The sequence below is a fragment of the Orcinus orca genome, chromosome 4 (genome assembly GCF_937001465.1).
Source record: "Orcinus orca chromosome 4, mOrcOrc1.1, whole genome shotgun sequence".
In the NCBI taxonomy this organism is placed as follows: Eukaryota; Metazoa; Chordata; class Mammalia; order Artiodactyla; family Delphinidae; genus Orcinus; species Orcinus orca.
This window is the reverse complement of record NC_064562.1, coordinates 151,818,614-151,889,329: the sequence shown is the minus strand read 5'-3', so window position 1 is coordinate 151,889,329 and position 70,716 is coordinate 151,818,614. Positions and strand designations below refer to the sequence as shown.

General features: G+C 53.5%; 1 protein-coding gene across 27 annotated transcripts; it reads right to left on the bottom strand.

Annotated features, from left to right (window-relative positions):
• Nucleotides 1-45,550: 45,550 nt before the first annotated feature.
• On the bottom strand, nt 45,551-70,352 carry TRMT44 (tRNA methyltransferase 44 homolog). Of its 27 annotated transcripts, none has more exons than XM_049709232.1 (11): nt 69,677-70,351; nt 67,927-68,041; nt 64,790-65,009; nt 62,801-62,869; nt 61,893-62,000; nt 60,580-60,651; nt 57,354-57,460; nt 55,802-55,985; nt 53,454-53,908; nt 50,862-50,978; nt 45,551-46,275 (listed from the first exon to the last, which is right to left on the bottom strand). In XM_049709232.1, exons 1-11 carry the CDS (start codon nt 70,305-70,307, stop codon nt 46,140-46,142), a joined length of 2,214 nt encoding a protein of 737 aa, XP_049565189.1. In that variant the 5' UTR covers nt 70,308-70,351; the 3' UTR covers nt 45,551-46,139. The 27 variants fall into 27 exon arrangements, 17 of the variants coding, with proteins under 17 accessions (XP_049565189.1, XP_012386815.1, XP_049565198.1 ...); XM_012531361.3 differs by having other exon boundaries at nt 53,506-53,908; XR_004480836.2 differs by having other exon boundaries at nt 46,137-46,275; nt 53,642-53,908; nt 69,677-70,352.
• Between the last annotated feature and the right edge of the window lie 364 nt (nt 70,353-70,716).

The following is a 70,716-nucleotide window of genomic DNA, read 5'->3' as shown; positions in this document are numbered from 1 at the left end:
ACTGTCTTTTCTCCATTGTATATCCTTGCCTCCTTTGTGATAGATTAGTTGACCATAGGTGCATGAGTTTCTCTCTGGGCTTTCTATCCTGTTCCATTGATCTATATTTCTGTTTTTGAGCCAGTACCATATTGTCTTGATTACTATAGCTTTGTAGTGTAGTCTGAAGTCAGGGAGTCTGATTCCTCCAGCTCCGTTTTTTTCCCCTCAAGACTGCTTTGGCTATTCGGGGTCTTTTATGTCTCCATACAAATTTTAAGATTTTTTTTGTTCTAGTTCTGTAAAAAATGCCATTGGTAATTTGATAGGGATTGCATTGAATCTGTAGATTGCTTTGGGTAGTATAGTCATTTTCACAGTATTGATTCTTCCAATCCAAGAACATGGAATATCTCTCCATTTCTTGGTATCATCTTTAATTTCTTTTTTTTTTTTTTTTCATCTTTAATTTCTTTCAACAGTGTCTTATAGTTTTCTGCATACAGGTCTTTTGTCTCCCTAGGTAGGTTTAATCCTAGGTATTTTATTCTTTTTGTTACAATGGTAAATGGGAGTGTTTCCTTAATTTCTCTTTCAGATTTTTCATCATTAGTGTATAAAAATGCAAGAGATTTCTGTGCATTAATTTTGTATCCTGCAACTTTACTAGATTCATTGATTCGCTCTAGTAGTTTTCTGGTGGCATCTTTAGGATTCTCTATGTGTAGTATCATGTCATCTGCATATAGTGACAGTTTTACTTCTTTTCCAATTTGTATTCCTTTTATTTCTTTTTGTTCTCTGATTGCCGTGGCTAGGACTTCCAAAACTATGTTGAATAATAGTGGTGAGAGTGGACAACCTTGTCTTGTTCCTGATCTTAGAGGGAATGCTTTCAGTTTTTCACCATTGAGAATGATGTTTGCTATGGGTTTGTTGTATATGGCCTTTATTATGTTGAGGTAGGTTTCCTCTATGCCCACTTTCTGGAGAGTTTTTATCATAAATGGGTGTTGAATTTTGTCAAAAGCTTTTTCTGCACCTGTTGAGATGATCATATGGTTTTTATTCTTCAATTTGTTAATATGGTGTATCACATTGATTGATTTGCATATATTGAAGAATCCTTGCATCCCTGGGATAAATCCCACTTGATCATGGTGTATGATCCTTTTAATGTGTTGTTGGATTCTGTTTGCTAATATTTTGTTAAGGATTTTTGCATCCATATTCATCAGTGATATTGGTCTGTAATTTTCTTTTTTTGTATTATCTTTGTCTGGTTTTGGTATCAGGGTGATGGTGGCCTCATAGAATGAGTTTGGGAATTTTCCTTCCTCTGCAATTTTTTGGAAGAGCTTGAGAAGGATGGGTGTTAGCTCTTCTCTAAATGTTTGATAGAATTCACCTGTGAAGCCATCTGGTCCTGGACTTTTGTTTGTTGGAAGATTTTTAATCACAGTTTCAATTTCATTACTTCTGATTGGTCTGTTCATATTTTCTATTTCTTCCTGGTTCAGTCTTGGAAGGTTGTGCTTTTCTAAGAATTTGTCCATTTCTTCCAGGTTGTCCATTTTATTAGCATATGGTTGTTTGTAGTAATCTCTTATAATCCTTTGTATTTCTGCAGTGTCAGTTGTGATTTCTCCTTTTTCATTTCTAATTTTATTGATTTGAGTCCTCTCTCTCTTTTTCTTGATGAGTCTGGCTAATCGTCTTTCAATTTTGTTTATCTTCTCCAAAAACCAGCTTTTAGTTTTATTGATCTTTGCTATTGTTTTCTTTGTTTCTATTTCATTTATTTCTGCTCTGATCTTTATGATTTCTTTCCTTCTGCTAACTTTGGGTTTTGTTTGTTCTTCTTTCTCTGGTTCCTTTAGGTGTAAGGTTAGATTGTTTATTTGAGATTTTTCTTGTTTCTTGAGGTAGGCTTGTATTGCTATAAACTTCCCTCTTAGAAGTGATTTTGCTACATCCCATACGTTTTGGATCGTCGTGTTTTCATTGTCATTTGTCTCTAGGTATTTTTTGATTTCCTCTTTGATTTCTTCAGTGATCTCTTGGTTATTTTGTAACGTATTGTTTAGCCTTCATGTGTTTGTGCTTTTTACGTTTTTTCCCCTGTAATTGATTTCTAATCTCATAACGTTGTGGTCAGAAAAGATGCTTGACATGATTCCAATTTTCTTAAATTTACCGAGGTTTGATTTGTGACCAAAGATATGAGCTATCCTCAAGAATGTTCCATGCACACTTGAGAAGAAAGTGTAATCTGCGGTTTTTGGATGGAATGTCCTGTAAATATCAATTAAATCTATTTGGTCTATTGTGTCATTTAAAGCTTCTGTTTCTGTATTTATTTTCTGTTTGGATGATCTGTCCATTGGTGTAAGTGAGGTGTTAAAGTCCCCCACTATTATTGTGTTACTGTCGATTTCCTCTTTTATAGCTGTTAGCAGTTGCCTTATGTATTGAGGTGCTCCTATGTTGGGTACATCTATATTTATAATTATTATATCTTCTTCCTGGATTGATCCCTTGGTCATTATGTAGTGTCCTTCCTTGTCTCTTGTAACATTCTTTACTTTAAAGTCTATTTTATCTGATATGAGTATTGCTACTCCAGCTTCCTTTTGATTTCCATTTGCATGGAATGTCTTTTTCCATGCCCTCACTTTCAGTCTGAATGTGTCCCTAGGTCTGAAGTGGGTCTTTTGTAGACAGCATATATATGGGTCTTGTTTTTGTATCCATTCAGCAAGCCTGTGTCTTTTGGTTGGAGCATTTAATCCATTCACGTTTAAGGTAATTATCGGTAAGTATGTTCCTATTATCATTTTCTTAATTGTTTTGGGTTTGTTTTTGTAAGTCCTTTTCTTCTCTTGTGTTTCCCACATAGAGAAGTTCCTTTAGCATTTATTGTAGAGCTGGTGGTGCTGAATTCTCTTAGCTTTTGCTTGTCTGTAAAGCTTTTAATTTCTCCATGGAATCTGAATGAGATCCTTGCTGGGTAGAGTAATCTTGATTATAGGTTCTTCCCTTTCATCACTTTAAGTGTATCATGCCCCTCCTTTCTGGCTTGTAGAGTTTCTGCTGAGAAATCAGCTGTTAACCTTATGGGAGTTCCCTTGTATGTTATTTGTCGTTTTTCCCTTGCTGCTTTCAATAACTTTTCTTTGTCTTTAATTTTTGCTAGTTTGATTACTATGTGTCTTGGCGTGTTTCTCCCTGGGTTTATCCTGTATGGGACTCTCTGCACTTCCTGGATTTTGGTGGCTGTTTCCTTTCCCATGTTAGTGAAGTTTTCAACTATAATCTCTTCTAATATTTTCTTCGGTCCTTTCTCTCTCTCTTCTCCTTCTGGGACCCCTATACTGCGTATGTTGTTGCGTTTTATGGTGTCCCAGAGGTCTCTTAGACTGTCTTCATTTCTTTTCATTCTTTTTTCTTTATTCTGTTCTGCAGCAGTGAATTCCACCATTCTGTCTTCCAGGTCACTTATCCATTCTTCTGCCTCAGTTATTCTGCTATTGATTCCTTCTAGTGTATTTTTTATTTCAGTTATTGTGTTGTTCATTTCTGTTTGTTTGTTCTTTAATTCTTCTAGGTCTTTGTTAAACATTTCTTGCATCTTCTCGATCTTTGCCTCATTCTTTTTCTGAGGTCCTGGATCATCTTCACTGTCATTATTCTGAATTCTTTTTCTGGAAGGTTGCCTATCTCCACTTCATTTAGTTGTTTTTCTGGGGTTTTATCTTGTTCCTTCATCTGATACATAGTGCTCTGCCTTTTCATCTTGTCTTTCTGTGAATGTGGTTTTCGTTCCACAGGCTGCAGGATTGTAGTTCTTCTTGCTTCTGCTGTGTGCCCTCTGGTGGATGAGGCTATCTAAGAGGCTTGTGCAAGTTTCCTGATAGGAGGGACTGGTGTTGCATAGAGCTGCCTGTTGCTCTGGTGGGCAGAGCTCAGTAAAACTTTAATCCGGGGCTTCCCTGGTGGCGCAGTGGTTGAGAGTCCGCCTGCCGATGCAGGGGACACGGGTTCATGCCCCAGTCCGGGAGGATCCCACATGCCATGGAGCGGCTGGGCCCGTGAGCCATGGCTGCTGAGCCTGCGCGTCCGGAGCCTGTGCTCCGCAATGGGAGAGGCCACAACAGTGAGAGGCCCGGGTACCACAGAAAAAAAAAAAAAAAAAAAAAAAAACTTTAATCTGCTTGTCTGCTGATGGGTGGGGCTGGGTTCCCTCCCTGTCGGTTGTTTAGCCTGAGGTGACCCAACACTGGAGCATACCCAGGCTCTTTGGTGGGTCTAATGGCCGACTCTGGGAGGGCTCACGCCAAGGAGTACTCCCCAGAACTTGTGCTGCCAGTTTCCTTGTCCTCACGGTGAGACACATCCACCCCCTGCCTCTGCAGGAGACCCTCCAACACTAGTAGGTAGGTCTGGTTCAGTCTCCTATAGGGTCACTGTTCCTCCCCCTGGGTCCCGATGCACACACTACTTTGTATGTGCCCTCCAAGAGTGGAGTCTCTGTTTCCCCCAGTCCTGTCGAAGTCCTGCAATCAAATCCCGCTAGCCTTCAAAGTCTGATTCTCTAGGAATTCCTCCTTCTGTTGCCGGAACCCCAGATTGGGAAGCCTGACGTGGGGCTCAGAACCTTCACTCCAGTGGGTGGACTTCTGTGTTATAAGTGTTCTCCAGTTTGTGAGTCACCCACCCAGCAGTTATGGGATCTGATTTTTTTGTCGTTGCACCCCTCCTACCATCTCACTGTGGCTTCTCCTTTGTCTTTGGATATGGGGTATCTTTTTTGCTGAGTTCCAGTGTCTTCCTGATGATTGTTCAGCAGTGAGTTGTGATTCTGGTGTTCTTGTAAGAGGGAGTGAGAGCACATCCTTCTACTCCACCATCTTGAACCAATCTCCACACTCAGAAGTCTTTTAAAGGGATGAAGAATACTCAGTAGAAACACTGGCAGTAAACAAACTGGAATGAGAGAGAGAGAGATACAAATATACAAATGCCAGGAACCATAACTATGTGAAACATTGTTCCAAGTTCCTAATGATCAAAGTTACAGAGGGAAAAAGGAAAGACTGCTTCCTCACCATTAGCTGCGAAGCCAGGGAACCGTGGTTCAGGTCAACATGGGCCCAGGAAACTGTCCAGGCTTATTACTGAGTTAACAAAAAGAGAAGACACATGAAGTCACGTATCACATATTATGATAGGGTTTCACTGTGAACATATGTCTGTGTGTGTGTGGTGCAGGTGTGAGCAGGCGAGCACACATACACGTGGGGGGTAATTTGTGTGTACCCATAAAAAGGTGACATGAGGTTCACCAAAAGGTTCAACTTTGATTTCTCTAGGAACAGGACATGGTCTGATTTTTTTTTTTTTTACATCTTTATTAGAGTATAATTGCTTTACAATGGTGTGTTAGTTTCTGCTTTATAACAAAGTGAATCAGCTATACATATACATATGTTCCAATATCTCTTCCCTCTTGCGTCTCCCTCCCTCCCACCCCTCTAGGTGGTCACAAAGCACCGAGCTGATCTCCCTGTGCTATGCGGCTGCTTCCCACTAGCTATCTGTTTTACATTTGGTAGCGTATATATGTCCATGCCAGTCTCTCACTTGGTCCCAGCTTACCCTTCCCCCTCCCCGTATCCTCAAGTCCATTCTCTAGTAGGTCTGTGTCTTTATTCCTGTCTTACCCCTAGGTTCCTCATGACATTATTTTTCCTTAAATTCCATATATATGTGTTAGCATACGGTATTTGTCTTTCTCTTTCTGACTTACTTCACTCTGTATGACAGACTCTAGGTCCATCCACCTCATTACAAATAGCTCAGCTTCGTTTCTTTTTATAGCTGAGTAATATTCCATTGTATATATGTGCCACATCTCCTTTATCCATTCATCCGATGATGGGCACTTAGGTTGTTTCCATCTCTGGGCTATTGTAAGTAGAGCTGCAATGAACATTTTGGTACATGACTCTTTTTGAATTATGGTTTTCTCAGGAATTGTTTTTAATCTCCTGTGTATTTATTTTACTTCTTAATGATATGCAGATCCTATTTAAAAAAACAAAAATACTATTTTCAAAACAATTCTCTGTATGATCACCCGCAGAGAAGCCGTGGAGAAACACGCACCTGCTCTTTTATGGATACTTCAAGTCTTGAAGCACAGCTTGAGGTCTCTTCCTCTGTAGCCTGGGTGATGGGGCCACAGCACCCTCTGCAGGCTGGCCAGCCTCACGGTCAAGGGACGCTTCTCCTGGCAGCCCCCTCCCGGATGCAGGCCTGCCCTGGGGGGGCTCCAGGAACCAGGCAGTTCTGAAAATTCCTTAATTCAATCCACACCATGGGAGACCCTCAAGGCAGAGCCTGGGCTGGGGGTTGGGTGGTCTGGAAATGAGCAGGGCCCTGATTGGCTCCCGTGAGGATGGGTGAGTGGGACTTCATGAGGTGAAACAGGGGCTTCCGCGTCCTTTTTAGTTATGTATTCATTGTTTACGCTGCCTAACGAATTACCCAACTAAATCGACATCCATTCATCATCTCCATTCCAGGAGGTGAGAAGTCTGCACAGGACTTAGCTGGGTCCTGGGCTCAGGGTCTCACACAGCTGGGCTGTAGTCCCACCTGGAACGTGGGCTCCTTTTCTGAGGTCATGGGGTTGAGGGCCGGGGCCTGCTCTTGGGTCCTGGCCACATGGTCCTCCACCTCCATAGCTGGTAACAAAGGACATTCGTCACGTAGAACCCCTCTCTTCAGGAGGAGCCCTGATTAGGTCAGGCCCACCAGGATACTTCCCCTTTCTTGAAGTCAAGAGTGAAATCCTATCAGATTCATGGGCTGGGCCCACATTCCAGGGGCGCTGATGATCTCAGCTCACACACCAGGGAATGGCATCCTGGGGTCACCTCAGGGTTCTGCCTTCACACCTGCCACTCACTCATGCAGCCTCACCCCTCACCTTGAGCACTTAGCAGGAATTAGCACACGTACCCTGGGCACAGTCGTTGGAGACACTGGCCCAGGTTTTCAGCCACTGAGGCCTGATTAGCAGGGCTGTGGTCAGTGCCCAGCCCTGCAGCATTGGCCACGGCCCTGACTCCACGCAGCTGTCTCCGGGGCCCAGCCAGCCCAGCCAGGCCTGCTAGAGCCCACGGGCAGGGAGGCCAGGGCCCAGAGGTCAGAGGGGGTGCAGTTGCAAGGAACGTGACCCTTGGGCCCTGGTGGAGGTGGTCACGGCCCAGAACCCTCACTGCGGGTCACCTGCACCCCCGAGACCACACTGAATGCTTGCAAGGCTCCCAGGACCCCTTCCTTCCCATTTGTCAAGAGTTGGAGGCCTGCCCAGGGGGCGGCTAATGTGGGAAACAGCTGGTCTGGAGGCAGCGCCACGTTGGGCAGCATGGCTGATGTGGCAGAGTCTGGCCTGGCTTCTGGCTGTGGGGCTCACTCCCCGCCCAGCTGCCCCGGAATCTGGGCCAGGCCCCAGCTCTGCGATCCTGGGATGCCACAGCACGCCCTTAGCCATGGCTCATCCTGTCCCTCCTTTTATGGGCGGGACATGGGGACCCTGAGGATCTCTTACTTAGATGCATTTCTCATTCAATCCTCACAGCCACCCTGGAAGAAAAGGGGCCTCATCCCCTTTCATACACCAGAAAGCAGAGCCTCCGCTGGCGAAGAGAACAGCTGAGGCCTCTGGTGAGTTACTGGATGAGTATCAGGGTCTTGCATTCATTCAACAAACGTGTTCCGGGCTGGCCCTCGTTGGGCCCAGGGCATATAGCAGACGCACCATGGTCCCCAAATTCAGTCGCTCATAGCAGTGATGCCAGCACAGCTGGAGGGGCTGCAGGGCCAGGGCAATCCCCTCCACCAGCAGCAGCTTTGCCTACAAGCAGCGTTAAGACTTCACTGACCACTTGGGGACCTCTCTGCACACACACCCCCAGGTGGCAAAGGGCACCTTGGCTTGGAAGATCTTACCACCTGCAGGCCAGACAGACCTCGTCCTGGGAGTTTCTGGAGACCAGCCCTCCCCTGAGAGTGGAGACCCCCCAGGATCTGCCTCTTCTTAGACCCCCGCTGTCTTGGACCACTGCCAGGGGCAGGACTCTGATGGGTGGCACCTCTCAGCTGAGCGCTGACCCCAGCCTCCCTCCTCCCTCTGCACGGCTCCTTCCCAGCCGCCACCACTGAGGTCCCCCAACCCTCAGGCTCTCCCAGGTTCCCTCCCTTCCAGGGCAGCCCCGTCCTCCCACCACCCCAAGAATCCTTGGAGAATCTGTGACTCCTACTCCCTTCTGCTGTTCCTCAAGCCAGACGCAGGTCCTGTGCATCTCCTTGGACATCAGCCTTCACTTGGCTGCCTCCAGGAATGGGGAACTCACTTGCTTGTAAGACGGCTCATCCCCTTATTCGAACGTTTCGGAGCTTCTTCCTCTTCACCTTGAGTCTTTGCACATGCCAGGCCCTCTGCCTGGTGTGCTCTCCCCAGTCTGTTCCAGGCTCCACTACTCAGGCTGGCTCTGACCTCCTTCAGGTCTCACCTCCTGGAAATCACAGACCCTTCCTCAGTCTGGAGGAGGTGAGCCCAATGGTTCCATGCCCCTCTCTGTCCTGTCAGGGCTGTATAATCACCTGCTCACATGCGTCCTCCCCCCACTAAACTCTGGGCACCGAGCCCTATATCTTGGCAGAACCATATCCCCACACCAGGCCAAGAGCTGCCTCCCTGAAACCTGATCGTGAATTCATATAGTTCCAGTGAGAGCCATTTTTTATTCCCAAACAAAAGATGCCCAGCTTCCCTGGCTGCCCACCCCTCCCCTTCCCAGAGGAACTGGCATTCATAAGCCAGGGGCCAAGCAGTGGCTGACCACCAGCAATGCAGTCTTCCCAATAAACTGACTACATGGACATATACTGCCCCCATTTTATAGACAGGGCACTTGGGTCTCCGTTTTTTTGGTTGATAATGAAAATCAAGACACCAATCAGGATTTGGCTCAGCTGCATAAGAGAGAAAACCCAGTCAGTGGCTCAACAAGACAGAGGTTTCATCTCTCCCTTATGAAAGTCCAGAGGGAAGAAAAATCAGGGCAGTAGGCAGCTCCATGGTCATCAGGGACCCAGGCACCATCCTTCTGTTTCATTGTCCTTAGAAAGTGACATATATCTTCTAGGTCTCCGCCTGGTCCAAAACGGCTGCTGGAGCTCCAGCCATCACATTCAAATTCCAGGCAGAAAGCAGAAGGAAGGGGAAAGGAAAGAGAGAGGATATATACAAGTAGCCTGTCCCCCTTTTAAGATTTCCCAGTAGCCACATACAGTGACCTCCATTACATCTCTTTAACCACCCTGGGTTACAGGGGAAGCTGGGAAATGGAGTATTTTAACAAGCACATTACCACTGTGCTGGGCACCTGCTGCTTTACTCCCAGCCTCACTCCTGTTCTGTGTGATGGGGGCATTTCTCAGGCTCCCAGGCCAGGTGGCCTCCAGTTAAGCTCCAGCAGCGGGAGATGTGGAATGGGGGTGGGGCTGGGGTGGCAGGTGGAGAAGCAAACTCTTTGCTGTTCCAGTTTCACACAGTGTCTCTACGCACCTGAGTTGACAGCAGTGGCAGCCTCGGCTGTGGTCCCCACCGGTCAAGGCAGCACTGCTTCAGCGGACCCAGAGCTGTGACAGCATCTTCACCACTGTGCAGGGACTCAGGGCTCTGTCCAGTGGAGGGAGCGGCTTCTGATCTCAGGGCATCACCTCCTTTCCCCTGCCCCTCTAGTCCTCCCAGCACTGTGACCAGCACCTTGTGTTAAATCCCCTCTGTTTGAATACCTGGATGGGTTTCTGTTTTTCAGACCAGGAAATTACAGATCAGCTGCTCATGAGAGCTGACGTCACTGTAGGTACGGAGCAGCTACAGATAAGGGCTCACAATGAAATCTGGAAACCCCCATGTCTCCCCGGGCCTTCACCCCACATGCAGTGTGGTGGAGAAGGCACAGGGCCCCTGTGTAGAACCACTTGACAACCATGGGCCCTGGGGTCCAGCTGCCTTCAGAACAGGCAGCTCTCTGTCCTCTGAGTTCCAGGAAGAACAGCTGGGAACGCTTTCCAGAAGGTGACAGACTCGGAATCAGAGAACCTCAGGCAGGAAGGACGTGCAAGGTGGCGGATTCAACCCATTTATCCTGCCACTCAACAAATACTCACCAAGCCCCATGGCCAGCCAGGCCAGTTGCTGGGCTCTGGGGGCAAGATCCGGGCACAAGAAGGGTCTGAGCTCAGCCTCCCCCCGTCCAGGGCGGTGAGTCGCAGCCCTGCCACCTGCCAGCTGTGGGGCTCGGGCCTCTATCTCACTGTGCTCACTTACCAACAGAGTTACAAAGCCCTATTTTGTGTGAGGTGCTATTACACGAACTGTGCTCACAGGTGCTTGCCGGATGGAGCTGTCTGAAATCCGTGGGCGGCAGTACAAGTGCTCTGGGTGTGGAAGCTGGTGGTAGGTGTGATGTGAGGCCTAGCAGAAGAGAAGGTCCTGGGAGCATAGGTAGACCCCGTCTCTCCTCCCTGTGCAGGGTGCTGGCAAACTCCCTCAGGAAAGGGAAGAAGGAATAGCCCTGATCTGTAGAGCTTGACAATTTCCAGGGCTTAAATCCACCCAGCTTGGCTGATTCAGAGCCACCAGCCCTTTACTGCTGCTCCAGACATTCCTGAGTATTTAACAACCTGCTCTCCAGAAGATGGGTGCTCCAGTCGCCGCTGCCTGTGGGAGAGAGAACGGGATTGCCCAGGCTCGTGGCACCCACCCCAGGGCGCCCAGGCCATCGGTCCAGACCACCAAGCCCATCTCGAATTAGGGATCTTGAGATGAAATCACCCTGGATTAGGGTGCATCCTAAATCCTTATAAGAGAAGGAAAGGAGAGAAGACGTACAGAGAGGAAGACCATGTGATGATGGAGGCAGGGATTAGAGGGCTGCAGCCACAAGCCAAGGGTTGCCGGCAGCCACTAGAAGCTGCAAGAGGCAGGAAGGGTTCAGAGGGAAACAGCCCTGCTGACACCTTGAATTCACACTTCCGGCCTCCCGAACCGTGAGAGAATAAATGTCTGCTCCTTGAAGATGCTCAGTTTGTCCAAGGGGTGAAAGTGGTGGTGGTGGGGGGATGAACTGGGAGATTGGCATTGACATGCATACGCTAATATGTATAAAATAGGTAACTAATAAGAACCTGTTGTATAAAACAATAAATAAAATTCAAAAACAAAAAGATGTTCAATTTGTGGTGGTTTGCTACTGCAGCCATGGGAAATTCCTGGAGATGCTACCAAGTGTGAAATTCCAGGCTTCTGCTACTTAGGGAGGGGTTGACAGGACACACATGTGGAGACAACGCACAGAGTGCCCACGCACTCAGACTGCAGCACTGCCGTGCTGTGTGATGCTGGGCAACTTTCTAAACCTCTCTGTGCTTCATTTCCCTCCCCTGTAAAACAGGGTCATAACAACCCTCCTCCTAGGGCTGCCGAGGGGACTAGGTGACACAGAGCTCGGGAGGCGCTAAGAACTCTTCCCGCAGCAGTAACCGGTCATTACCCTCATTGTTATTTTTTTTTCTTGTCTTGGGGCTGAGAAATGTGTGTGCTGACTCTAAAACCAAATAAAAAGATAGAGGCTGAGGCTCCACTGCAGGAGGAGGAATCCATGGGGAACTGGCGCGTTCACGGGGGGCTTTGCCGTGCGGCCCCAGGACACTTGTCCAGGGAAGTGGGCGGTGGGAAGGGGGAGGCTCAGGACCGGCCTCAGTGAGGGTTCTGCCCTGTGGACTCAGACGCTTGGTGGAGAGACTGGATTCTGGGGGGGGGGGGTGGGGGTGGAGCGTGAGGGTTGCGAGATGACCTGGTAAAGTGAGACCTCGGAAAGGGGCAGGACGCTTTGCCGAAGGTGTCCAGGTACACTCTTGCCCCTCCTCTTCTAGAATGGTCAAGAAAGGACCCCTCTTCCCACAACCCCCCAAAATAAGTTTCCAATTCAATCATTTTTTTTTATTGAGCACCTACTATATGCCAGGGGTGAGGTCGTGGTGCAGAAAACCAGATCCAATGCCTGCCCTCAGAGGACTTACAGTTCTAGGGGGTGGGGGGGTGGGCCCTAGCAAACACTTGCCCACCCACATGGAAAATTGCAGCTGTGACAAGGGCACCATGAGGCCACCGGGAGCACCTTCCACAGGGAGAAGGAGGGCTGAGCCAGGACAAGTGGGAGGGACAGGCAGGAATGCTGAGCCACCAGCCCTGGTCCCACAGGACAGAGCAGAGATGGAACCCTGGTCTTCTGCTGTAACCCAGAGACCCTGTCTCCGGAATAAGTGAATGAGTGAGTGAGTGAATGAATATCTCTCTTGGTTTCCCTGGTAGGTCAGGGAGAGTGTGAGCCATTGCTGCGGCATCCAAATGATAAACAAGGTAGGAAGAGAAGGCGGGAGGGAGGGACAGAGGGAGGGAGCAGTAGCCCTGCTGCTTCGACACTGCACACCAGCAGGAAGCATCTTCCTGTATTTCACCCTGACTGTTATCTAGAAGCTGCAGCTTGGACCGAGGGGAGGAAGCTAGTGTGGAGTATAAAAGGGAAGACAGTGACTTCTCCGGAGGCCTGAGGTGCAAAGAGCAAGGAAGGCAGAGTCTGGCAAATGCAGCTTGTAGGCTCAGCTGTGGCCGTGATGAGCTGTGCAACCTTGGGTAACTTCCTCAGCTTCTCTGAGCCTTGGTTTTCTAAGAGTTCTTTCCTTAAGGACTGCAGACTCTACGGGGTGATGGACACAAAGAAGCCCTGGGCTGTGCGTGTGAGGTGTGCTCAGGTGAGACTGAGTGCCACGTGGACATGGAAGGCAGGGGCTAAGCGGGGAGAGAAGGAGGGGAGAGCTTGTGGGGGAGGAGCAGGAGAGGGAGAGAAGGAGTAGAGGGGGTAGGGGAGCAGGGAATATTGCTCCCCCTGAAAAGAGTCAGCCAACAGATGTCCTGCAGTGGAGCTGAGGCTCAGCCTGTCTCAGAGCTTCAGCGAGCTGCCAGGTGAACAAGACGAAGCCTGCATGTAGGGAGAGCTTTCAGCAGGGCAGGGAGAAGCCCCTGTGGGTGGGCACCTGACTGATGACGGCTAAGGGAGAATGTGGGGGCTGTATCTGAGGACGGAGTTCCAGGTGCCAGGCCTCCACCCATGCTGGCAGGTGGGCTGTACCCAGGCTTCTCTCAGACCACAGCGACAGCACTAACAGCTGTGGCAGTGGGAGCCCACAGGTGCCCACACCTTCCTCTGCCAGTCAGAGGAGCTGAAATCCCAAGAGGGTGGGACAAAACCAGTTGCTTTTTCCCCTGTCCTCCTACTCCTTGGCCCTAGACCCAGGTGTAGTCTCAGGGAATGTATAGCAAAACAAGGTAAACAGAGCCCTCCCCTTTCAGCTAGAAGACAGAGGAGGGGACCTCAGGGAACATCATGAAGAGGAAGGAACTTGGACTCTGACATCATAACACTGTTCCTGAACCCCTGGCTTGCCCCCTGGGCTGCACACGTGTAGATCTGACCGTAAACAGCCAAACAAGACATTGAGAACCCATTTAAGGTAGACCGCCTCTCAGGTCCTGGACTGGCCACTGGCTGGCGCACACACAGGATAAATCACTGCAAAGACTGAAAACAGAAATGATGTTAAAACCACGGCCCACAGAAAGCTGGTGGATCCTTGTGAGCTGGACCAGCCGGATCCATTGCCTGCTGCAACAAAAATATCAATATTCTCCACAGGATTTAAACAAGACTCAGAGTCTCATCACATAATATTCTGAATGTCCAGGATACAATCCAGAATTACGTGGCATATGAAGAACCAGGAAAACTTCCACTTACCTGGGAAGAGACCATCAACAGATAGCAATGCCAAGATGTCGTAATTGTCCGATTAAAACTTAAGGCAGGGCTTCCCTGGTGGCACAGTGGTTGAGAGTCCGCCTGCCGATGCAGGGGACACGGGTTCGTGCCCTGGTCCAGGAGGATCCCACATGCCGCAGAGTGGCTGGGCCTGTGAGCCATGGCCGCTGGGCCTGTGCATCCAGAGCCTGTGCTCCGCAATGGGAGAGGCCACAACAGTGAGAGGCCCGCGTACGGCAAAAACAAAACAAACAAACAAAAAAAAACTTAAGGCAAATATTGCAAAAATAACCCAAGAAGAAAAGGTGAACACTACTGAAAAAAAAGATTAAAAATCTAGGCAAAGGAATAGAAGATATAAAGAAGAACTAGATGAAAATGTTAGAACTGAAAATAGATACAATTATCAAAATAAAAAACTCATTGTATGGACTCAGTAGCAGAACGAACATGATGGGAGAATAAGTGAGTGAACTTGAAGATAGAGCAATAAAAATTAGCCAGTATGGTCAAAAGAGATAAAAGAGATTAAAAAATGATCATAAAATCCAACACCCTTTCATGATGAAAACACTCAACAAACTGGAACAGAGGGAACTTCCTCAACCTGATTAAGGGTGTCTATGAGACAAGCACGGCTACCGTCATACTCAGTGATGAAGGTTGGATGATTTTCCCTAAGATCAGGAACAAGGCAAGAGCATCACTTCTACTGATCATCGTCCTAGAAGTTATAGCCAGGACAATTAGTGAAGAAAAAGATAAAAGGGAGCCAGACTGTACAAGAAGAAGTAAAGCTATCTTGATTCACATATGGCATGATCTTATATATAGAAAACCTCAAGAATCCACTGGAACATCACTAAAGGGTCACTAAAAAGGGGAGCAAGGTGGTAGGATATGAGATCAACACACAAAACTATGTTGTATTCTTATACACTAGCCATGGACAATCCAAGAAAATAATTCCATTGATAGCATCAAAAAGAATGAAATACTTGCCAAAGAATAAATTTAACCGAACTTCAAAACAGTGTTGAGGGACCTCCCTGGTGGCGCAGTGGATAAGACTCCATGCTCCCAACGCAGGAGGCCTGGGTTCAATCCTGGTCAGGGAACTAGATCCCACATGCATGCCACAACTAAGAGTTTGCCTGCTGCAACTAAGGAGTCCACTTGCCGCAACTAAGACCTGGCACAACCAAATAAATAAATACATATTAAAATAAAAAATAGTGATGAAAGAAATTAAAGGCCTAAATAAATGGGAAGACTTCTTGTGTTCATAGATTGGAAGGCTTAATATTGTAGGCAATACTCCCAAAAATGATCTACAGATTCAGTGCAATCACCATCAAAATTCTAACTTGCTGTTTTTCAGAAATGGATCCGCTGACCCTAAAACTCATTGAAAGGGAGCCCAAATAGCCAAAACCACCTTGAAAAAGAATAACAAAGTTGGAGGATGCACACTTCATGGTTTCAAAACTTACTACCAAGCTAGCACCATTGAGACAGTGTGGTTCTGGTATGAGGATTAACAAATAGATCAAAAGTAGTAGAAGCTAGAGACCAGAAATAACCCATACACTTATGGCCAATTGATTTTCTACAAGGACACCGAGACCACACAATGGGGAAAGAATAGACTTTTTAACAGATAGTGGAGGAGTAATTGGACAGCCACATGCAAAAGATAATGAATTTGGACCCCTACCTCACACCATATACAAAAATTAACTCAAAATTGACACAAAGACCTCAATGTAAGAGCTAAAACTACTAACTCGAAACATAGGTATAAGACTTTGTGACCTCAGATTTGGCAACAGTTTTTTTAGATATAAAACCAAAAGCATAATCAATAAAAGAAAAAATATATACACTGGACTCCATCAAAATTAATAATTTATAAAGAGTGTTACAAGAGATAAGGAGGGATAGTACGTAATGATCAAAGGATCAATCCAAGAAGAAGATATACCAATTATAATGTTTATGCACCCAACACAGGAGCATCTCAATACATAAGGCAAATGCTAACAACCATGAAAGGAGAAATCGACAGTAACACAATAACAGTAGGGGACTTTAACACCCCACTTACACCAATGGACAGATCATCCAAACAGAAAATAAATAAGGAAACACAAACTTTAAACGACACAATAGACCAGATAGATCTAATTGATATTTATAGAACATTCCACCCAAAAGTGGCAGAATACACTTTCTTCTCAAGTGCACATGGAACATTCTCCAGGATAAATCACATTGTGGGTCACAAACCAAGCCTCAGAAAAGTTAAGAAAATTGAAATCATATCAAGCATCTTTTCTGACCACAACTCTATGAGATTGGGAATCAATTACAGGAAAAACAAAACTGTAAAAACCACAAATACATGGAGGCTAACCAGTGTGCTACTAAATAACCAAGAGATCATGGAAGAAATCAAAGAAGAAATTTAAAAATACATAGAAACAAATGACAATGAAACACAACGACCCAAAACCTATGGGATGCAGCAAAAGCAGTTCTAAGAGGGAAGTTTATAGCAATACAATCTCACCTCAAGAAACAAGAAAAATCTCAAATTAACAATCTAACCCTACACTTAAAACAACTAGAGAAAGAAGAACAAAGAAAACCCAAAGTCAGTAGAAGGAAAGAAATCATAATGAGTAGAGCAGAAATAAATGAAATAGGAATGAAGAAAACATAGCAAAGGTCAATAAAACTAAAAGCTGGTTCTTTGAGAAGATAAACAAAATTGAAAAACCCTTAGCCAGACTCATCAAGAAAAAAGGGAGAGGATGCAAATCAATAAAATTAGAAATGAAAAAGGAGAAATCAAAACTGACATTGCAGAAATACAAAGGATTATAAGAGACTACTACAAACAACTATATGCCAATAAAATGGACAACCACGAAGAAATGGACAAAATCTTGGAAAGGTACAATTTTGCAAGACTGAAAAATCAGAAAATATAAACAGACCTATCACAGGTAATGAAATTGAAACTGTAATTAAAAATCTTCCACAAACAAAAGTCCAGGACCAGATGGCTTCACAGGCGAACTGTATCAAACATTTAGAGAAGAGCTAACACCGATCCTTCCCAAACTCTTCAAAAAAATTGCAGAGAGAGAAATACTCCCAAATTCATTCTATGAAGCCACCGTCACCCTGATACCAAAAACAGAAAAAGATATCACAAAAAAAGAAAATTATAGATCAATATCACTGGTGAACATAGAACCAAAAATCCTGAACAAAATACTAGCAAACAGAATCCAACAGCACATTAAAAGTATCATACACCATGATCATGTGGGATTTATCCCAGGCATGCAAGGATTCCTCAATATACACAAATCAATCAATGTGATACACCACATTAACAAATTAAGGAATAAAAACCGTATGATCATCTCGATAGATGCAGAAAAAGCTTTTGACAAAATTCAACACCATTTACGATAACAACTCTCCAGAAAGTGGGCATAGAGGGAACCTACCTCAACATAATAAAGGCCATATATGACAAACCCACAGCAAGCATCACACTCAATGGTGAAAAACTGAAAGCATTTCCACTAGGATCAGGAACAAGACAAGGATGTCCACTCTCACCACTCTTATTCAGCATAGTTTTGGAAGTCCTAGCCACAGCAATCAGAGAAGAAAAAGAAATAAAAAGAATACAAATTGGAAAAGAAGAAGTAAAACTGTCACTCTTTGCCAATGACATGGTACTATACAAAGAAAATCCTAAAGATGCCACCAGAAAACTACTAGAGCTGATCAATGAATTTGGTAAGGTTGCAGGATACAAAATTAAGGCACAGAAATCTCTGGCATTCCTATATACCAACAATGAAAAATCAGAAAGGGAAATTAAGGACCCATTCCCATTTACCACTGCAACAAAAGGAATAAAATGCCTAGGAATAAACCTACCTAAGGAGGTGAAAGACTTGTACTCAGAAAACTATAAAACACTGATGAAAGAAATCAAAGATAACATAAACAGACAGAGAAATATACCAAGTTCTTGGATTGGAAGAATCAATATTGTGAAAATGACTGTACTACCCAAAGCAATCTACAGATTCAATGCAATCCTTATCAAACTACCAATGGCATTCTTCACAGAATTAGAACATAAAATCTTACAATTCCTATGGAAACACAAAAGACCCCAAATAGCCAAAGCAATCTTGAGAAAGAAAAATGGAGTTGGAAGAATAGGCTCCCCGACTTCAAACTATACCACAAAGCTACAGTAATCAAGACAGTATGGTACTGGCACAAAATCAGAAATATAGATCAATGGTACAGGATAGAATGCCCAGAGATAAACCCATGCACATATGGGCGCTTAATTTATGACAAACGAGGCAAGAACATACAATGGAGAAAAGACAGCCTCTTCAATAAGTAGTGCTGGGAAAACTGGACAGCTACATGTAAAAGAATGAAATTAGAACACTACCTAACCCCATACACAAAAATAAACTCCAAATGGATTAAAGACTTAAATGTAAGACCAGACACTATAAAACTTTTAGAGGAAAACAGGAAAAATACCCTTTGACATAAACCACAGCAAGATCTTTTATGACTCACCTCCTAGACTAACAGAAATAAAAACAAAAATAAACACATGGGACTTAATTAAACTTAAAAGCTTTTGTACAGCAAAGGAAACCATAAACAAGACAAAAAGACAACCCTCAGAATGGTAGAAAATATTTGCAAATGAAACAACAGACAAAGGATTAATCTCCAAAATATACAAACAGCTCATGGAGCTCAATATCCAAAAAACAAACAATCCAGTTAAAAAACAGATGGAAGACCTAAATAGACATTTCACCAAGGAAGACATACAGGTGGCCAAGAGGCACATGAAGAGATGCTCAACATCACTAATTATTAGAGAAATGCAAATCAAAAGTACAATTAAGTATCACCTCACACCAGTCAGAAGGGCTATTATCAAAAAAGCTAGAAACAATAAATGCTGGACAGGGTGTGGTGAAAAGGGAAACCTCCTACACTGTTGAAGGAAATGTAAATTGATACAACCACTATGGAGAACAGTATGGAGGTTCCTTAAAAAACTAAAAATAGAACTACCATATGACCCAGCATTCCCACCACTGGGCATATACCCTGGGAAAACCATAATTCAAAAAGAGACATGCACCACAATGTTCACTGCAGCACTATTTACAATAGCCAGGACATGGAAGCAACCTAAGTGTCCATCGACAGATGAATGGATAAAGAAGATGTGGCACATATATACAATGGAATATTACTCAGCCATAAAAATAAATGAAATTGAGTTATTTGTAGTGAGGTGGATGGACCTAGAGTCTGTCATACAGAGTGAAGTAAGTCAGAAAGAGAAAATCAAATACCGTATGCTGACACATATGTATGGGCTCTAAAAAAAAAAAGATACTCATGAACCTAGTTGCAGGGCAGGAATGAAGAGGCAGACATAGAGAATGGACTTGATGACATGGGGTGGGAGGGCGAAGCTGGGGCGAAGTGAGAGTATCATTGACATATATACACTACCGAATGTAAAATAGTTGGCTGGTGGGAAGCAGCAGCATAGCACAGGGAGATCAGTTCGGTGCTTAGCGATGACCCAGAGGGGTGGGATAGGGAGGGTGGGAGGGAGGCTCAAGAGGGAGGGGATATGGGGACATGTGTATGCATATGGCTGATTCGCTTTGTTGTGCAACAGAAACTAACACGGTATTGTGAAGCAATTATGCTCCAATAAAGATCTATTTTAAAAAATGAATAACTTTCTGCCAAGGACATTCTCAAGGAAGTGAAAAGGCAACACACAGAACGGGAAGAAATATTGGCACACCATGTATCTGATAACTATCTGCTGTCTAGAATATAACAATAAAAACCCCAAATAATCCAACTTTAAAATGAGCAAAGGATCTGAAAGACATGTCTCCAAAGAAGATGTATAAATGGCCAACAGGCACACGAAAAGATGCTCGACGTCATTAGTCATCAGGGAGATGCAAATCAAAACCACAGTGAGACATCGCTTCACACCCACTAGGATGGCTGTCACCGAAAACAGAAACAGCTGGTGCTGGTTAGGATGTGGAGAAATTGGAACCCTTGTGCACTGGTGATGGGCATGTAAAATGGGGCAGCCACTGTGGAAAAGTTCTCAGTGCCCCCAAAAGTTAAGCATGGAATTTTCATGTGACACAGCAATTCTACTCCTAAGTATAGAAGAAAAATGAAGAGAACGAGAGAGATGAAAACATAGGTCCACACAAAAACCCGCACAGAGATGTTCATAGCAGCGTTATTCACAACAGCCAAAAAGTGGAAACAGCCTACATGTCCACCAACGAATGGATTTTTTTTTTTTTTTTTTTGTGGTACGCGGGCCTCTCACCGTTGTGGCCTCTCCCGTTGCGGAGCACAGGCTCCGGACGCGCAGGCTCAGTGGCCATGGCTCACGGGCCCAGCCGCTCCGCGGCATGTGGGATCTTCCCGGACCGGGGCACGAACCCGCGTCCCCTGCACCGGCAGGCGGACTCTCAACCACTGCGCCACCAGGGAAGCCCAGATTTTTTTTAATGTGGTCCATCCAGACGATGGAAGATTATTCAACCATCAAAAGGAGTGATGCACTGACATAGCTACAACATGGATGAATCTTTGAAAACATTATGCTGACTGAAAGAAGACAGACACAGAGGCCACATATTAGTGGATTTCATTTATAAGTGTTCATAGTAGGCAAACTTATAGAGACAGAAAGCAGATTAGGGGTCATTAGGGGGTGAGGGAGAGGGGGGAATTGGGAATGACCACTAACAGGCATGGGGTTTCCTCCTGGGATGAGAGAAATATTGTGGAATTAGATCATGGTGATGATCGCACAACACTGTGAAGATACTAACGCCACAGATTTGTGCACTTTAAAATGGTTAAAACGGTGACTTTTATGTTACATAAATTATATCTCAATAAAAAATGCAATTTAATAAAAGGAAAAAAATGGACTTCCCTGGCGGTTCCATGGTTAAGACTCCGAGCTCCCTCTGCAGGAGGTGCGGGTTCGATCCCTGGTTGGGGAATTAAGATCCCACATGCCGCGCAGTACAGCCAAAATTTTTTTTTAAAAAAAGGAAAAACCTGAATAAAGTTTCACAGGCCTGTGAGGAATAATGTAAGGTCGAATGTTTGTGTCATCAGAGTCCCAGACAGAGAGGAGGAAGGGGACAGTGCAGAAAAAGATCTCAAGAAATAGTTGCTGAAAACATCCCACATTTGGCAAGACATAAGCTTGAGACAACCCAAATGTCCTTCAGTGGGTAAACAGATAAACGAATGAGGTTACATCTGTACAACGAGAGCCACCCAGTGGACAAAGGAAGGCCCCGCTGACACAGGAAACTCCTGGGCTGGTCCCCAGGGCATCTCGCTGAGGAAGGAAGCCATTCTCCAGGCCTCCCTGTCCCCTTGGGTGTCTTTCACAGTCGTTGCTCGAAGTCTTCTTCAGATCATCCCAATGTCCTATTTCATCTGTAAGATGTTCTGGAAAAGACAGAACCGTGGTGATGGAAAGTAAGTCACTGGTGGCCAGGGGTTACGACTGGGGGAGACCACGGGCAGCTCTGGGGTGGCTGACTGGACCCCTGGGCCAAGGAGGAGAGGAAACGCCAGCTCCCCAGAGGCGCGAGTCCTGACACTCGACCTGTGATGTGTAGGCACCACGCCGGGTCCAGGAGGAAGCCGGGGACGCACGGAGCGGCCAGCCCTGCTTCCCCAAGGAGCCCCAGGAAGACTCCAGCACCCGGGCAATGAGCCCATCACCCTCACTGCCTGTCCCGACTTTGCCGTGGACACCCGCATCCTCCCCTCGAGCTCAGCCAGGCGGTCGCCCAGACCCCTCTCAGCGCGCAGCCCAGTTCACGGCCACCAAGCGTGTCCCCAGAAAGGTGGTGTCTGGCGCTGAGATGAAAGCGCCAGGTCTGCTTTCCGGGCAGCGGCTTTTGTCTCTTAGCGGCAGGTAGACGAGGGAGCGTCTCGCAGTGGTCCATGTCTAAGAGTCAGGACGCTGTGCTGGTTAATCATTCCTGCAGCTGACACGGGCAGTGTGCCGCCAGGGGCTTCACTGAAGGAGGAAGCCGGGGCCCAGGGCTGTGGACCATGCAGCCCTGCACAAGCGGGGTGAGTGAGTGGCAGAGCAAGGTCGCCCCACGTGTCCACGCTCTGAGCTCAGCTCTGGCCTGATATCCGCCCTCCCCAGGCACCCTCCCTGCCCGAGCCCCCTCCACTGCCGACCTCGGCCCTCCCCAGGCCAGCTCCGGAGGCCTCTCCGGCCCTCACACCCTGGGAACACAATCCTTCCTTCCTCTTAAACTGGGAATATTTGAGATTCCACACAGTGCCCCATTGAACTTTTCCAGAAATATTTCCTGAGCAGCAAATTCTTGAGCCTTTTTTGCAATGCATTTTCCTTCTGTCCTGCTTTCTCTGCTGCCCTTTGCCTCTCCCGCGGCCCAGAAACTTCTCTGGCTCACAGGAAAGCCTGCGTCCTTTTGAGCAGGGTGCCCTGGAGGGGCCTTACTGAGAGGCTGTGAGTTTTCAGGCTCCGTGGGTCCCATGGGCCTCCATGCAGATGGATTCTGAACCTTGTGTCACCTTGGGAAACACCTCCCCTGGGAAGCCCTCCTGACAGCCAGCCCCACCCCGGGATAGCACGTGGGCAAGGCGACCATGGGGAAGAACCAACTCATCCCGGACCAAAACCTACAGGTCCTACTGTGCGTGAGCGTGCAGCCTGCGCCACGTGGGATTCGCCACGTAAATGGCATGTCCGCATCAGGATGACATCTGATGAGCACGTGCTGGGTGCTGCTACCAGGCAAACTGCGATGAAGTCTCCCAACGCTTGCCGAGAACCCGGGACAAGCATTCTGCGACAGCCCCATGGTGCGAACTGCGCAGAATCGCCTGTTGGGGCCTCTCAGCTGTGGTGTGTCCTGATCCCAGGCTGAGCCCCCGAGCAGTGAGTGGGCGCCACGTCCCAGCAGGAGGCCTCCGGGCAGAAGCCGCATTGAAGGAAGAAAGGAGTGAGTGTGAGCGAAGAATGAGCAGGAGAAGGGGCCCGTGGCCGAGAGGAGGGAGGCACCCGGCTTCCGGAAGGGCACGGTGAGCACCGGAGGCTGCCCTTCGCAGGCATGTGCCGTGTGAACGACCCCGACTGTGCTGTCGGCACCCTGCAGCACACGCTGTACACCGCTATTTCCTTTTATGGTCTGGACTTTCCTGTCCTGGTGAAGAAAGCATTCTCTAACCTGAGATCACAAGAACATTCTCCTGGATGTTCTTCTCAACGTTTTGGAGTTTTGCTTTTCCCATGTAGGTCTTCAATGCGTCCAGAATTTGCTTTGTGTACGATGGGGCCCTATGTCTTCATTGCCCACACAGACAAGCAATTATTTCAGCCCCATCTGTGAAAGTGCCTGCCCTTTCCACACTACATGACAGAGGGGAGCCAAGACCAGCTCTCTGACTTGCGATCCGGAATGCCCTCCTCCCCCTTAACCAACTCCTATTCATCCTTCAATACCCGATGTGCTCACTGCTCCCAGGCAGACTTCTCTGATGCCAGGCCTGGGTTTGGTGTCTCCTGTGGGCTCCTGCAGCCTCTCTGCTTCCCTCTGCCACAGCAGAAAACACAGAAATGAAGTCTGATAAACTGGGGTAGGTCGTGAAAGGTTGAAATCCTTCTCTTTCACTTGTGTGACCTTGGGAAAATTCCTTAACTTCTATTAGCTCAGTTCCCTTGTCTATAAAACAAGGGTAATAATGTATGCCCTAAAGGTTGTGGTAAGAATTAAATAAGGAGGGGCTTCCCTGGTGGCCCAGGGGTTAGGAATCCACCTGCCAGTGCAGGGGACACGGGTTCCAGCCCTGGTCCAGGAAGACCCCACATGCCGCAGGGCAACTAAGCCCATGCGCCCCAACTACTGAGCCTGCGCTCTAGAGCCCACAAGCCACAACTACTGAGCCCACGTGCCACAGCTACTGAGCCCACGAGCCACAACTACTGAGCCTGTGTGCCACAACTACTGAGCCTACGCTCTAGAGCCCACAAGCCACAACTACTGAGCCCATGTGCCACAGCTACTGAGCCCATGAGCCACAACTACTGAGCCTGCATGCCACAACTACTGAAGCCCACGCGCCTAGAGCCCGTGCTCCGCGACAAGAGAAGCCATGACAATGAGAAACCCACGCACTGCAACGAAGAGTAGCCCCCGCTCGCCACAACTAGAGAAAGCCCGCATGCAGCAACGAAGACCCAACACAGCCAAAAATAAATAAATTTTAAAATAAATAAATTGACACCTCAAAAAAATAGAATTAAATAAGGAATCTTTATAAGCTTCCTAGAATATTACAAAACTCCATAAATGATCATTATAGCTGCAGTGCTGACCGTGGGTGTTGTGACCATCTCTTTCCTTGTCTGTTTCCCCCAGTAGATGGAAGGCTTCCTGGGGGCCGGAACTGGGACTGCCCCGGGGGGTGTTTGTGTTTGCATCCCAGGACAGCGAGAGGACACAGCTTCGGCCATCGCGGCGGGGAGCAGGCAGTTAAAAGGAAGAGCAGCCCGGGCTTGGCTTGGAATCGGGGCTCCAGTCCGCGTGGCCACCCCATCCCTTCCAGGTCGTCTCTTTTCACAGTGGAAAATCAGCCCTGGCAACCTCCCGCTGGAGGTACAGGCACTAGTGGGCGGGCCCTGCAGAGGGTTTCTCCAGATGGCCCCGGAGCAGCGCGGCTGAATTCCTGCTGAGAGCCCTCTCCTTCCCGAGGCAGCAGCCTGGAGCCCGGCGCGGGGGGTGGGCTGCTCATTGCCACCTTGTTTCCCGTCGCCCCACTGGGGACACAGCCAAGCAGCGTCAGCATAGGGACCCAGGCCTTCAGCTTCCTCTCCTGCACTAGAAGTCAGAACGGAAAAGTTGACATGTTTAAAACCCACCGGTCCTTTCAACACGATTTTCTTGCCCTTTCTGTGTCCAGCCTGTGATAGGAGCAGGGGGTCAGAGAAGATGGAGCCCACCCAAGTCCCGGGCCGAGACCCCATCGCTGAGAGAGGAGCTGACGGGCCCTGGGGGGTTCTGTCCGGCCAGTCACAGCAAAAGGCCCAAGGCACCTGCTGTCCAGCCCCAGATGGTCTGTACCGAGTCAGCTACTGACCCACCCACCTCCCTCCGGCCAAACCCGGCTCTTCACGTCAAAGACAAGATAGTTCATGGTAGAGCCCAGGAGGCAAACTGGCCTTTCATTTGTTCATCCATCCATTCATTCATTTGTTCATCGCTCTGTGCTTCAATTTCTTTCTTTCCTTTTTTTTTTAAGTGAAATGTGATTTATTTCAATGTTTTTTTTTTATTTATTTATTTTTGGCTGTGTTGGGTCTTTGTTTCTGTGCGAGGGCTTTCGCTAGTTGCGGCGAGCAGGGGACACTCTTCATGGCGGTGCGCGGGCCTCTCACTATCGTGGCCTCTCTTGTTGTGGAGCACAGGCTCCAGACGCACAGGCTCAGTAGTTGTGGCTCACGGGCCTAGTTGCTCCACGGCATGTGGGATCTTCCCAGACCAGGGCTCGAACCCGTGTCCCCTGCATTAGCAGGCGGACTTTTAACCACTGCGCCACCAGGGAAGCCCTGTGCTTCCATTTCTTCATCTGGAAAATGAGGATAATAATAGTGCCCGCAGGCTTCCCTGGTGGCACAGTGGTTAAGAATCCGCCTGCCAATGCAGGGGACACGGGTTCGAGCCCTGGTCCGGGAAGATCCCACATGCCACGGAGCAACTAAGCCCGTGCGCCACAACTACTGAGCCTGCGCTCTAGAGCCCGTGAGCCACAGCTACTGAAGCCCGCGTGCCTAGAGCCCATGCACTGCAACGAAGAGCAGCCCCTGCTCACCACAACTAGAGAAAGCCCACACACAGCAAAGAAGACCCAATGCAGCCAAAAAAAAAAAAAAAAAAAAATAGTGCCTGCCCCATAGGGATGGCGTGTGGATTACTTCCCGGAGGGAGGAGGTCTTCACCGATCAAGCTCGTCTGTCCTGCCCAAGACTGTAGCCAACTGGGGACAAAGAAATCAGGCAGGTGGGATTGGGAATAAAGCATCAGCTTTATTACTTAAAACAGGCAAACAAGGCTGGATTCAGAAGAACAATCCTGGGATGGGTACCAGCAGCGGCTTCCTAGTGCCGCCCACCAGGGTTAGGCTATCGTCGGGCCACGGGCAGCAGTGACCCCTGCAGGCCTCCTGTCCGGGCTGCCCCGAAACCCGGCCACCAGGTGGAGCTGACCACGCTGCGAACTTGGAGGGGACACGTCCGACCACGCTGCAAACTCAGAGGGGACAGAGAGCGGAGAAGCTTGTGCATGGCCTGCTCCCCCAGCAGGGAAGAGCTCTCTCCTCCAGGCAGGTTTAGGAAAATCCCTCCTTAAGGAGACTAGGTGAGGAAAAATGCCTTCTGCCGCTCCCACTCTGTCTACACAGGGTTAATATTGATATAAAGTGCTTAGACAGTGCCAGGTGTGGAGAAGGTGCACACTGACCATTGGCTGTTATGATTCTTACTACTATTATTTGCTAAGCCCTTGCTATGTGCCAGGCACGAGACTAGAAGCTGAGGATGCAGAAGTGAGCAGAGCGGGCACGGTCCCGCCCACCTGAGCCTCCAGCCCAGCACCCACGAGCTGTGGGATCTGGGTAAGGCAACAACTTCCCTACACCTGCTTCCTCTTGGGCTCGTGGAAAGGATGCCATGAGACACCGTGTTGTGTGTGTCCTCCTTCAAATAGTGGATACTTCAGCTTCACTTTGTTTGTCTGGCTGTACCACGTGGCTTGCAGGACCTTAGTTCTCCAACCAGGGACTGAACCAGCGTCCTGGGCAGTGAAAGCACCAAGCCCTAACCGCTGGGCCACCAGGGAACTCCCAGCTTCGTTCTTTTCAACTTGTTTTGGACACTTTGGGTCTTTTGCATTTCCGTATGAATTTTAGAATCGGTTTGTCAATTTCTACTAAAAAGCCCACTGAGAGCTTGCCTGGGATTACGTCGAATCTACAGATAAATTTGGGGAGAAGAGTCATCTTAACCTCTTCTGTGTCTTCAGGTCTTTACTTTCAGCAGTATTTTGCGGTTTTCAGTGCACCAGCCTTTCAGCTCTTTCGTCAGATTTATTCCTATTTCGTACTTTTTGATGTTCTCGTAAATGGTTCTTTTATATTTCAATTTCCAATCATTCATTGCTAGTGTATTAAAAATGGCTTTATATATTGAACTTGTATCCTGCAACCTTACTTATTCGTTCTAATAGCTTTTTTGTAGATTCCATCAGATTTCCTACATAGATGACCATGGTGTATGTGGAAAAGACAGCTTTACTTCTTCATTTCCAATACGCATGCCCTTTATTTCTTTCTGTTGCCTCCTTGCACTGGCCGGCCTTCAGTACAATGCTGACCAGGAGTGGGGCAGCATATAACCTTGTCCTGTCCCTCTTCTCAGAGGCAGTCTGTCTTCCTCCACAAAGTACGATATGAACAGGGGTGTTTTGTAGGTGTCCTTGATCAGCTGAAGGAAGTTCCCTTCTATTCCTAGTGTGCTGAGAGTTTTTATCAAAGATACATGTTGGGTTTTATCAAAGCTTTTTTTGCGTCTATTGAGATGATCATGTGTTTTTTCATTTTCAGCTTATTAATGTGGTAAATTACATCAATTGCTTTTAAAATGTTAAACCAACCTTGCATTCCTGGGATAAATCTGGCTTGGTCATAACATATTATTCTATTTATATATTATTGCATTCAATTTGTTTAAATTTTTTTCACTTATGTTCATAAGAGAAGTTAGTCTGTACTTTCTGTAATGTTGTTGTCTGGTTTTGGTATCAGGATAAGGCTGGCTTCATAGAAGGAGTTGAGAAATATTCCTTCCTCTTCTATTTTCCAGAAGAGTCTGGGGATAATTGGTGTTATTTCTTCCTTAGATTTTGGTAGCATTTTCCAGTGAAACCACCTGGGCCTGAATTTTCTCTTTGGGGAGGTTTCAATTACTAATTCAATTTCTCTAATAGCTATAGGGCTACACTCTGAAAAGAGAACCTTTTTCTTCTTAAGCTTTGGTAGTTCATGTCTTTCAAGGAATGTGTCCATTGTAGCTAAGTTGTTGCGTTTTATGAAGTTGTACGTACTATTCCCTATTTTCCTTTTAATATCTGTGAAATCTGTAGTGACGTCACCTCTCTCATTCCTGATATTGGTAATACTGGTAGGCTTAGCCCAGACAGGATTTCCTACAAAATAGTAAAGACATGCTGAATTGGCTTCTCCATTAGCTACTTCACATTCTTTCTGGAACCCCTAACGTTTCCTCCCCTCCTTCCCTTCTGCTCGTACCATCTGGTCCTATATCCAGTTGAGCCCCAAGGATGGCCAAGCAAGGTAGGATCAGGTATGGCTGCACACAACAGAAAACAGAATTAAATGGCTTAAAGAGTCCAGCAGTTTACTTTCTCAGGTAAAAGATGTCAGGAGACATGAGGTCAGCGGAGACCCCAGAGCCTGCTCCCTTCCTGCTTCCACATACTCACTGTGCGGTATGTATCTTCAAAGTCACAATCTGGCTGCTACAGCTCCGACTAGCACATATGCATCCCAGCCAAGAAGAAGGGAAGAGGAGACGTTAAGGGGGTGAGCACCCGCTATCTGTCCCCCTTTAAGGAACATTCCTAATTTTCTACTCAGGTACCTCCACTCCACTTCACTGGCCATGCCTGCAGCTCCAACTTCACCTGCTCTTCCCTTCAGCCCATCTCTTGGGGTCTCACCAAGCCCACTCCTTCCGCAACACGACTCTGCACCAGAGTTCTGTGCCGCATCTCCTTCCCACCAGAGGCTCAGAGGATGGTCCTCATTCCCCATCCCTCTACAGATGGGGAAACTCAGGCCCCAAGAGAAGGGGCTCACCCAGGGTCTCACAAAGTTGGTGCCCCAGAAGGGCGACCACGCCAGCCCCTACTCCCGCCCAGAGCTCTAGCTGGAACAGTCCGTCTGGCTCTCTGAAGACGACATTCCAAGAGATTGATTGCAGGATCCAGGACCACCCAGTAAGCGGCTGAATGAGTCATCTCACAGCCAAGGTGCCAGGTGCCTCTGAGCCCTCCAGAAACGGGGCTGTGGTCCTGCTGACCACGGGGGGGTTCTCTCATCCACTCCCCAAGTCTGCTCAGCCCCCAACACAGGTCAGACGTGGTGCCGAGCATGAGGGTTCAGCAGAGGGTCCTTTTGTCTTCCTAGAACGGTGCTTCAGTCCCTAATGCAACTCCCTCGCCTCCCATCTCCCAGAGGGTGGGCACCACTCACTCCTGCCCGTGTCCTCAGCTGAGGAAGCACTGGGACAGAAACAGGCAAATGACCCCAGAGCACGGGCACAATCCCACCCTACACTCAGATCACCAGGGTTGGAAAGAACTGGAGAAAGTTCTAGACGATCCTACAGCAGCACCCCCTACGCTGTCTTCTGTCCCCCGCCCACAGGTGGACCGCCTGGAGGTCCCAGAAGCACCTTGGGGTGCCATAAGAGTCAGGGCCTGGCTGCAGGCGGGCTGTGAGCAGAGACGCGTCCGCAGCAAAGGCTACTCTGTGCCCTCGGTCAGTCATCTCCCAGCCACCCTGCACCGGGAAGGCCCTTTCTCATTTTGCAGACGGGAAGTTAAGTTAAACTGCCCCAAGGTATTTTAGACCCCTTGCTCTGCTGTCCCGCCTGGAGCCCTAACTCCCCTGACCCAGCCCCTTTGCCGTCCACCCCACACCAGCCCAGTCAGGAGAACCTCGGCAGGCTTCCTGCCCCGCTTCTGCCCTAACACCCAACTGAAGCCTGGACGGGCAGAGCCAGGCCAGTGAGGGCCAGCACAGGGAAAGGGCACTGTCAAAGCAAAGAGATTCCTGAATGCAACTCAGTTCTTGGAAGTCACTTTTTCCTTCTCTCTCCCCAGGTGCCCGCCCTCTTCGCGTCCTGCCAGGAGTTTGTACCTCGTGAAAATCCTGAGAGGAGGGGGCCGCCTCCCAGCCGTGGGCCTGCAGCTGACGTGGCCTCGAGCCTGGCCACCAGCAGGAGGACGAGGGGGCCAAATTGCCTGGGCCCCTCCTGGCCGGAGGGACAAGCCTCCACCAGGATGTCTTTGGGGGCTTTCTGGGTGAGGGGGCTGGAGACGAAGCAGAGCGGACCCCCTCAACAGGCGCCTGGGGCTCCCCTCTGTTATTTGGCCCCAGGGGTGCACAGACCCTGCAGGGCCTCCATCCCAGCCCCTGTCCCCCCCAGCAGCCCCGCCATACCCTCCCTCCTTCCTGCAGACAGGAGGTGCTGCCCTGGGCACCTGTGCAGGTAAGGGCAGAAGGGTCTGACCCAGGTCACTCAGAGTGCGTGCCAAGGCCAGGTGTTCCGGACCCCAGAGCCTGTGCCCTCCCCGGCCATGACCTCTTGGGGCTGAAAACAGACTCTGTGAAGGAGCAGGAACCCAGCAGACTGTCAACGTCAGAGGACACCTGAGCTGGAAGGACGAGAGAGCCACCCAACCTGTCCTCAGGCGAGGACTTGGAGGCCCAGAGAGGGTGGGGGCCCCGACCTCACACAGCAGGTTGGTGAGAGGGCTGGGACATGCCTGCCACTGCCTCCCAAACCCAGGAGACTGTGTCCCTCCCCTCCAAATAGCCAGCCCTTCCCTCAGCTCCCTCCCCCTCCTCCCTCCCTGGCACTAAGGGAGAGAACTTCCCCAGGGTCTGGCCCTGATTACCACTGGATAGAAATGAATTTCAAAATAAATTTCTGGATGAATCATGGCAGCAGGAAACCAAAAGCTGCCTGTGTCTGCTGGAGGCTTCTGTCCCGTCTCACCTGTCAAGCGGCTTCCTGCTGTCTCCTTTTTTAAATCCTGGAAATAACTCATTGCTAATCGTTCATTTGGAACAAATGCTATGCGGCTGCAACACTGGGCCACCCAACCAGTTAGAGCTGCACTGAAGGCTGCCTGGTAATTATGACCAGTCACCCAGTACTAGGCACCTTCTGCAGTTGTTCAAGTTCGTTCTCTTTCCAGACAGTAATGAACTGGGTGACAGAGCATCACCATCAAGAAGAGGCTCCCTCTGTGCACTAAGCCCTCATGCAATGTCTGAAATCAGCTAGGAGAGACGCCAGGCTTCTCAAGAAGTTGTCTGCTTGGTAGCGCGGGTTACACCGTTACAAGGTTATATTACTGCAAATGTCACTAGGGACACCGCTTGGGATAACACAGTGCTTAGCACATGGAATGTCCCTGGTTCAATAACATCTTGCTGAACTGAAGGAAGAAAGCAGGGAGGGTAGGAGGGAGGGAAGGAGGAAGAAAGGAAGGGAGAGTGAATGGATAGACAGGTGGATGGTGGGTAGATAAAGGATGGATGGATAGATGGATGAGTGGGTGGTTGGATGGATGGATGGATGGGTGGATGGATGGGTGGATGGATGGATGGGTGGATGGGTGGATGGGTGGATGGATGGATAGATGGATGAGTGGGTGGTTGGATGGATGGATGGATGGATGATGATGGATGGCTGGAAAGATGGGTAACTGTGAGGATAGATCCTACATCCCCACAGGTACATTCATTCATTCATTCCACAAACATTTATTGAGCACCTGTTATGCACCAAACCCATTCCAGACACTGGGGATTCAGTGGTAATCAAGAAAGACACAGTGTCTCTCTTCCTGGAGTTCACAGCCTGGAACTGGAAGGGGAACAAAAAGTCAGGCTCCATTTCCACAGAAGGAATGCAGAAGGCAGTTTCCCCTTTTGCATAAGCCAGTGCACTTCAACCTTGGCTGGATATGTCTGCATTTGTGTTGTGAGCTCAGTCGTAATAAAAGGCAGTGTGGTGCATGAGAAGGAGCCTGCACTCTGGAGTCCGATCAGGTTAAATCAATGCGTTGGTGCTTACCTGCCGTGTAACATGGGCAAGTCAGTTCACTTCTCTTGGTCTGTTTCTTCACCTATACAATGGAAGTAACTGTCCCCATTTGCAGTGCCGTTATGGAAATTGAATGAGAGAATGTAAAGCTCTCAATAAGTGGTAGCTTCTATGAATGTGCCTCAACTGTCAGCTTTATCCTCCCTCTTGAGTACTGCAAACATAGGGGTGTTTACCTATAGGACCCATCCTGTCCCTTGAACCACTGCTCCCTTCCTGGAGGAGGGGTCTTTCCAGTGCTCCCTATGGCCCCGTGAACCTACCTAGGCAGCTCACAGACATTCTGTCCAAGGCCCAGGCCCCACCACAGCCATCCAACCCCCTCTCGATGTGCTGTTGATGCTGCCAGGCTGCCCTGGGCTATCAGAGGGGCAAGGAGCAAACCCCACTGCCGTTTATCTCCCCACCCCTCGTTTCCCTCTGGTCATCCTGCCAAAGTTGTAAAGAATCATGAAATTCCCTCCAAAGGTTAAGAAATTAAAAGACACGACAGTGTAACTTTTGAATGACTTTTTATTTCATTTTCTAACAGTTTACTATATTTTCCAAAGGTATTGCTCTGACAGATTGGGAAGTTTTTGAAACCGTTCTTCCCCATAGATCATTTGAGAAGTGCAGATCTGAACGCGTAAGAAAAAAGAGGGTCTATTTTCCTGAGGGTCTTGCTGCCGCAGCCCCGCACCGCCATGCGGGGACTCAGGGTGTCTCATCCTCACACAGAACCAGGTTCCTTTCTGTCGGCCCATTCCTCTCCCCCACCCCTAAACTCCCCAGCTCAGGGACCTCCTGGGAATAGAAACCAGCTTATTCGAGACTCCCTCTTAGCAGTTGATCCCCTCAGCCTCAGCACCCGCAGGGAACCTTCCTGATGGCTGCGTAAGAGGCCCCAGGGAAGTCAGAGGAGCACGAAGGCCAGGCTGTCAGGGACAGAGGCCAGGAGGGGTCTGTCCCGTCTGCAGAGAGTCTGGGCCGGGCCCCCACCACTTACATCTCTCTTGTCTTCAGCAGAAGGAAAGCAGACAGTTTGTTTACAAATAGAAGACAATGTTGGTGCAGCTGGCGGCCTCCGGGTGGAGCGGGGGATTGGGGGTGGTAGGTAGCAGTTGGGGGTAGTCACAGGCAGCCTGTGGTGTATTCCGGGTCACGAGATCCGAGCCCAGACAAGCGGCACAGAAGGGTCTCACAGGCTGTGCCGGTCAACGTGTCGGCCTCTAGGGGTGCTCATGCTGAAGCCGGTGGCCATGGCCCTGACTGGCCAAGACTCAGGCAGCCCAATCCTTCCAATAAATGGCCTCGTACAAAATAACAGTGTCTTCTGCAGCCGCTGAGCACCTGCTGTATGCCAGGCTCTGACCAAGCGCAGGGCGCACGTGTAGCTCCCTTGAAACACAAGGGAAACCAGGGCTCAGAGAAGAGACATGTTCTGACCAAAATCACAGAACATTTAAGTGTTAGTGCTGAGACTGGGACCTCGAGCACCGGCAGCAAAATCTGGCATATTTTTAGCCGAAAGGCCCATCTCACAAGCACAGAAAAGCCGGCCCAGAGCACGGAGGTCCTGGCTGCTACGTCAGCCAGCTGACCAAGCATCAGCTAGACAAATATTTCTTGAGCTGCTAGGACATACCAGGCCCTGGGCTGGACTCCTGGGGTCCAGCCAGGCAGAACACAAAGTCCTGTTTCTAGAAGCAAAAGTGAACCGCCTCAGATCATCTGGCCCGGGGGAGGATATGTGAGCCAAGCCTGAGAGGGAGCAGTGAGTGAGCTGCATGAGTATTTTGGTGAAAGAATACTGCAGGCAGCGGGACCCCCTGCTCCCTGGCCCAAAGGCAACACCAACCCCCAGTCCAGCCCCAGCCTCCTACACGTTCTTCAGGCTCATCCCAGGGTCACCTCCCCGTGGAAGCCTTCCCAGATTCACCCCTCCCCAGCCTGGGTCCAACACTCCTCTGGGCTCCCACGGCCCTGGTTCTGCCGCTGGTGACACTTGTCACCTTTGAGTCCTCGTCAGCCCAGGAGCAGCGTGAGGACAGGGGCTGTGTCTGCAGCACCATTTCAGAGCCTGGCACAGAGTGAGAACCCAGGGTGCGAGTCACCGGGCACCCTTCACTGGATGGTGAGCTCCTAGCGGTCAGCTTGGCGGGGCTCAGCTTGGATTCCTCGAGATCGCTTCCTCCGAGCCTAGAACAGGACCCAGCCCAGAGCAGGAGTTCTGAGAGTATTTGTTAAACAAATGAACTCGAAGTCCCGGTGCGTGTGGACGGGCATCTCACGTGGTTCTCCCAACACGCCTGTGTGCCGGGGAGTCTTGTGAATTGTCTCACTGCGCAGCCCTGAGTTGGGGGGAGTATTTGGTAAATTTCTTAAGTAGCTAGAGAAAGTACACTCACTGGGCAGCTGGACGAAGTTTCATGAAGCGGCCACAGCCGTGCAGTCGCTGCCCAGATCAGAAAACACAGACCAGCACCTGCGCTCTGAGGCCTCTGCCCGCCCCCCGCAAGCACCACATCCCTCCTGAAAGCAGCACATCCTTCTCCCGCAGGCGCAGATGGCCTTGCCTGGGCGGGACCTTCTCAAAGGCGGCACACACGACACATCTCCTCTGTCCGGCTGCCCCGCGCAGCAGTCCCGCGCCCAGGACCCACCCACGCTGTGTGCCACGCGAGGCCGTGTCACTGCTGTGCGGTTCTCCCTCGCACTCAGGTCGGCCACTCGCTGTTGGAGACACCTAAGTGGTTTCCAGTGGGTGCCCGACGTGCACGTTTTTGCTGGGTGTCCACCCGGGAGTGGGAGTGCTGAGTCGCCGGCCAGCAGATGCTGCCAGACGGTGTGACCCAAACTTTGGCTCAAAGCGCCAGAACCCGCTTGCCCCAGCGGCAGCGCCGCCCCACGAGCTCCGGCCGCCGCAGCACTTGGAACGTCTGGTGTATTTCAGGACTTCTTTCTGCTGGGTGCTGAATGACCCTGCGTGTGGTTCAATCTGCATTTCCCCGCGGACTGAGGAAGCTGAGCACCTCTTCAGGTTTCCGGATCCTTTGAATATCCTCTTTCCTGAGGTGTCTCTTTAAAGCCTTTTCCCCGTTTGTATGTTTTATCTGCCTTTTTCTTAATGGTTTGCAGTTGTTCTTTATTGTAGATTCAGATTTTTTTGTCCATCGTACGTACTGCGAACACCTCCGTTTTCAGCTCGCTGATTCCTTTTCTTACCGGTAGCTTTTGACGGGCTGACATCCTTAATTCTACTACAGCCCAACTTACAATGCTGTCTTTATGAGTAGGACTCACATACGTGTCCCGGTGCAGAAACCTCTGCCTTCCCCCACCCCGCCCACCCGAGCCCTGAAGATGGTGTTCTACGTTGTCTTCCAAAAGGCTTCCTGTTCTGACCTCCACGTTCGGATCTGCGGTCCATCATAGACTGAGCTGGGGTGTGCGGAGAGCCGGGGGCGAGGCTCACTTTCCCAAAGACACGCACCTGAACGGGAAAGTGCACGCTTCCCCTGCAGAGGCGCCTTCCTCCCCCATCAGCGCAGGGACTTGGGGGCTGCACTGGATGTCCCGCCCTCTCGGTCTGGCTGCCTGTCCGGGTGCCAACACCTCCCCGGCTCGATTACGCCCCTTTATCACAGGGATGAACCCTGTCAGTGAGTCCCTCCAGCGGAGCTCTGTTTTTGCAAGATCGCCATGACTGTTCTCATCCCCCGTGGATTTTTCCCAAAGAAGGAACCACTGGGGTTTTATTGGCAGCTATTTTCCTTCAGCCCTTCACAGAGGTCGCTCCCGTTCCTCCCGGTTTCCGTCACTCGGTTTCCATCACTCGTGTCGAGGAAGGGGACAGCGCCGCACAGGTTGGACAGCCAAGACCCAGGGAGACGGCCCTCGGGCTGTACTGCTCACCTGCCGCGGAGCTGACTCGGCACAAACCGGCTTCCGGGGCGCCTAAAGCCGCCCGGGGCTGCTCTTCCAATTCAGGCAATTCTCTGCGCCCAAGTCAGACTAAACTGGTGTAGGTGGATCCCTGCGGGAAATGACGCCAAGAGAAGGCTCCCCGTCGGGAGCTCAAACGGTGGGTCATCGTGAGCCCCTGGTGCACCCAGAATGCGCACGTCTAACAAGCAGGTACCGGCATCCCACCAGCCTCTCACCCCGCCCTCCCGAGATCCCACGGGGGAGGCCAATGCCCCATTTTACAGATGAAGAGGCTGAGGTGCAGGCTGGTGAGGGAGTTTCCCGAACGCATTCTCAGTGGCTAAGCTGAGACCCCGGGCGGGTCTGCCTGGCTCCCTCATCTGCGACCCCAGCAGTGACTCCCCCAACCCGTCCCTACCACCCCAATCCAGGTCCCAACAGGTGTCCTCCGGGCAGGCGACGGGAGGCGTGTCGCTGGGGGCAGGGAGCCACTGCAGGGCTGGAGGAAGGTGCTGAGCCAGACGCCCGCCCAGCTCTGCTCTCCCAGCCCCCAGGTCCTGCCGGCCACAGGAGGCACACAGCAGCCTCCCCCAGGGGTCTGGCCCCTGAGGTGCACCCAGCACAGGCCGCAGTGCCTCCTTCCCTCTGTGCCAGCCGGGAGCGGGGCCAGGACACAGACAGGGGCCTGCGCAGACAGAGGCCGTCAGCAACCGTGAGCACAGCCGAGGGCCCGGAGGAGGGAGCCTGGGCTGCGCCGTGGCAGACGCAGGCCGGCAGCACCCGCTCCCTCGTCCACGATGTTTGCTGTGTCCACTCTGTCCCGCCCGGTCCTCGTGCTGAGCACACAGCAGCGGACCCCGCCAGCAAGGTCCTTCAAGCTCCGTGCTGCGAGGCTGACCCCAGCACCCAAAGTCACGTGAGGGTGGGGACGGCCGGTAGGGCGGGGTGCGGGGTGCGGCTTGAGAGAGGAGTGGTGGCGACGCTGACAGGGCTAGGCTGCTGACCGGCCCTGCGGTCGGGGAGGAGACACCGGGCGGACCCCAGGCTTCTGAGCAGGGCCAAGACAGGGACGATGTCACCCGCAGGAGCCGCCGTGGGCCTCGACTCCGCTCACAGGCCCGGGGCTCCCGGAGGCCCCTGCTCTGTGCTGCCGAAGTGGCACGAGCCCCCTCCCCCGGGGCTCGGCCCTGCTGCCCCCTCTCCCAGGTCACGGCCCTGCACCCCTTCCCTCACCCGCTCCTGTCTCTGCCGGACTGTCACCTGCCATCATGCCCCCTGAAGCGGTTCCTCGGAGGTTCCCATCGACTTAGCACTCGAACCTCTGAGATCACTGGGCGGCTCACGTGCCCACGCACCTGGGCCTGTCCCTCTGTCAGGGGCAGGTGCAGAGCCGCCTGGCCGATGGACACACCCGTGCTCTTTGGGGGCCGCCCACACGGGGAGCGAGGAGGGCGGCTGGCTTCGGGTTCCCACGGTGGGGGACATCTTTGGGGGGCCGTCATCACAGACCACCACCGGCGAGAAAGCAAGCAGCCCCCGGCATCAGTCCCCTGGAAATCACCACTCAGCGTTTTCCCATGTGTCCTTCCTGATTTTCTCTGAGCGCGCGTGGTTTCAGGAAGGGACCCATGCTCTCTGTGACTCGCTATTGTGAAAGCTCAGGGCGTCCGGGGCATTTCAGTGACACTCAGCATAGGGCCCTGTATGGCTGCGAGGATACCACCCCCCCCGAACCCCGCCCATCGGACACAAGCAGCAGCTGCGGCCTCTTTCCCCGGTGGGATGCTCAGGCGGTTCCCACAGTTGGTTACATAGACCGCAGGGAGCATCCTCTGGTTCCCTCTCCACGCTCACCCTTCCTCATCAAGACCCTGGGCTGAGCTCACTCCCCAGCAGCCTCTGGCCGCGGCCAGCTTGTCCTCTTCGGGTAGCCGACGGTCACGGTCGCAGGCGGAGGTGGCCAGGCAGAGCGCGGAGACCGGGGAGCAGCACAGACTCTGAAGCAGACCCGGGACCCTGGGGGCCTGCGCCCCTCAGCCCCATGGCTCCCTTCTCGGCTTCCGTGTCCCAGAGCCCCAGGGACCCCCATTCAGCCCCCTCGCTGGCCCGGCCGGCTCCACACTGCAGTCCCACCTCAGATCCACGTCTATACCCCTCTGATGGCCCCCATGCTCCACCCTCTGCACACACTCCCTGCTGGTTTCATCCCCTCCCACTACCCCAGGTACCATCTGGGGTCAGGAGAATAGTGTCCCCTCCACCCAAGACGTCCCTGCGGGAATCCCTGTAAGCCGTGAGGTCAGGTCACGCTGCAAGGGGGAGCGAAGTGTACAGACGGCAGGAAGCTGCTCACCAGCTGACCTTGAGATGGGCGATGGTCCTGGGCTGTCGGGCGGGCCCGATGGCATCAGAGGGTCCCTCAGTGTGGACGAGGGAGGGTCACCAGCAAGGACGTGACTGCGGAAATGGGGCAGGGGATGTGACAGGGCTGGCTCTGCAGATGAGGAGGGACCGCAAGCCAAGGAGTGCGGGCGCCTCTAGGAGCTAGAAAAGGTGAGAAGTGGATTCGCCCTGGAGCCTCCAGACGGGTGTGGCCCTGACCACACCTGACTTTAGCCCGTGAGACCCAATGATAATTGGGGTTGTATAAGCCGCCATTTCTGTGCTAGTTCGTTACAGCAGCAAAAGGAAGCTAACTAACATCTCCATCTCTACCTGGGTGGTCCAAAGGACAGCTCCAGCCCAGATCCTGCTCGAGTCCAGACACATGAACCCAACTGCCCCCAGTGTCTCCACGGGGATGTCACCCCAAACTCAGCACATCCAAGTATGAATTCACCACCCACCCTCCGTGCCACCCCTTTTGCATCCCGAGTGACGGACACTGGGTCAAACACCATGACTGGAAGCCAACCGAGGTGGGCTTTGACGCAGGGGGGCACGTGTCAAACGCCTCTGCTCCAGTTCGCCGGTGAGACCCTCCTCGCAGGGCCCAACCGCCCGGGCTGTGGTTTCCAGGCTGAGATGGGTTCCTGCTCACGAGCAGTGCAGCGGGCAGGGAAGGCCTGGCTCTGCCTCTTTCCACGGAAATCGCCCTCAGCACGGCCACCCCTGGGGGGTTGCTTCCCCGCCCAGCCCAGAGCACAGGAGGTACAAAAGGGCCCTTGCTGCCAGCTGGGCCTGCCGGACGGCACTGCTCACACACAGCTCCCGAGGGACCCAGCACGACTCCAGCGAGACTACTCTCTTGCCTAACTCCTTGCCCTACCTGGTCCTGACGTTCCGGGGTCCCTGTCTCGGGCTCCGCTTCTGGGGGACTTACCCCCCGCTTCGCACAGGGGGGTGCAGAGGTAGCCACCGCCCGCCTGGTGTTTCCCGAGCGTCACTTGTGCAGGGTGGCCCAGCGGTCAGCGGCTGCGGGCCTCAGCTGTCCTGCCCGTCGGGAAATGCCAGTGGGCATCCACCGAGGAACACGGCGCCCCTCCCTCCCTCCCTGCCTCCTCGGGCTCCCCTTTCATGGAGGCACCGCTGCTCAGGACTGTGGAGCAATCCCAACTCCTAAGGCTAGAGTTCGATTTACGATTGCTTGTGCTTCTCTGGTTACTCTAGGAGAGGTACAATCACAACCTCAGGCTTACCTGTACTCTGCTTCCCAGTTTCCACGGAAACCCCAAACGTTACCTGGCATGTGCTCAGGAGAGGAGTGCCTGACTGGGCCCCCTCCCAGCCGCCAGCTGCCAGCCCTTCATGGCCTCACGGGTTGGGGTGTGGGGCTGGCCAGCCAGCGCCTGATCTGGGAAAGGGAAGGGCCCAGAGGAGACGGGCAGCCCGAGGTCTCAGAAGAAGCTGCTGGCTTGGAGAGGGGCTCTTCCCCCACTTTACAGGCAGGTGAGCAGGCTGAGGCTCGGGGAGGGGAAGGGACTTGCCCCAAACCCCACAGACCAGTCTCAGGACCCTGGCAAACATGACTGTGTTGTGGGCACATCGTCTGAGGCTCACAGCCAGCACTTTACGTTACAGCCACTGTCTGGGTCACCAAAACCACATGGCCACAGTCAGGGCTGGCGGACCCCAAGGCCCTGAGGGACTGAGACAGGCTTCCCTTCCACCCAGCCCCCCTGGGGCCTCCGAGCGTCCGCCTGCACAAACAGGTGACATGCAGCGGCCTTTGGGTGCATGAGGCGTCCCTCTGGCTGGGGAGTAGCTGGGGAGGGGGTTCTGGGGTTCCTGCCGCCCTCACCAGTCCAACAGTAGCCTACGGCCACAGGCAGGGCCGGCAGCCCTCACCCGCCCTTGCGGCCCCTAGCCACTGGCTACTAACAGCCTAAGTGCCTGGAATGTCACCTTCCTCCTCTCCCAGCCCAATCCGGCTCTGCGGCGAGTTCAGTGCTGGTGGTGGGGAGTGCTGAGGGGTTCGCTGGCCCCAGGCCGGGCAGGGGAAGCTGGCATGGTCACAGGCCTTTCAGTCCTGCCAGGCCGTGGGCTGACCCCTGGACCGGGCACCGGGGGGCTTCGAGGGCAGCTCCGTCAGCCCATCTAACCGAGGCCCCCAGCCTCCCGGCTGCAGCCAGGCCTTCAGGAAGCCGGGACAGGGGCATGGGCTGCCCTGCTAACCAAGCCACAGTTTTCATTTGGGGCCAGAGGGAGCTTGAGTTGGGGTGTTCACTTGTGCCAGGAAACAGCTCCCAGCACTCCCAGCTGGGCCTCTGCTGGAGCCTCGGACGGGTGGGTGCTGGGGAGGGGTGGCGCCAAGGGGAAGAGCAATGCAGCACTTGGCCTGCTTCCCCGGGCAGAGCCCTCGCTCCGCTGCTTGCAGGGACCCCCGGCCAAGGGAGGGAACTGCCCGAGCCAGGCAGGGGCCGCAGAGCCAGAGGGTAAATCAGGCTAAGCGGGCGCTGGGCGCTGTGGGTCCCCGGCCGAGGGAGGGAACTGCCCGAGCCAGGCAGGGGCCGCAGAGCCCGAGGGTAAATCAGGCTAAGCGGGCGCTGGGCGCTGTGGGTCCCCGGCTGAGAGGGCTCTGCTTTGCTTTTAGTGGCATCAAGTTCTCATGGTTAAAAAGGCAGTTTAAGAAACGGAATTCCAGCAAAGTCGTTTCCTGGGGCGCTGAGGGTTTAGGAGAAATTCCTTTCGCTTCACCCCCTGCTGTTGAAAGTCGGGGGACTGCCCGTCTGGAGCTCTGTGACACCCTCCTTCGGCTCCTGGACGTTCCTCTGAGCGCCATCTCCTCGTAAAGTACCCACTAGAGCAGGGAGCCCTCTCTCCTTTCACGTCCCGCGTGCACTCCAGCCAGACAGCCCTGGGTTCCAGCTCTGGTGCTGCCATCGACTGCGTGGCATTAAGCAAGTGTCTCAACCTCTCTGTTGTCTCTGACTTCTCATCAGTACAGAGAGGGACGATGAGGACACCCTTCTCTGGGGGTTGAGGATGAGCGGCCAGCTTCCTGCACCTCCCCTGCATCAGCTCCACCTCACCCCGAGACCCCAGCCCACCCACCCTGCTGCCTCTCCACGGCCACAGAGGAGGCCATGGGGGGTCTCTAGCCACCCCAAGTCTCACAAGCCGAGGCTGCAGCACTGCCAGCTAACCCCCCACCCGGGACATCCACCCACGACCTACATCTTACTGGGCAGGAGAGTCCCCTGCCCTCGCCAGTCGGCACGTGGCCCTGCTGCCTTTCTGCTCGGGACCCTCCACCTAAGCCCACACCCCGCACCTCTCGGGCTCACATTCCCACATGACTGAGTCTGTTGCTTCCGGCTGGTTCCCTGGGGTCTGATCCTCTGGCCTGGTCCCATCAGCTGTGGGTGGGCAGGTGTGATACTGTGATTTATAGTAAGAAATATATCACATGTACCTTCACCAGGCGTGGAGAGACTGAGCCTCAGGTGGAGGGAGAGACTGGGTCCGCACTGGGTGGACCATGTGAGCCTCTCTCACAGCCGGCGTTCATGTTCCCATTTTACAGATGGGAAATCGAGGCTCCCTAACCTGCCCGAGGTCACACAGCTAAGAGGCGCAGCCCACATTCAAGCCCAGGTCTGTCTGGGCTGGTTTTATTGTTTTCTCAGCTTGGCTAAGAAAACCGGCCTGGCTGTCTCTTCCTGCCCCACACCCGTCCCCACTGACTCTCTACCAGAACGGTGCAGCCAGCCCACGATGCCCGGTGTGGGGTAAAAAGCAGAAAAGCCCCAGTGGGCAAACGCCTGGCAGCCCTCAGCTGGATAAACCACCTGAATGGGGGGGCTGCAGGGGCTACTACAAAGGCCTGCGTCGGCCTCTGCAGACTAAGAATCACTGGACTGCTAGTCACCCAAGGCGGAAACCTACTGGTTGTGAAGGCCAAGTGGATTCATGCGCTTTCAGTTAACCTCCCAGCCGGTCCTGAGCCATCGGGCCTTCCTGGAGTCCAACCCACTGCAGCAACTGACACCATACCAACCACCCAGCCGAGCTCCTGCCTGGGGCCCAGCCGGCGGCCCCGAAAACCCATCCACTCCTCCCCCCTTAGCTGCATCCTTGAAGCCTGATAGACGAGGAAACAGCCACTGCCACTGCGGCTCAGGGTGGGGCGGGGACAAGGAGATCAGTGGTTTCTGCCTGCAAAACAGCGAGACGGGGCTGCTGCCCCATCTTGATTCTGGAGGAAGTTAGAGGGTAGCGATTTCCACGCTGGGACCATTCGCATCCATACCACTTCTGTGAAGCTGGCCCCATCCCCGAACCAACTAACTCATCTACTTAACATTTTGTATTATATATTGACTTGCTTTTTACTAAAATGGATTCATTTTGAAAACACACTTCACCACTGACCATGGGAGGCCAGCACCACCTGCCCTAAATGGTGAGAAATAAACACACACCCAGATTAAACCTCTGCTCGGCCCCTCGGCTCAAGGGCCCCCCCAGGAAAGAGCCACCTGGGAGGGGGGCTCCCAGGTTTGAATCTCGACTCTGGCAGCTGCTGTGTGATTTGGGGCAAGTCACCCAACCTCTCTGAGCCTCAATTTGCTTTTTGTGGCACCAGGTCACTGACAGCCTATGGGTGGTGAGGTTTAACTATGGTAACAGATATAAACCGTCAAGTGCAACAGGACTCGGGGGACGGCCGTGGCTGTCCTGTCCGCCTCCTGTCTGGACGAGAGCAATCTCTTTGCAGGCAGCCCAGCCTCGCCGGGTCCAGGACTTCCGGGTCCTGTCACCCCCCAACTGGACCGAGGGCTCCGTCCGGGATGAGTCGGGTGGCTCCAAGCATCTATGGTAACCGTATCCTGCGTGGAGGCCCACCGTTCACCCACTTCTAATGCACTTCCTGTGAGCTGCCTCTTCCCCTAACCACAGAGCCCCCAAGAAAAACGACCCCAGGAAGGGGCCAGCCGGAAACAGGCGGGGAGGAGGTTAAAGGGCGCTCTCACCTCTCCGTGCCGGGGCTCTCCCTGCAGCAGCCCTGGGCCTCCATGGTGACCCTTGGTGGGCAGTCATCCCAGAAGCAGAGCCCAGAGGGACGAAGCACAGCCTCAGCTCCCGATCCCCTTCGAGGTGACAGCAGTCTTTAATGGGGAGACGGGGGTGGGGGTCACCTCTGGGTGGGACAGGAAGGTGGCTGCCTAGGGGAGCACACCCCCCACCGGCCAGGGACACAGAACAGGGTGGAGGACGGAGAGAGGCTGGACAGCACCTGGAAGATGTGCCACGTGACCTGAGGTCACTCCCCTGCCCACAGGAGCCCCCCAGGACCCTCCCCTCTGGGTCTCACTCCACCACCAGCACCAACTCATCCCACGGCCTCTAAACGCACCAGCCACCAGGCTAACAGCCACCCAGCCCTCAGGATACTGGGAGGTCACCTCCTGCCCTGCTAACCCCGACCAGCCCCGGCTGGTGGCAGGCCAGTCACTACGGTAACCACTCTGTTCCCCTTGGTGCACCTCCTGCGAGGCAGACGGGGTGAGCCAGGCTCTGGGGACGGGCGAGAGCTGCAGGGCCACGCACCTATGAGTCCACAGGGCTCCCTGGGTCCTCGGAGGAAATGGGACTTCAGGCCGGGCCACCTGGACACAGGCCGCTTGTGGGCCCTGACGCTGCCCGGCCTGCGGCTCGACCGCGTGGGCCTGGTTTAGCCCACCTCACAGCCACCTGTGGGCGCTCACGAGAGCCCACTTCCCACAAGACGCTCAGGCTCAGAGCCACCACCTGGCGTGTGCTCGGGGCAGGCCACAGCCAGGCCACCATGCTCAGCCATCGCCTGGCCTGTGCACCCACAGACGTGTGGCACACTGCTGCGACGCTATAGCGTGTGTGACGCCCAATGCCACGGTGACCTTTGGGCAGAGGGCACGGCGGTCCTGGGGGCTGGTAAGAAATGGCTCCCGGAACCCAGAGGTTGGATCTGGGTGACACGGCCCAGCGCAGCCATTTCGGCAACGCTGGGTGGCACACGGGGGAACTGCAGGCGTGGCGCCCCGCTCAGCGCAGCTCTCAGCCGGGCAGCCCCCATCGGGACAGGCAGAGACCACGCCGCCAGCTGGGGCAGGTGTCCCCGGGGCAACAGGGAGGGCTGAGGTCATCTCCCTGACCCCAAACAGGACGCGGGGCTGAGAACGTACCCTTGGGGCTTTTCAGGACAAGATGTCTGTCCCGGGACCTGGGGGCAGGGGTGCAGCTCATTTTCCTGAGGGCCACCCCGCCTGCCCCAGGACAGGCAGCTCTGGATGGGGTTTTGAGTGCAGATCCTGCAGACCCAGGCTACGGTGGCCGCAGTGCATCACCCTCGTACTGGAAAGTGAGAGCGGGGGCTCGCCGGCTCGGGCAGACGGGCTGCCTGGGGGGCACACCCTGCACGTGGGGCGGGCCTGGGGCAGCCCCAGGGCTCACCCCGTAGGGATGCTCCCCTTCCAAGAGGAGAAAGGGGGAGGATCCCAACGCAGGGAGGCCAGGGGGCCCGTCCCGGGCAGCAAGCGATAGCAGCCTCAGCTCAGCGGCCTCGAGAATGGAGGCCCCTCGGCTCTGGGAGGAACAGCTCAGAGACTCTGCGAACCTGGGCTCCTCCCAGCTTTGGCTCTGCCTCCTTGACTTGCTACACCAGGAGGGGTCTCCACAGGCAGGGAACCGCCCCCGGGAGCCCCAGTGGTCCCCCACCCACCTCACTGGTCAGAACGGCCCCATCTGCACAGGCCGAGCCAACCACGGCCGGAGCGGCGTCACTGCAGCCACTCAGGCCCTCCAGCAGGTCCTCGCGGGGCCTCACGCAAGGGAGAGGCTGGGCGGCTGGTAGGCAGGCACAGCCCATGTGCCCACCCGGCCAACTCTGCCCATTCCTGGAGGCTGGCCAGGCGCCTGCTGGCCTGTCCTTGAACTCGACCTGGCACCGGGGGCTCCCAGCTGACCAGGGCTTCCCGAGCGCAGGGCCCTGTGCCCCGCGGCAGCCCCAGTCCCAGCCATGCTGCACGGAGCGGAAGGGAGTGGGTTCCTTCTCGTCACTCACGAATGAACGGAGAATCCCGCAGGAGGAACACTCCACAAGGAAAAGGCCGCCGGATACGTTCCACGGAAAATCAAGGGGCAGAACAGTGTCACTGACACGGCCTTTTGTGTAAAACTACAAACGCAATTTTAAATATTAGCACATCGGGATCTGGGGATTATTTTTGTTTTCCCGGAATGAGAATTAACGGTAACTGTGGGGAGAAGATCTACGGCAGGAGGAGGCGGCCAACCCCGGAGTGGCTAGTGGTTGGCGGGGACGGCCACCCTGCTGGAGAAGGGCCAGTTCAAGCACTTCCTGCACCTCCTGAGCCACGAGACACCACGAGACTGTCACTCTCTCTTCCTGATGTAAAGATGCTGAACACATTTAAGGGCGACCACATTTAAAACAAACCCAGCACTGGGACGGGGCAGGGGGAGGTGTGAGTGATTGTAGCTTCAGTGGGGCGTGAGCACGTCCCCTGTGAGAAGCTGGAGCGAGGAGGAAGGAAAACGACCTTGAACGCCACCAGGGCAGAAGCGCAGCGCTCGGGGGAGCTGGGAGCTGCCCTCGGGCTCGGCCTCGCCGCCCCAGGCCTCCCGCAGGCGGAGCAGCTCACAGAGGCTGCTGGCTCTTCTTGGTGGTGGCCGGCCGCAGCTCCCCAGGCCCGTGGGCAAATGGGCAGCGGTCGGAAGGCAGAACACAACCATCAGGGTGATGAGCGAAAAACCAACAGATGCGGGTTTTGAACGTTTCCGAAAACGGCCTCCGTTTTGCTTCTGGTTCCTTTTCCTTCCGAGGCCTCTCTTCCCTCCAGTCGCGGATGCGAACTCGCCCGTTCACAACTGGGGTTGGGAACAAAGAGAAAAGACACAGCCGAGGAGTGAACTGCGAGCTGGGCAGGCGGCCGGGCTCTGTGGGGACAGCTGTCCAGGGCCGGAGTGCGGCCACAGGAGACGCAGCCCCCGCAGGCCCAGCGGCGGGAGGGGGAGAGGCGCGGGGATCCCGGGCCGTGGCCCCAGCCCCAGCCCCCCACCCGCCCGCGGCCTGCAGTCCCACCTACACACACACACACACACACACACACACACACACACACACACACACACACACACACACACGGGAGCACGAGGGAGGGGCCGAGGGGAGCAAGGACCAGGTGCAGGCGCCTGGGGCTGGGAGCCGTCAGGAGGGGCTGCCGCACGCCAGGTGGAGGGCAAGGAGCCGGTGCCTGGGGTCCTGCTGGTGACGGGACCCGGGCGTGGCCACTCGTGGGCACCAGCTCGTGGAACAAGGCCAACGCCTACCATGAGCGTGGTCCCGACGGCGGGCAGGACGTCCGCATGGCGGCACTGGCCCTCGAGGGCACGCGTCCGCATCATAAGGAGGGAGCGGAGCGAGCGGGGGAGAGGCCCTGTCCAGGCAGGTGGAGACGAGGGGCAGGCTGCGGGGGCCAGCAGGGTCACAGGCAGAGCCCCCAAACGTAAACGGGAAGTAGGGGTAGGGGCGCGGCAGCCCTGTCGGCAGGGGCAGGGCGGGAGGCCCTCACAGAGCAGCAGGGGGCTGAGATGCGGTGGGGGGACCTGTGTGGGCGGGGTGGCCGCAGAGCTGGGCGGCTGGAGGACCCCAGGGCGGTGCACGGGGAGGGCCCGGGGCCGCCCAAACGCCTCCTGAACCAGTCGCCCCAACTCGGCTGAAGCCGCGCTGGGAGCTTCCGCTTGGCCGCTTCCTCCCGAGACGCCAACACCCCCACGTGGGACGGGGCCAGAGCAGCCAAACCCGTCCTGCCTTTCCCTGGAAGCTGTACAGCCGCCTGGAGACGGAAAGGCTCGGCAGAAATAAAGGAAGCTTACTGAGCAAATCTGGCTCTCCAGCTTCTAAGGAAAACTTGAAAGTGTGCATTCACGCTTGAATTTCGCTTTCAAATTGCCTTGTGTCGCAGCAATACGAGACTGTCTGTCTCTGCAGACTGATGCTTATTGAAAACTGCCCCCTGAAACCAGAGGAAGGAACCGCAGAGGTGCCTCTCCGCACGAGGGACACAACGCAGGGATTCACCCTCAGGGGGCAGCCGAGAAGCAGCTAGGAAGGGCCAGGCCGGCCCTGCTTCCCACGAGGCAGACACTGAGAGCTCGGCTGCCCTGGCCCGGGAGCTGGGCAAGCAGCCACCGCCTTCCACAGGCGCTCCCACAGCAGCCCCTCCTGGCGCAGCCAGGAACAACACACCCCAGCCAGGGCAGGGTGGCCGGAGCCCCCCAGCCGTGTGCAAAGGAGCCTGGGAGGTGAGACTCCCCCAGACTCCCGCCGTGGGTGCCCCAGAAAGACGAGGAGCCCCTGACGGCCTGGACAGGCTCAAGAGAAGTCCGGGCGAGAGGGTGAGGAGCTCGCTGGGGCCAAAGCCAAGTGCAGACCCTCACCCTCCACAGAGGCTGGCCCGTCCACGCTCCCTCAGGGCGGGCTGCCTCGCAGTGGGCCCTCCACCGGCCGTACCACGTTTCCGGAGCAATCCCTGCAGGGTCGGGGGAAGGGGACCCAGGCAGGATTTGTAGGGCCTGTGGAGCAGGCACTGGTGATGAGGGGTGGCCCTGTGGAGGGGGGCCAGGCCAGCTGACAGGCCCCCGGCCCCAGTCTGGGCAGGCCCGTGCCCTCTGCCTGCACCCCTCCAGCCGGCTGGCAGGCCAGACCAGCAGACTTCCCGATTTTAAGTGAATCACAGGCACAAAATGTGCTCTACGGAGCTCACTTCTCACCCGACATTTGTGAGCCCACTTCCTCCCCAAAGCGTGAGTCCCTCAGACTCAGTGGACCTGCTGTTCGGGCTCCCCCGCTGTCTCTGACTGCAGACGTCACCTGAGCCACAGTGTCCTGAGGAAGCGGCTGAGGATTCTTCCAGAATCCCACTAGGGAGGTAAATTTACCGGGACAGTGCGGCGCGCTCAGCAGCACCAGTTCAGGGTCCCTCTCGACCCGGGGGGCCAGCCCAGCCCCCAAGCTCGCCGGAGACCCTGGGCCAGGGACCGACCTCGCTGAGCTGCGTCCGTGTCCTCAAGGCTGAGCGCGGGCGCGTGCCCAGCCCACAAGGTGCTCAGGGCAGGTGGAACTGAAGCATCTGAAACTCTTTTCACCTCCTCACTCATGTAAAACTAAACCACGTTAGTTTAAAAAAAAATCTCCTATGAGATAAGACCCAGCTTTGGTGCTTATTTTTTGCGTGACTGGGTGTAGAATGTTTACTGGAGCTCAACCCCCAAGCCTCATACGCTTCAGCGTTTCCAAAAATAAACGCGCTCAGCGATGCAAACCGCACAGAAAACCGATCGCACACATGCATATTTACGATGGGGGAGAAAAGAACACTCTTTCATGAAACCAAACAGAAAACCGTGCTGGGAACAGCAGGAAGCAGAGCAGCCCCCTGGGCACAGCGAATGTCAGTCAGGAAAGCTCCACGCAGTGCAGCCCAGCTGGGCGGGGACTCCCAGCGGCAAGGCCCACCCGCCCCCTGCCTCTCCATCCACCAGTGGGCTGCCCTCCACAGCCCCCAACCCTGGACCCGCCAGCTCCACTGCGGGGCTCACTGCCATAGCAACAGCAGCATTTAGCCGACTGAGGTCAAGCTGAAATGAAAACCAACGTTAGCTCTGGAAGGCCCCCCGCAGGTGCTGCGGGCGTGAACACGCGAGCTCTCAGGTGCACACACAGGGGCAGGTGGTACAGGTGTGTATGCCTCGGGGTGGTGCACACACGGGCAGCGCGCACGGAGCTCTCAGGTGCACGCGTGGAGGTGGGGCCGCAAGGCGGCAGCACTCACCTCCCGAGGAGGTGCACAGGCCGAGGCGTGGGCAGATGTGCTTCTGCATCTCCGTGCGCGGTCCCTCCGCCCACGCCCCCCGTCACGGGGCAACCACCCTGGCGGTAGGAGTACAAAGGTGCGGGGGGAGGGACTGGCCCACATCCTGGGGCGCGGGACAAGGCCTTCAGGCCCAGTGCTGGCCAGCGCCCTCGGGTCAGACTTCTATTCCGTGCTGCCACAGTGGCCTCCCCACCTCTGCAAAGGCCCCAGCCCAGCAGGGCCCGTAACCCCTCCCCACACAGACCCCCAAGGCACCTGTCCCAAGGGAGTGCCCACCCACCCGCCGGGCGCTGGGGACGGGTGGGGACAGGGAGGCTGTCATCTGGGCGTGCAGCCGCCAGCACGGACAGAGGGGGTCAGGCAGGCACGGCCTCCTTGCCGGACACCCCGTCCTGCATCCACGCAGCTGCTGAGCCTGATGCACTGCTCTCCGGCCGCCCCTCGGGCCGCCTGCACGAGCTCACGGGGCAGCTGGGCCTGCTCCTCCCACCGTCACAGCGAGCCAGCGCGCCGCTGCCCGTCACAGAGGCCCAGGTCCCCCTCACGGCCACAGGGGGCTGCAGCCCGCCAGCCCTACCTACCCTGCCCCCACCCCGTTCAGCAAGGCCCCATCCTGCCACTTCGCACACGCTGCTCCCTCTGCCTGAAGTGTTTTCCTTGTTCACTTCACCAAGTCCCAGCTCAGATGTCATTTCCTAAGCGAAGCCTTCCTGATGCCTGTCTGAGGTGAGGCCAGGCCTCCCAGGGCGAGAATGTCACCTACGACACTAGGGTGATGCAAGAAGACATCCACTATTTTTAAAGCCACGCACAGAAGTACTTAGGGGTGACTAGCGTGTCAGATGGGATGTGCTTTAAAATACTTCCACAAAGACAAAGGGGAAAAAGCTTTAAGAAGCAAACACGACGACTTATGGACCCTCTGGCGGATGTGTACACAGAACTTCTTGAACCCCAGGTGCCCCATGTAAACATCTGCGATGTCTCCCCTCCCTGTCAGGCTGCAAACTCCAGGAGGGCAGGGGTGGCGGCGCCCCGCTCTGCAGCCTTCGTGGAAGAGCATGCAGGCCCCGGGCCCTCCTCCCTCCGCCCACCTGGATCCCAGGGCGCCAGTGTGTGTGGGGAGGGGGAGTGCAGGCACACGGGCCGGGGTAGGGAGGCCTCCCTCCTCTAGGCCCAGGGCCTGGCTGGGAGCTCAGCCAGAGGCCAAAGCACAGCAAGTACTGAAGCTCCACCGGGAAAAGCTCCCCAGCGACGGGAGGCCCTGCCAGCACGGGAGGAGGGGGCGCGTCCTGGACGGGGCGGGGCTGGGCCCGGGGGTGCCGGGCAGAGGCTGGCAGCATCAGAGAAGCAGAGGGGCAACCCACATCCTGCGCGACTTGAGATGCACGTGAGGGGATCTATCCTCTAGCTCTGAAACTCCTCTCAAATAAGGTTTATTTCATTAAAAAAAAGTGGGGGGAAGGCAGGAGAGGGCGGGGGTAGAATCTGCACGAGAGCAGCTTCTCGTTGCCTCGGGAAGCGTGGAGCCCGTCCTCGGGCGCTGAGAACCGAGGGAGGCCCGGCCCAACCCCTCACCTTGGAACACCTGCGAGCTGTTCCTCAGCAGCGTCTGCAGGCCCCCGCACTCCCGCTTCAGCTTCCGCAGCGTCTCCCTGTCCAGCTCCCCGGCCACTTCCGCCAAGGACAGGCTCCCTGTTGAAGACAGGGTTTCCCCCACGTGAGAACTTTAGTTAAACTGAATCCACAGCTTGCTGGAACTCCGCAGGCAGAGCCATCGCACCTGAGATGTCAGGCCGCGCGCGCCGTGTCTGACCCCCGAGCCTCCCAGACACAGCAAGTCAGCCCTGCCGCGTGGCCCAGCCGCTGCTCGGGGCGGGGACTGCCATTCCACGCGTCAAGCCCGCCTCGCAGCCACCTGGAACCCCTTCTGAGAGGAGACGGGAAGTCCGGGGGAAAATTAAATCCTGGCCCAGAAGCCTGCCCTCCTCCCCCACCCCCCAGCCTAGAGCCCCACGACGCGGGCTCGCACGTGCAGCTCCGCACCGCTGCCTCTCACCCTTCCACGTGCGTGTGTCCCGAGCCTGCCACCTCCCACCTGGCATCCCCTCCGCCATGCCTGGCAGAGGGTAGACCCCAGCCTGGGATGAGTGAGGTCCTGGGGACAGACCCGCTCACTGACATCGCGCAGGGCTCAAACACACTGGGGTCCCGAGCCTGACGCTGGGGCAGGGGTCACTAAGTCCAGTGACAAAGGGCGGAGCGTGCAGCTGCGAGGCTGAGGGTACCCCCCGCCCCCGCCGGGATAGGCTTCTCGTGCCGGTTGGGGCCGTAGGAGTACCTCAGACCAGCCCGGCTGTTGGAGACCCACCCGGGGAGGACGGCACCCCGGCTCTCCGACGTTTCCAACGGGCGGGCAGGCCTGAGACCCCATCATCATCGGAGCCACCGCTACCCACCCAAACTGAGCCCAGGTAGAGACCCCCATCTTTGCTCACTATCAGGGCGTCCCACCCCAGGCACAGGCCAGCGTTTCCTGGGCACAGTCACTCCCAAAGGACCCCGCAGAGGAAAGGACCATCCTGGGAATTAAAGGTCAGAGTCCACGTTTTCAGAGCCGCCCGCAGGTCTGAGCCCCAAGGCAGCGTCCTCCCTCTCCACCTTGGCCCGCCTCTACAGGGCGCACCGAGGAAGGGGTGCCGACCCACAGAACTCCCCAGGCAGCTGGGCCTTGTCCGCAGTTATGCGGACAGTCAGCCCCCTCCACCAGGGCGGCACTGGCTACGGCCGCCACCGGGTCCCCAGAGAGGCTCTCCCAACCAGATGCTCTCAGGGTCAGGTGATCCCTGGAGGGGGTCAAGCTCGAGGGCACTGCCGCATCACACGTACACGAGGGATGGGAAGGGCGTGAGGATGAAGAGAGACTCAGCAGAGCACCATCCACGCTGTGGGGGGAGAAGGACCCACTGCTCACCCCTCCCTGGGCCGGCCCACCCACGGGGCCAGCGGGCAGCATCCCCAACAGGCTGAGGGTGGGGCCTCCATCTCCTCCAGTGAGCCCAAAACTCAGAGGGCGAGCGCCTGGCTGCTCAGGAAGCCCTACAGCACCCTCGGGCAGCAGCCCACCGACAAGCTCCTTCCCTCAGCCCATCTGCACACTCCTAACGACCTGACAAAGATGATGAAGACTCCTCTTGACATTTAATTAAAAATGACCACACAGGGACGTCCCCGGTGGTCCAGTGGTTAAGGCTGCACGCTCCCAGTGCAGGGGGCCCAGGTTTGATCCCTGGTCAGGGAACTAGATCCACATGCATGCCGCAACTAAGAGCCCACTTGCTGCAACTAAAGATCCCGCACGCCGCAAGGAAGATCCCGCAGGTGGGCAACTAAGATGCGGTGCAGCCAAATAAATATTTAAAAAATGACTAAAGGGGGCTTCCCTGGCGGCGCAGTGGTTGAGAGTCCGCCTGCCGATGCAGGGGACACGGGTTCGTGCCCCGGTCCGGGAGGGTCCCGCGTGCCGCAGAGCGGCTGGGCCCGTGAGCCATGGCCGCTGAGCTTGCACGTCCGTCCGGAGCCTGTGCTCCGCAGCGGGAGAGGCCACAGCGGTAAGAGGCCCGCGTACCGCAGTTTGAAGTTGGCTCTGAGAAGAGAAGAGCCCCTGCCTGGAGCCCAGCCAGTGCCCAGGGCGCCCGTTACCTCCCCGACTCCAGGCCTTCACGCTCCTGCTCTGACCCAGGGCGCCCGTTACCTCCCCGACTCCAGGCCTTCACGCTCCTGCTCTGACCCAGGGCGCCCGTTACCTCCCCGACTCCAGGCCTTCACGCTCCTGCTCTGACCAAGGGCGCCCGTTACCTCCCCGACTCCAGGCCTTCGCGCTCCTACTCTGACCCAGGGCACCCGTTACCTCCCTGACTCCAGGCCTTCACGCTCCTGCTCTGACCAAGGGTGCCCGTTACCTCCCCGACTCCAGGCCTTTGCGCTCCTGCTCTGACCCAGGGTGCCCGTTACCTCCCAGACTCCAGGCCGTCGTGCTCATGCTCTGACCCAGGGTGCCCGTTACCTCCCCGACTCCAGGACTTCACGCTCCTGCTCTGACCCAGGGTGCCCATTACCTCCCCGACTCCAGGCCTTCGCGCTCCTGCTCTGACCCAGGGTGCCCGTTACCTCCCCGACTCCAGGCCTTCGCGCTCCTGCTCTGACCCAGGGTGCCCGTTACCTCCCCGACTCCAGGCCGTCGTGCTCCTGCTCTGAGAGCTTGTCACGTTTGACTGCTTTCTGCCCAACAACAGATTCGCCACTTGCAAAACCACTCGGCCAATAAAATCTCGAGGGAGGGCGGCACAGTTCCTCACGCGCTTGACTTTTTCTCTGGGGCGAAATCCAGACAGCCAGAGTCCTTCGGCGGGGGACTCCGGTGTGTGCCCGGCCCCGGCGTCCAGGGCTCCATGCCCCTCGGGGCCATCGGCACCACCGGCAGCCCCGGGTGTACGAGGGGCAGGGACCTGGCCAGGTGGGCTCACAGGACCACCCCGCCTGCTGTTAATGTAGCGGGTTCTCCGCTCATCCACAGAATCTTCTCCAGCGGGCGGGTATGTTCTGGATTTCCCAATGAGACACACCTACACGTGAAAAGAGCACAGGAAGTACTTTAGCACGTTCCAATAGTATCTCAACGTTCTCCAGGGAACTCTCTTGTTCTGGAGAATAAATTCCACGAAAGTCTTCGACACCTATCATGAAAGGAATCCTTATTTTAAAAAGTCATACCAACCAATGACTTAATATACTATCAGCAAAAGCCCACAAGAAGCTTCATTCCTGACTTCCACAGCGCCTAACAAACACGACAGACCAAGGTCACCTTTACTGAGCCAACCAGCCGCACCCCACTGCACCCCTCTTCCGCCCCCCACACAGACCCTGACGGTAACCCTGCAGGGCTCTCAAGGGGCAGCGCTGCCAGAGCGAGGAGAGCACGTGTGCACCTAGCAGAGCACCTGGCACGGCGGGGATGTCCAGTTCACGCTGTCCCCTTCCCCGTTCGCACGTCCAGACGAAGGCTGCCCTCAGGAGCCCTGGGGAGAGCCAGGCCCCGTCCGGCGAGGCTGCAGTGGGTACAGCGTCTCTGGACGTCCTCTCCGGGCCTGAACCCGATGAAGGCGAATCTGGTTGCATCAGAGCCATCCCTCACTGCTCTCCAGCTGTGCCACCTGCTAAATGTGTGATCTCGGGCAGGTGACAACTTCTGTGTGCGTGGAATAAGGCGTGGCACGTAATCAGTCCTCAATTAACAGCTGCTGTGTGTGGACACCCGCACTTGCACCTGACCCCCGAACCTTCCAGTTATAGGAAACCTGAGGTTCGGAGAGATTAAGCAATGCTCCGTGGTCTCCAGCAACCAGTAACGGAATAGCAAATGCAAACATCAAAACTGTAGGATCCTCGTACCTACGTGACCCAAACTCCAGCAAAATTCCATTCAACCTCAGAAGACTGACTTGCCAAAACAGAGGACATGGAAGAGCATGACGTGAAGGCTCTGAAGGTGAGCCCTAAAGGACACTTCCCAAACGACCTCGAGCAGCGACAGCAGTGTACCTGAAGCCGACAGAGAGGCCCAGCGCAGGCAGCTGAGCCCGAGCGAGGGCCCGGCACCGGCCAGCGAGCTGCTGCTCCCTAGTTGGCAGTGAGGACACAGGCAGGGAGTGTCTGTAATGTGCCCCCGAACGCACTGCCAGGAAGTAGCAAGTCGAGAGTCAAGCTCAAACCTTCGATCCTTTTCACCACCGTCACGCAATCAAGCTGAGATCGGGTGACAGGTTTTTGTGTTTCGTTTTTCACAAAAAGCACTGAGGTCCACAGAGTCTCATGAAAGAAAGTTAACAGAGATTAATGAAACCAATGTCAATGGTTCCCCTGACTCTCTCAGTAGTCCAAGCCCCCTGCGTGGTAAGCAGGTCGGCCCCGACCACCTGGCAGGGTCACAGGCAGTGCAAGGGTCAATTTCCACCTGGAAAAGTTCATTTCAAGCAAATCTGAATTAATAAGCCTCTTAATGAGGAAATGTGAAATCCTTTTGAGCTTCTGAAGCCATTTCAGCCTGTAATTTGGGACCCTAAGTCCGAAGTTAGAGCGTTCAGCCCCAGGCAGCACTATGGCCAGAAACCTGTAGAGAAGCCAAGCTGACGCCCACTCTGCGAGGGTCCCCGAGGGGCAGTCACAGTTTCTGGAAAAGGGATGAAGACCTGCTGAGGGTTCCTGCAGAGCTGCCACGGGGCGGGAGAAGGAAGCGCCAGAGCGCCTGCAAAGCAGGGATCTGCAGGCGCAGAACAAGCCTCTGGACCCGCCAGTGACGGACGGGGATGCTGGGATCAGCAAGGGCACCTCTGGGACAGTCACACCTGCAACCATCCCAGTGCCGTCTACGGTTCTGTGACAAGGACGGCCCCAAGCTCTCCATCTAAACACCTCGGTGTCGCCCGCCGAGGACAGCCCAGGGGACCAGGACGCACCCTCTTGGTGGAAGGAATCCTAAGACAATCCTCCTCTACGTGGAAGCCACAGGTCGACCCCACCTCGGTGATGAAATCCAGGTACCCTCGGTACTGGGTCTTCTTGCTCTGCCTCCGCTGATACTTCCCAACGAAGTCAAAGAAGCAGCAGGGCAGGACGAAGAAGCGGCAGTTGTAGGAGGACCTTCAAAGACAATCAGCAACACGGAAACCCACAGTCTTAAAGAGATTCAAGGAAGAAAAGTCCTCAGAAAGCCACGCGGCAACGGTGTGCCCGGGCAAAACGCAAACCATGTGCTACTGGCTCATTCTGTTTTTTATATAAAAAGAAGAATATAGCCTTCCCCAAGTTAATTTGTAGAAACAATGCAGCATAGCATCTTTTCAATAAAATAGGAATCTAATTACTTTTATTAAAAATATTTTTTTCTATTGCAATTATGATCATCAACTGTAATCTAAAACTTTCTGAAGTACTTGGAGATTTCAGCTGTTGGACAGGAAATTTCAGAGGTAAGCACAAAAAAGATTATGATTTGCTCCTTGACCTATATTATTCTAAAACAGTCCAAAAGGATGGCCCTGGAAGGTGTTATGCTTAGTGCAATGAAGTCAGACAGAGAAAAGACAAATACTGTACGTTATCACTTGTCTGCTGAATCTACAAAACAAAATGAATGAAAATAACCAAAAAGAAACAGACTCACAGATACAGAGAATGACTTAGTGGTCACCAGTGGGGAGAGGGAAGCGGGGAGGGGCGAGGGAAGCGGGGAGGGGTGAGGGAAGCGGGGAGGGGAGAGGGAAGCGGGGAGGGGAGAGGGAAGCGGGGAGGGGCGAGGCAAGGGTAGAGGAGTAAGAGGCACAGCCTACTACGTATAACACAGATAAGCCCCAGGGATATGCTGTACAGCACAGGGAACACAGGAAGTATTTTATGATAATTACCAATAGAGCATGACCAAAAAATTTTTAATCGCTACGTTGTACTCCTGAAACTATATAATATTGTAAATCAACTGTACCTAAAAGAAAAGGGGTGGGGAGGGCATTAAAAAAATAAATAAATAGAACAGTCCAAAAGAACCTTGGATAAAAGAGACGTGGCAATGAAATGTGAAAGGGCAGCAAGGTAACGCGCATCTTAAAGAAGTCTGCCCGAGGCAGAGAGCCCAAAATTGAGACAAAACATTTCAGCAGAGGTCTCTACTCTGAAAGACAAACCCTCCTGCTATCAGGAAAAACACACCTTTCAACACTGGATATAAACACTGTGGAAGTAATCACAACGAAAATATAATGTGAACATGTGAACCACATACATAATTTTATATTTTCTAGTATCCGTATCTTCAATAGCAAAATAAAACAGGTGGAATTTATTTTAAATTTAACCCAATATATCCAACAGATTATCTTCTCATCAATCTGGACCAGCCACATCTCAAGTACGCGATAGCCACAAGCAGCCAGTGGCTACGGTTCTGGACAGCGAGGTTTAGGCAACAAAACATCCCCAGCCACCACTGTGCTAACACCTCCACCTACTCACCTGGCCGCAATCACAGGTATCCATGGCGTTAGTTCATCAGAATGGTTTCCGATTAACCAATCGACGTCCGGGAAGAGGGTCTTATCATTTGGTGTGATTGCACTTTCCTACAAGAAAGACACAGAACAAGACTGAACGTGTAGTAAATAAAATCAGAGCACGGAGGGAAACAACAAACGCAACCACCCCTGCAGAACCGCAGCTGTTCCTGGCCCGGTCTCAGCCCCTCTGGGCTGCAGGTCTTCATCTGCAAAAGGCGGAAGCTGGGCCAGGAGTGAGGAAGTGTGTGCCCAGCCCGGCCTGCCCGAGGGCACGGCTCCTGACAACTTTTAGCATCATCGCTGCGCCGATGAGCCAACACCACTTCTGGACGCTCATCTTCTTTTGATTATTAAAAATAGCCTTTTTACATAAATATAAGACAGCTAAAGGAGACAGGGGACATGTGAACCACTTTACTTTTGACAGGAGGAGGGGCAAGAAACGGCCTGCAGAGGGGGGAGCGGAAAGCTGGGAGGTCTGAGGCTGACTTGACATAGACCCTGATGCACTTACACAACCCGCGGAATGAGCACATCTATGGAAAGAGAAAATATAGGAAGAATTTGCAGAAGTGTGCACCAGCCTTTGCTATTACACTATTACCTTTTGTGAACTCTCAGACAGCAAGTTTTTACCCACTGGACAGGCATGTTCACCACTGTGATCGTGTCTGTAGTTAAGCTGGGAACGGCTTGCTTTGAGGATTTAAGAACTTTAAGTGAACACCTTATCCTTTCTGCTAATCAGCAGGCCGTCATTAATTATCAAAGTCAACAGTCTCAATGGTGAAGATGTCAGTGAGAACTGGAGACTGTACAGCCGAAACTAACACAACACTGCAAATTAACTATACTTCAATGTAAAACAAAGGGTTAAAAAAAAAAACTGGAAAGAGAGACTATATAACCACTCAAAATCCACTAATTTTAGAATTGAAGAATGAACCCCCACGGCAAGTAAGCGACGTGTTAGTTCTCGGTCAGAACAAATGGGGGGACACGACGTTAACCTTCACTTTCAAGGCCACGGGAGTGTTTTGCAAAGCTGACGGATATAAAAATTGAATTTAAATTCATCTTTTTGGCTCTTGAATAAGCATATGTGCTTCTATTTTCACATATATTAAAATGCTGAAAACAGTATTTCAGTGAAATACTGAAAATGGTCTATGCTAATTCGAAAGTAGACAAACTTTTGATACTATCAAAAACAAACTTTTAATACTATTTATTCTTTCTTCCCACCCATTCTACATTTAAATTTGCCTGCCTCTTTAAATGGTCTATTTTTACAAAAACGAATTACGCTTAGTAATTACCACAATCACGTTTACAGTCTTCTTTCCAACAACATGCTAGACAAGAAAGCTCTACCTGTCTACCTGCCAGCCTCCACCCTCACATTTAACACGGGAAGATGCAGGACTCTTCCTCCAGCTCGGCGACCAGAGGTCCAGGTGTAACGAGCAAAAAATGCACAAGAGGTGAGACACAGCACTCCTACTAGCAGGCCTTCACTGAGTGATGGGTGGGGTTTCCCCCACTCCACAGGGAACCTCGAATAAAGAACCAGAATCTTCCACCTGTTCTCCAAGGGGCACGTTGTGCCAGCCAGCTCTTCCTTGGGGTCATGATTTAAACAGAGCCTATTCAACTGCTGTGTGAACTTTTTACCCAAAGAAATCATTTTGCTTTTTCTCCTGGGACACAGGGGATTTGGGAATCAACCACGTTATTCCCTTAGCTTTGATCATCAGCCTCATCGAAATTCAGAGCCCAACTTTATTACCTGTGTGAGGACACGTGGTCTGTACATGTAGCTGCAGAGCCTCCCCTAGTCCTGCATCTGGTTTACCGCCATTCCTCAAACCTGAGATTTTTTTTAAATGTTCTAATTTATTGTAATGTATGAATATACAAGCAAATGTAAACTCTTGTAGCATAAAACAAAGTATAAATATATAATGAGAAACTGAGCAAATAAAAAGCTGTCGGGCAGCTGCAATGAACCTCCCTTCCTCCAATGTTTTTGTATTTTGCAATAATATTCTCAACTTTAATAGAAAGGCAAAGAGAAAATATCCAAATAAGTCTTGAAACTTTCGTTTTCTTTTCACAGATGAAATGATATACCCGAGATCTGCTTGGAAACCACGGCTGGGCTGATGCTGTGGTCGGGGAGGGGGAGGGATGAGACAAAAGAATCGCTGAGCCGGCCGATGAGTTGCTGGGGTTTGGCACGCGGGCATCTCTCCGCTTCGGTATATTCCTGACATTCTCCACGACGAAAAGCGAATGCCCTTTTCATTTCTCCAGTCAGCATCCTGCCCTCGGGCGGATGAGACGTCGCGTCCCGGTCACCCCCGCGCATCTTCGCTCGGGGACAGGGTCTAGAGGCGATGCGGGCAGCTGGACAGCAGAGGCCCCATGGCGCCCCGGGGCCAAGGGTGCAGCCCCACCGCCACGCTCCCCTGCCGACTTGGAGGCCTGGGCTCTTAGAGACCAACGCCGGGAAACGCTAGAGCCCTGACCTGCTGCGGGGTGCTGCGGAGAAGACCCCCCTCTCTGATGGCTCGGAGCTGCTCTGGACCACGGCGGGGCGGACGGGGCTCCCTGCAGCCCCGCGGTCACGACCGAGGCTAGGTGTGCTGTCCGTCCTCGCTGGACGGCTGCGCATGTGCAGCCCGGTCCGGCCACTCCACTGCGCTCCCCTCCTCCGACTCCTCGCCAGCTCGCCGTCTTGCTGGAGGCCACTCCTGGCCACGCTGCTCACAGAGTGGGACCGCCCATGGTGCCCCCGCCCCGGCCCGGTCCTGGCAGGGTGGGCACCCACTGCCTAGCGGAAGTCTGAACATGCGGCCTGTCCCAGGCACCAGAGGAGATGCAGAGGAGGGGTCGTCCTCCGCCTCCGCCACCCAGGCAGCCAATAGCCCCCTCGGGCACCCACAGGAGATGCAAAGGGCCTGCGGCAGACCCGGGGGAAGAGACACGCCTCCGGCTCCGGCATCCCTCCTTCGGTTTAACCAGAAGCCTGTGGAGGTCTAAAGCTTCATCCGCTTCGACAGTCTCAGGGCACTGAGACGAATGTGGACTGCTGTGGTTATGAGCATCTCTGACTGGCCCGTACACAGAGACACCCCTTCAAATAACCACGCTGAGGTCAAGGGCAGGGACAGCGCCAGTACCTCTAAGTGCGTCTCTGGTCCGTACATGTCCCAAACCTTTCGTCTTCGGACATCAATCCCTCTGCCTGGATGCTGAAACGAGGAATTTCAGGAATCAAAGGTCCAGGTCAGTACACCACAATAAATTAGCAAGAACAGATCAAACTCTGCAGGTATCAGCCCCTGCGTTAAGTGCAGGAGACCGTCAGCTCCTCGGCTGCTGAGAACAGACACCTGCGTCCTGCGGGGCACAGACAGAACCTGTGCTGCCGAGGCTTCGCGAAGGGGAACAGAGCCAAGGCGTGCAAACACCTCCACGGCCACACGCAGCCCTGGGAAATACGCCTGCCCGGAAAGGGAGCCGGCTCCTCTGAGCTGGTCAAGTTCAGCTCTCGGGCTCACCTTCTCTTCCAGCCCCCAGACGAGCCTCGTCCTCAGGGTCGTTCTCATCCAGCGCACCCTGACCACACGCAGCTCTCCCGGGGCCCCACCCCCATGTCTCCACCCACTGGCTCCTAGTCACCACCAGATGCGCTAACACCCCACAGACAACCTGTTCACAGGGGTCACAACTGCAGCCTCACTCTTTTACAAAGCACCTCAGAAAGCCCCGTCTAACAACCCCATTCCAAAGTCCCACAGGTGAGGACAAATGTGTCTGTCCATAAGGCAGGATGCTACGGTCACAAGAAAACCAGCCTTCGGGTCACCACGACTGGGCTTCAATCCCCACTGTCACTCTCAAGCACGAAGCTCACTGGGCCAGGTGACGGCGCTGCTGCACCCAGTGCACTGGCCTCGCCGGACGCCGCGAGACGCCGGGGGAAAGCTGACGCCTGCGAGTCCTGAACTGCTCCCAGGGCCAGGGCTGTTCTCAGGTCTCAATGCCTCTGCTTCACAATCCAGAAAATGGGTGCAAGACTGACTATCACAGTTTTACATGTGTATGTGTATCAATACAATACATGGGTGCCTGACTGTCCTCTGAGCTAGAATCTAAACTTCTCTAGGGCAGAACCCACCTTATCCTTTATTCCCCTCTCTGTGCCTTGAAATGGTGGGTTTTCCAAAGAAAATACTGACAACAAAAACATCAGAGCTGCTGAAAGCGTGCTGTTCCGCGGGCCGAGTGTCTGAGAACCCTCTTCTAGTCTCACGAGACCGCTGTCTTTGGTCCTGTTTACAAGCTGCCCGCCCCACAGAGTTCGCAACCAGCCACTATGCCAACAGCCAGGCCACCTCTGAATCCCGATCGGACCAGCAGAGAAAGACCCTGTGCTGGGCCTGAAGACGCTCTAGCGAAGGTACAAGAAACGGCCCCAAGCGTGCTTTACCCCTTCTCTGCTCAGGATGTGGACCAGGAGGCCGTTCCCACAACCGAGGTCGACAAAGCACTGCCTGGCTGTCTCTCCCCGCTCAGCTCTCTCTTCTTCCCATAGAATCTAAGCAAACAGAAAAAAAAAAACCAAAGTCAGTTTGTGATTCACTTCACCCCAGAGTAATTCAGACACAACCCCACCTGGAACTGCAGATCCTCTCCCACAACAGGAGGAGCGGCCTCCTCCGAGGCCCTGGGCCTCCGCGCATGTGATGCCCGGGTGAGCAGAGCGAGGCGGGACCCGCCCACGGCCCCGGCCGGATGCTGCGCGGGCATCAAAGCCTTCTTCTTCCACCCAGAGTCCACGTTCACGTGGTCATCTCTGGGCAAGAACTGTACAGATTACTGTCAGTTCCTTCAGGCGTTCTCTCAATTCTTCAAGTGTTGTATACTTTGAGAAGCAATGTTATTTCGAAGACTAAGAGAATTACGGCTGAAAGGCAATTGCAAGGTGTCTCCTCTAAACATCTCATAGATGAGAAAATCAAGACTACGAAGTTAAAGGCCTGCCCGGATCCAGGTGGTCAGCAAGGCAGCCGAGAAGGTCTAGAACTGGAAACACCGAACGCGAGGACTGCTGGGTAGGCATGCGCGCATCAGATGGGCCCCGACGGCAGCTCCCAAACGCAGCCAGCATCTCTGTGTTCCACGCTGACTACTAATCAGGAAGGCACTGCTTCAGTTCAATTCCTGACGTTACATTTCACAATTCAGACTCGTTCTACATTCACGCAAAAGCACCATGCAAAGTTAAAAAAAAAAATCCCTTGTGTAACCAACCCTGGCCAACAGAACTGTAGAAGTCCTGAGCTACCCGCAGCAACCTCCCGCCCTTCCACCTAAACTCAGCCCGCTCAGCCTTACCAGCAGGTAGGCAGCAAGAGCCACGTCTTCATGCACGAACTTCTCAGGGTCAGTTACTTCAGGCCACACCTACAACATTTGCAAGGGCATGTGTAAGTTTTCACCGCATCTGTGTGTGGAGTCTGGAGCAAGACTGTGGAGTAAAGACATTGTCTGTAAGACATTTAGGTGGGGCCGCTGGGCATCAGAGGAAAATGCTGAGCTATGCTACCCTCGTCACTTATCTAGACAAGTATGACAGACAAAGAAATGAGGGGCGGGGGGGGGGTCGAGGAAGCAAAGGCGCAGGGGTCAGGAGGTCAGTGCTGCACCCTCTGGTCTGTCAGTGAGTCGCCGTCACTTGTCAGGAGTGTCACTCAGTTGTTTGTCCCCGTCTCCCGATCTGTAAAGCGGGGATTGACTCTGCCTTAATTACCATGCAGGATGACCAGCAGGTACTGTGAAACTAGAAAATACTGGCTGTGCACGTGTGAGGCCTCGTTACTAACATCAGTAACGTGCAGAACGGAGTTTGGCAGATGAGAAAAAAACCGATGGCCAATACTAAACGTTCAGATTTCTGTTTCCAGTCTAGTGGATTAGAGAGTTTGGACGAACCATCTCGCCAAGGACAATTTTAAAAGCTGGAAGAATAAAGACGTCCCTTCTTAAAGGTACTAAACAGTAAGATAATGAAGAAGCGCCAGGCCAGGACCCGGGAGAGAAGGCGAGGCCAGCCGAGGCCAGCCAGCCCCAGCGGGAACGCCTGAGACGCTGGGGGATGCTCTGCTACACAGCAAGAGGGGACTGACACAAAAACACGTGGCAACGATGAACCGTGGTTACTTCTAGGAGAAGGGAGGGAGATATGAACAGGAAGAGTACAAAGTAGGTTCAACTCTGTTAGCACAGGCGCCTCGGAGATACTGCGGGTTCAGTTCCAGACACCCCAACAAAGTAAATATTGCAGTAAGGCGAGTCACGCAGATTTTTTGGTTTTCCAGTGCATATAAAAGTTCCGTTTACACTACAGAGTAGTCTATTAAGTGTGCAATAGCGTTGCGTCTAAGAAAACAATGGACGTACTTTAATTTAAAAATACTTTATTGCTGGGAATTCCCTGGCAGTCCAGTGGTTAAGACTCAGCACTTTCACAGCAGAGAGCGTGGGTTCAATCCCTGGTTGGGGACTTAAGATCCCTAAGCCGCCTGGGGCAGCCAAAAACTAAAATACTTGATCGCTAAAAATGCCAACCATCACCTGAGTCTGCAGTGAGTTACAGCAGTAACATCAACGGTCACTGATCACAGGTCACCGTGACAAACGTAATAATAATGAAAAAGTCTGAAATATTGTGCAAATTACCAAAATGTGACACAGAGATACGAAGTGAGCAAACGCTGTTGGAAAACGGCGCCAATAGACCTACTCCGTGCAGGGCCATTACAAACCTTCAATTCGTAAAAACTACAATATTTGCAAAGCACAATAAATGGAGATATGCTTGTGATACTTTATTTCTTAAGCTGGGTGTGAATACACAGATGTTTGTGGTTACCTTCTTTTTACATCTTCAAGTTAAGCACGTTTTACAAAATTGGTCTCCTTTTTGGACGTATATGCTTTTGTACTTTAATTTTTCATATATTTTCTTCAAATACCTTTATGTTTATACTAAAGAATTATGGTAACTTAGTATTTAAATATTCAATTATTTTAAATTAAATTATTCTCCTTTTGTTCTCTTGAAAAAAAATAGTAACGTGCCAAAACAAAACAAGACACGAAAACCAAATCCTTTTCCACAGCGTAACTGCCAATGTTTTCACGGTCTGCATCCCTAACTATGTCAAAGTCCAGGCTGCGATGTGGGGCCTTGGGTGGGTACGTTTTGACTTAATGTCTGCCTTTGTAGCTCACAGGCGAAACAACGTCACCTGGAGCAGCTTGGTACATCACCTCGTTTCAATGGGGGTGGGGGAAGTCACAGACGTCTCTGCCCAGAATTACCTTGGTCATGTCTTTATACTTCTCTTTAAGCGCCTGGTGAACCCTGCTGTACTTCATGATGGAAATGAGGGACAGGGTGCTTTTGAACCCACTCTGCCTGCTCTCCACACACCACCTGGCCAATCTGGCCAGCAGCTCTTCTCCAAGCCAGGTGGGTTTGGGATACACAATGCCATCTGAATGCCATCTTTCTGGACAGAAAATTAAAACAGATATGAACCTTTGAAAATAAGAGAGATATGAGTAAGCACAGCTGGTTTCAATTCTTATTTTCAAATTACACATTTCTTTGCCAAAAGAAGAGAGAAATTAAGACAGCTACGATGACAAAATATGGTACCCCAAACACAAGACAATCTGGAACTAGTTACAGAATTTTCATCCTACAGAGAAAAACACATTTAAAAAGCAGAAAGAGTTCCTCCTCTCTTGCAAACGTTGTTAAAATGCATTTACACATCTTACGAAGCCCATCAGCCCAACGACAAAGTTCCTCTCACCTCCCACTTCATGCACCGATTAGCTAGATGCTAAAACGTTTACGGATTTCTTTAACTTTTCTAGGTTTTATACATTTCACATGTGCTACCCAGATGTAGAATGCTGGTCCACTGAGTACTTCCCATCCAGGAAGCTGAGCGCTCGGTCACCAAGCTGAGGACACATACACAGTCCCTGTGGCTCACAGTCCTTCTAGGTCACCGTGTGTCCTCTGCCACCAAAATGCAGAGGCTGCGGCCCTGTCTGTTCTGTTCGCCGCTCGACCCCGGCCCCAGCAGTGCCTGATCACGGCGGGCGCTCGCTGTCTGGGCGCCGAGTAAACGCGCAACCCGCGGGCCTAGGTCACGACAACACATCCACCGAGGCTGCGGCCCAGGCAGTGCGATGAAGGGGAGAGGCATCAAGTTCGCTGGCGCACAGAAAAGGAGGTGGCGTCCAGAAGCAGAGGCGGCTGGGTGACGGGGCAGAGCTGGAGGCAGGCGCGGGCCAGGGGCAGGGGCAAGGGGTCGCCGGTCTGGTGAGAGTTACGACTGTCAGGCTTTTGCCACCAGGCGCATCAAAGGGACACAGCTCACTCCCATAAGTAACAGGTGCCAAGTGTCCACTGAGAAACACGCCCCAAGACGCTCACCTTTCCCGTCCCTTCCCTTCGGAAGCTATCCTGCTGGGGCTGATGGCCTCGGGCCTTTCCTCTGCTCTTCCTGGGCCCCACGCTATTTCCCAGGTGTCACCAGGGTCATCACGGCTACCCCCTCACCCGCTCAGGCCTCAGGGGCCTCTCCCGCCCACCCTGGTACGATGGGCACAGCACTGCCCTTGCCAATGAAGGGACCGGGAATAGAGGCCTGAGCCACCTCTCACTTCTCTGCCCGGCACTCAGCACCACCTGGCATTAGAGCATTCACCTGTCTCTCCCGGGCCTTGCTGGCCCCCAGCTGCCCAGCACAAGCACACGGTGGGCACACCGAAGTCCTGCTGAAGCCAAGCACGGACCAGGAGTGCTGCATCCCACGGTGGCAACCACCAAACGTCCATTTAACTCGTGTTCTGCTGAGAAGGCCCCATACCTGGCCCCACGGTGTGGCCAGCTCCCAACGCAATGCAGGTGACAGCTGCCCGGCAGGGCAACGACAGGAGATGTCAGCCGGGAAAGATGGGGAGTAGCCACCCGGGCACTCGGAAGCTCATGGAGTGTTCTCCATGAGCTGGGATTCCACCGCATCAACCACACTGAGCGCCTGCCGCGGCCGGACTCGGGCCGGGCTTCCCCAACCAGGCGAGGGGACAGCAGCCTCCAGCGCTCACCCCGCAGCTCCGCCATCGGCACCCCCTGGGTGACCCACACGGGCACACCCGGCTTTCCCACGGGGTCTGCCCTCACTCTCCAGGGGAGAGGAAAGGGCCTCGGGGCAAGGCCCCTTGGGGAGCATTTAACAACCGGCAAGAGGCTTCACCCCGGCCGACCCTGAGTACCCCACCCAGCGTGTAAGCCTACAACAGGTCCCTGGGAAGCCCGGCCCAGCCCCCTCCTGGGGGGCTCAAAGATGATTAAACCCGTTTCAGAGATGAGAAGACTGAGGGCCACAGAGGCAACGTACCCAAGCTCAACGCTGGTGGGGAAACGCAGGTCTACGCGACTCCAAAACCAAGCTATCCCCAATGTACCCCTCAGCTCCCTATGAAACCACGCACAAAGCCCATCCCCAAGGCTGTCTTGAAAGAACGGACGCATGTGGCTCTCAGGAAAACACCAGCAGAAGAACAGCAAGTGATTTAACCTTCCTCTGACTTTTTCATTGAAAAAATACCAAATGGAAGTAAGTCAAATTTCACACTGTCCAGACAGGCCCAAACACCACGTGGAATTAAGGGAACGGATGAACCTGCTGCTTTTATGATAAACATCACAGAACACCCGCTACGTCTAAGACCCCGTGAGCCTCAGTGGACAGCAAAAAAGAAGGTTCCACTTACCACCCGTTACCAAGGGGTAAGAAATAACAGAACAACGAATGCACTGTGTTTATTTGGATTCGGTGCTAGAACCAGGTGCTACTAACCATCAAGGCTACACAGAATGCACGGGCCCTCCAGCCAGGCTATGACCACCCAGGTGCCAACAGGAACAAGGACGCGTCAGGGAAATGCCAACTAGAAAGCACGTTCCCACAAACCCGAACCGCCTAAAAGGGAGTCCCTGCTGCTCCTTGGTGACCGGAATCTTACAGCTGCCTAAAGAAATCACTGACTGGGGACTTCCCTGGGGGCGCAGTGGTTAAGAATCCGCCTGCCAATGCAGGGGACACAGATTCGAGCCCTGGTCCAGAAGATCCCACATGCCGTGGAGCAACTAAGCCCAGGCGCCACAACTAGTGAGCCAGCGCTCTAGAGCCCGCGAGCCACAGCTACTGAAGCCCGTGCGCCTAGAGCCCGTGCTCTGCGATAAAAGATGCCACCGCAATGAGAAGCCTGTGCACCGCAACGAAGAGCAGCCCCCGCTCGCCGCAACTAGAGAAAGCCCGCGCACAGCAACCAAGACCCGATGCAGCCCCCAAAATAATTAATTCATTAATTTAAAAACATCATTGATTTAAAGCATCAATCACTGAGAGAAGAATAAGTTATTCGGTCCTTACCATTCTCCTTCGCTCTGACTGAGCTGAATTTGATACACGTTGCTCGTCTTAACCTTTAAATTCCCTTCACTGTCTTCTTCCAAAGGTAAGAAAATTACGGTTCCATTGAGGACATCTGGGGGGGAAAAGATAGGGATAATCGATTAAAGTGCTTAGTTCAGAGTCTCATCAAAAGCGGTCTTAAAAAAACAGTACTGAATCCACCGTGCCTTCAACCCCCAGGGCTTTTCCCCACTCGATTTACATCAGCGAACGTCCTGGCCACGGCCCATCCCCAAGCCTGCACCGCGCCGAGCTGAGCGTAGTCCTGAAAGGGCCCCCCCGTGGAGGAGCGGTGCTCACCAAGAGGAAGAGGACAGGCTTAGCCCGCCCTGCTCTTCTGCGAAGCCCATGTGAGAATGCAGACATCCACGTTTGAAGGCCTCGTGGGCACTGATGCGCTCATCTCCTCAGGCCAGGAGAGGTGAAGTTTAAAAGGTGATAAAAGCTGGAAGGGCTCCTGAACTAGTCTGGGCAGCAGGGTCAGCGAGGGCCTCCTGGAGGAGGGAACACCCGCGAAGAGTCTTACAGGGGCACAGAGGCCCGCAGTACTGGGGGGCGGGGAGGGGGTATGCAGCCACCAGTAGTAATTCAGCAGCGCTGCTTGTGGTGGACAGAACAGCCTCCAGAGACACCCACACCCTGATACCCAGAACCTGTGACCACACGGAGTTGTTTCATGGCAAAAAGGGACTCTACAGATGTGAAGAGGGTTATGGACCTCGGAAGAGAGAGAGAGTATCCTGGACTACACAGGTGGGCCCCGTCTAGCCATGTGAGCCCCGAAAAGCTGAGAACCGTCTCCAGCTAGAGGCAGAAAAGATGCAGCAGCAGGGGAAGTCAATGAGGCTCTGAGCGTGAGTCAAATTCGGCACGGGTGCAGCTCTGAGATGTAGGGAGGCCTCCACGAGCTGCCCCAGGAGCTGGCCTTTTCCCTCATCCCTTTACCACTCATGGTCCAGCGCTCCTTCACCATCTTCCCCAAGCCTTCCAGACACCACCCCAATCCACAACCCCACCCTCTGTACTAAGGAGTCACATTTCTACGTGCCCCCTCCAAAAACAATGAAGAATCTGCAACCTCCCTGGGGCATGGCAAGGAAACTGGCAGACTAAGTGCCTTTAGTGCCTTTTCACTTACTGGCTGGTTTTTAATCTAACTGCAGCCTCTGCGAGAGATTCTCCCCGGGACCAAACTCTAGGCAGGCTCCTCTGAGGCCTGTCTCAATTAGGGTTCAACCTTGGCCTATGAAGACCTGAACAAACATTGTCACAGCTCAAGGCCACATCCCTAGCATGACCCTAGGCCCCCTTAAAGTGCCCACCTGAAAAAACTCAAGGTTGAGAGAAGAATAGACTGTTCCAGCCCACACCTGAGCAAGAGCCCCTGGGACCGCCTCAGTGGGAGGGGAGGTCCTAACATCCACAGGCACCAGTTAGCAAACCCAGATGGTGTCACAGGGACTGATCCCCACCTTTCCTGCTTCTGGTTAATTTTTCACCTCCCGGGCTCTACCGCTCCATCCTCTTCCTTCATTCTCCCTGTAAAAAGCCCAGTCACCTCTGCACAAATCGCAGTGGAGTTCAGTTCACGCTGGACTCTTCCCCCTACTGTGATAGTGCATTACCAATTAAAACCTATCCTTGCCACTTTCACTAGTGTCCGGCTCTATGTATCTTTGACACCTGCCACTATCAGAAATACTCTTACCTTGCACGACTATTTCTCTCTTCGGAGCACAAGAATGCGCGTTCATTTTTGGGATGACGGTTCTGAGAATCACGTCGAGCTCGTGCTGAGCCTCTAGCTGTGATTCCGCCCCGGAGCGGGTGAAGAAGGCTAGCATCTCTCGATTGCCGCTGGCGAGGCTCCCGGAGAAATCGTCCCAGAGAGAATCCAGGTCCGGGGCGGGGAAGTCGCCCTCCCCGGCTCCAGCCTTGCCGGGCTGCCCAGGGGCCCCAGAGAGCAGAGGCGCTTTGGCTGCTTCCCGCTGGTCCTCCCCTTGCTGGCGCCGGCCCTGGTTCTCCTGGGGGCCCTGCTCCGGGACTGCGCCCGGCCGAGGGCCCGGCCCCCCCTCGGGGAAACACTGGCCTTGTCCCGGCCCCTCCTTGGGCCCACATCCCGCCGGGGCACGCTCCTCCGGCTCGGGGCCTGAGCTCGGCCGGGGGCCGGAATGCTCGACCCGGGGCAAGCAGGCGCTCCGCCGGGCCTCTAGGCGAACGCCACACAGCCGCTTGTTGGCCACCTGCGGCCTCTCCACCCACACGGCCACCGCCGCCCAGAAGCCCCCAGGGAGCAGCGAATCCGGGTCGCGAACAGCAACCCTTCCCAGCTCCGCCATGTTCTCTCTCCGCCGAGAGCCTCGGAGGCGCGCCGGGATGACGCACGTTACGGCGCGGCGTGTTTGCGTCATGGGGGCGGGACGTCGCGGCCGGAAGTGAAAGGGAAGAAGACGGACCCACTTCCTTTCCTGCTTTGGGCTCTTTATCGTTATTCGGCTGGGGAGTTCGGGGCTGAGGAATTTTTTTTTTTAATTTTGTTTTGTTTTATACAGCAGGTTCTTATTAGTTATCCATTTTTTACATATTAGTGTGTACATGTCAATCCCAATCTCCCAATTCATCACACCACCAGCTCCACGCCCCGCCGCTTTCTCCCCTTGGTGTCCATACGTTTGTTCTCTACCTCTGTGTCTCTATTTCTGCCCTGCAAACCGGTTCATCTGTACCATTTTTCTAGGTTCCACATAT

Excerpts from the sequence above, each read along its gene's own strand:
- TRMT44 (XM_012531361.3), bottom strand. The coding sequence starts at position 70,307 with ATGGCGGAGCTGGGAAGGGTTGCTGTTCGCGACCCGGATTCGCTGCTC. Across the intron at positions 65,010-67,926 it reads AGTCAGAGCGAAGGAGAATG|GTTCATATCTGTTTTAATTT; the intron begins GTAAGGACCGAA and ends TTATTTTCAAAG. Across the intron at positions 57,461-60,579 it reads GACCAGAGACGCACTTAGAG|GAAAGTGCAATCACACCAAA; the intron begins GTACTGGCGCTG and ends TCTTTCTTGTAG.